Source organism: Mesoplodon bidens (assembly GCF_964165515.1).
Source record: "Mesoplodon bidens genome assembly, chromosome: 15".
In the NCBI taxonomy this organism is placed as follows: Eukaryota; Metazoa; Chordata; class Mammalia; order Artiodactyla; family Ziphiidae; genus Mesoplodon; species Mesoplodon bidens.
Genome location: NC_138171.1, coordinates 78,781,641 through 78,853,729, shown reverse-complemented (window position 1 = coordinate 78,853,729; position 72,089 = coordinate 78,781,641).

Sequence of the window (72,089 nt, the reverse complement as noted above, 5' to 3'; positions counted from 1 at the left end):
CATTTTGACTACAGTGATTTTTCTTTTTGTTGACAGTGTCTCATAGGGAAGGGAAAGGAGCTGGGACTTTGTCCTTTACTGGAAACTATTAGTCCCAAAGTCACCTCATTTCCCTGAACTGTTTCCTTTTTAGAGTCCTGAGAAAGGGAAGAGAAGGTCAGCAACCCCTTGAATGAGGTGTGAGTACAGATGGGACATCACAGTACCTTCCCTGAGTCCTGAAGGCAGAGTGCCTGTGGCAGATATTCCCTCCTCTAAGCCTCAGTTTCCTCATATGTAACATGGAGATAATAACAAAAACTATTTAACATGTGTGTGTGCTTATTAGTGTGTGATATACTGGAGATGGTTGTGTTTATGGTAGTTCTTTTCATTCATGACAGAAAATCTTTAAAGTTCTTTATTGACATCTCTAGGCAACCTAGTCTGTCACAATGCCTGGTTCATTAAAGGAGTTTGATACATTAAAAGAGCTTTTTAAAATGTATGCATGAATGAATGAATGAATGAACTAAATTGATGACATTAAGAAAATGGGGGGAAAGGAAAAAGTAAGAGGTGTTTGAAAGAATGCAGCTTATTTTTTGACCTCTTAAACACAGGAAAAATCTTTAGAGAAAGAAATTATCTCCTTCAGAAACAGAAGGACCATTTAACTAACACTATAAATGGTGTCAGCTTAGAATTTAGGTTCAGTTTAGTGATACCTATACAAATGATTATACCTCCCACTTCCTTAGGTGAGAAAAAACTTTGTCAATAATAATGATAACAACCAATATTTATTGAGAGCTTACTCCTTAATCTTAATTTAATTCTTAGAAGGTGGCAAATTAGGTGCAACTATTATCCTATAATATATTACAGATGAGAAAACTGAGAGACAAAGGTGACAGTGACAAATTGACAGTGCCAGAATTGGTAACCTCTGAAAACAAACGCAATTTTAGAATTTTACTTTGGACATTTTCAGTTTTTTTTTTTCCTTCCTTTTTATCCCCCCATATGGTGATGGAGCTTTTTTTGCCTAACTGCACACACACCCAGACACTTTTGCCACCCAGGCAATCTAAATATGTCACTGTTCATTAGTTATTTGTACCAATGATCATGCTGCATTTTTAGAATGCCATATTTGACAATGTGCTAAATAGCCTTCTGCTATGAATAGACCACTTTGTGAATCAGCTTGCAGACTGGCGGGCTTGTTCTTGTCAAATCAGTTCTCATCTAAGCTCGCCTAATCACAAACCTTCTTCTTTTTCTTCCTCTGTAACTCTCAGACACTTTGGATAGATAGTGTTTCAGCTAATGAAAGCTCCTGCCTGCAGCTGGGTATTGCTACCTCCTTTCCTGGCTTGAAGCATGGTTACTCTGCTGTTAAACAACAAACAGCAGTTTCAGCACTAGGGACAGCATATTTTAATGAAGTGGTAATGGGATGTTGAGTTGGACATGCCTTGATTAAAATGGAGCACTCTTCCTAAAGATTACAGTCCATTCCCATTTCCTCATGCAATTCTGATTTTTCTTCTGGTTACCAAGCTTCCTTCCCAGCCCTAGAAAACTGCAATGCAGTTTGTGTATGCGGTGCCTTCAAATAACTTTTAATTAGACATTTAAATTAGACTGGTGCTGGTTCACTGAATCCAGCATTTTTACATTTCTCCAATCCAATTATTAGGTGCTTTAATTTCTGAATTCAGAGCTTGCCATTTATTTTAATATTACTTACTATGACGTTAATACTATAATTCCTAGAGTTTCTCATACAGAAAATGAGATATAAATGTCCAAAATTGAGAACAACAATTCTAAGCTGTCAAATTCATAATAATAAATAAATAAATTGGCTTAAGCCATCAAAATCCATAATCAAAAACTAGCTATCTTCTAGACAGGTGTTGATGATGGAGAATGAACAAAAATGCTCCAGTGTGAGAGAGAAAAATGTACAGAGAGCCTAAGGGATTTTGTTCTTTTTGTCAAGGTGGGAGGGAGTATGGACCTTCTTGATGAGATGGTACAGACCCATCTGTACAGACCCATTCCAGTCTCCATGAACCAGAATTATGTGTCAGTCTCAGCTGTGGGAGTCAGTCCTCGATGTGGGGAGACTGGGCCATGAGGTAAGGAGCCAAGCAGATGGATGGAGGGTCAAGGGCCTTTGAAACATTTATCAAATGCGTGTAATGTTTCAGGCATTGTTCTGGGTGCTTTTGCCCACCCAATACTGACAACACTGCTTAAAGTTAAGTAATATTACAACATCCATGTAGAAAAGGAAACTGAGGCTCTCAGAAGTTAAGTATCTTGTTCAAGGTCACACAGATAGTACAGGTTGAGAGTAGGATTTGAATCCAAGCTGTCTGGTTCCTGAATTTGCACTTTCAACACTCACACTTTCATACCTCTCCAACAAAGGCAAATACTGCAGAACAAGCAAAGTCCAGGTTGCGCTGCCAAGCAAAGTGGTGACAAATGGTAATGGTTCTTGCCTAATGTAGAAGTTGTGAGGACTAAATATGGTAATTCGTGTTAAAATTAGTACCTGGCACAGAATATTATTTATGGCAAACATTAATTGAGAACATACTACGTGCCTTCAAGAAGGAAAAAGCCATATAGTGACAACAACAGTGATGTTGAGACAGAAGTACAAAGAAGACAAAACTTGAAGGAACTTCTTAAACATGGTGTAGGCATTCCCTTCATGTATGGAGTGCCTTCGACCGTGACTGGCAGTGGATGGAGTCAGGAGTTGGAGGGATAAGGGGCCAGACATGAGATTTGAGGAGGTAAATGACTTGTCTTTCCTTCATGTTGGGCTTCATGAAAACTAGGTGTTAAGTCTAAACAAACTTTGACCCAAACCACTGTTTTTGCCCTAGACCATAGATGCCCACCTTCTTCTCAGGCTGGGGAACCCTATGAGAGCAGTGACTGGCAAAAATCCCATAAGACCCACTGTTTCATTCACCAGCAATTCAAGGAAAACAACTACAAGCCAAGCATCTGCAAGAATCCTCACAAAAATACATGCTTTGCCCTAAAGGCATTCATTATCTAAAAGTGAAAATAAAGCACATTTATAATTAGCCAAGAAAGTGGGACTGAGATCTGAAGGACACATGTAGGGACAATTAGTGCCTATCCTCCAGCAACAGTGACCAAGAACTTTTTCATGAATTTTTATCTGAGGATTTGGATCAGACACAAAATGGAGGCTTTGGGGAGTTAACAGTGAGGTGACTAAGGTGTATGTGTAGAGGATGCTTGCTTAGCATCCGTGTGAGATTGCATTATTGTTATCAATATTATTCGCTTTCCTCCTGCTCTCTCTTGGGGTGGAGTAGACTTGGCTGCCCTACGGAATTTGGGTTTGAGCATGTGATGGGCTTTGACCAAAGGAATGTGAGCAGAGATGAAGCAAGCAGCAATTTACCCTCCTGTGCTGTTGTGATTTTCCTTGAGAAAATAACATGCTTGGAGTAGCCATTTGTCTAAGGAGGACATGGAAAGGTGTGGAGCAGATCTGGATATGCTCTGTGGTTTGGAGACAGCCCCAGTCAATCTGTCACCTAAAGCAAAGCCATCCTAGTCTACTTACAGACCCATGAGAAAGAAACATAAATGATGGTGGCTGTAAGCCACTGGAGTTTGGAATGCTTGTTACTTGGCATAACTGAATTTAAAAACTGACCCATACAGCATCCATTTCTTTCCCTAAGAGCCCATTTATAGTCTTGGTGGGAGAGGAAGTTCAAGTATGCAGTGTCTATTTTTTAAACTGAGTAGGGCCATATTCCATCCCTCTTGTCTCCTATGTAAGTTTATTTAGGAGAGAGGGAGATTACCTATGACTCAAACTTAAACATCCAGGTGGTCTCTTCTGGGACTAAATCTTGAAGCAGTGACCCGAGAACACAGTGATGACAGATCATACATGATAAGGTGGTATCTTGGCTACGGTTTTCCAGACAGGAAACTATTGGTGTGCCTCTTGCTTCCTGCTTCCTTTGCTGGGCTCCTACATCCTTCAAAACCCAACCACTCACTCATTCTTTGAGCCGCCAATATTTTTCATATATATTCCCCATTTCTTAAGTAAGTCAGAGTCAGTGTCTGATACCTGTAATGAATAACTCTAACTCACTAATACTTATACTGCTAATACTGCCTTAGAACATGATTTAATCATGGAAACAGTTAGATGAGGGTCCTTTTCAATGGTGTTAATATGCCATCTTGGAAACTGCATGTCTGTGTTTCTTAAAATTTCTCCTTTACCCCCCATAATTGGACAGGTATTTGTGATGAGAAACCACTCTGGCTTTTAGTTCTACTAAAGTGCATCAATAAGATTTTTGAAGCCGTAGGAATCTTTGAATTTCCTATGGTGTGAGATAAGGCTCTTTCTCATTACTCTAAGAATAGCCCAGCTCCCAGAGCCATCCAGAAACCCACAAAGGGAGATCTGGCTCGCAGGCCTTGCAATAAACTCTTATTAATGCTATCAAAAGTAATCTGCTTTGTCTTGACCTCACTTTAGATTCTCGGCAGGTATAATGGACGAATTTGTAGGGTTTCCTTTTCCACGTTAAAAGACTAGATAAATGCACCTTTTCTCTCATCAGATTATAAAGGTCCAGTGTAAATGGAAAGTTCATTGCTTTCCTTGATAACAGACGTAATCTTCCCAAATGATGCCCCTCTGTCAGCAGACAAACGAGAAAGTCCTAGAGGTTGTTTTCCATGAAAGCAGGCTGAGAATAAGCTTAATTTCCCAGACTGTGTACTTTAACCTCTCTCAGGATGATGCATGGAGAAAATGTTTTGTATCAACTTTCAGTAAAGGAAAGATGTATGCTTTCTGCTGCTTCCAGTTACATTTGGCTGGGTTGGGCATAGGCAGCTTGGTTATAATTGGCTCCAATGTGCAAGCTTTCCAATTAGATTAATCTCTCTATTATTTATTTATTTTGGTGGGTGGATGGATGGAAGCCTTGAGAGGAGGAGAGAGAGGTACTCCCATCAATGCTGATTTAGCATTGACAGTTAATTCAGCTCAGGCTCAAAGCATAGGTGAAAGTACATCAAAATAGCACCCATTACATTTGTGTAGCATTTTCACACACATTTCAAGATGAGTGCATTTCTGTCATCTGTCTTCATCCTCACGAAGTTCTTTGCAGAATAGGAAGTCTTCGGGTCCCTTTAACAGATGGGAAAACCAAGGCACACAAACATCAGGGAGTTTGACTCAGGTCACACAGTCAAGCAGTACTAGCTATGGGTGGAATTTTAGATTGTCAAGCTCTCTGCTCATTTTCCTTCCATTAACCAACATGGCAGATAGAAGTCTAGAAAACAGGGTTGGGATTTGAAACCAGAAGACCAGAGTTGTGGTTCCAGCTGTGTTCTAACCTGGTTGAGCGTGAGTGTATGTGTGTGTGGGAAGATTAAACTTTAGTTTTCTCATGTGTGAAATAGCAATAATAACAATGCCTGGGTTAAAATGAGGTGATTTTTGTGAAAAACACTTTGTAAAGTACAAAGGAGGATAAAAATAAAGTTAGCATTATCATGTGTTTATGATAATAATTGATATTTATTGAGCACTTACTAAGTGCCAAACACGACACACGTTATTTTAATTTTTATATTGTGGAATAAAATATATATAGAAAAGTCCCTAAAACACTGATACACAGCGTGAGAATTCATTGTGGAGGTTACCACCAGGTCAAGAATGAGAACATTGCCAGAAATCCAGAAACTGCATTGCATACCTCTTCCTCCCGCTAGAGGTCGCCACTGTTCTAGTGTTTAGGCTGTCACTTCTATGCTTTTCTTTACAATTTAATAATCCGTAAATAAAATAGTCCAGTTTTGCCTGTTTTTTGATTTTATGTCAGTGGAATCAAATAACATGTATTCTTTCACATTTGGTTTCTTTAGCCAGCCTCATATTTTACAGATTCATCCATCTTCTTCCATATAACTTTAGCCATTCATTTTCATTACTGTATAGTACTCTCTGTATGAATACATAATATTGAATAGTTTATCTTGTACTATCCACAGGCATTTAAGTTGTTTCTAACATTTTGTTTCAGAGAATAATGCACCTATTAACAAGTACACAGGTTTTGGTGCACATATGTATGCATTTCTGTAGGTTGTTTTTTTGAGTACAATTATTGAGTCACAGATTTTATGTATCTTTGATCTTTAACCATAGTAGATACTCCCAAGCTGTTTTGTTTGTTTGTTTGTTTGTTTGTTTTTTACTGGATGTTCTGATTTACACTTCCACTAGCTAGGTATGAGATTTTTATAGTGTTCTATACCTTCATCAACATTCAATACTGTGATATGTTTAAATACTCACTAGTCTGGTGGGAATGCCGTATCTCTTTGAAATGTTAATAAGCACTTTTCTGATTACTAATGAGGTTGTATCTGTTTATGAATTTATCCTCTTTTTGTCAGTGTTTGTTCAAAGCTATTGCCCATTTTTCATTGGGTAACTGTCAAAAGACATTGATTTATAAGTTTTCTTCTTAATATAATCTGGATACAAGAACTTCATTTGTTATACATGTATCAGATATCTTTTCCCACACTGTGCTTTGCCTTTCCATTCTCTTAATCGTGTCTTTGGATGAACCTAAATTCTTAATTTTAACGTCTAATTTATTAATAATTTCTTCTATGCTTAGGGGTTTTTGCACCTTATTGTGTGAAATCTTTCTTTTCTCTGAGGTTGTGAAAGCATTTTTTATATTAGTTTCTATATGCTGGAAGTTAGAATGAGGCCAAAACAGAGCTTATCATCTGGCAGCTGGAGCTGAGCTGTTAGTGAGAAAGGGAAGGAAGGAGACGTAGGTTTCAGGCTTGTGGTACCTGCTTTACCTTAGATGCTTATGAGGGTCTATTAATGGAAGTAAAACTGCAGAGAAAGGAGGGCAGATACAACAGCCTGGTCTTGAGAGAAGGTGTACAGTTGGGTCACAGGAGATAACAAGTGTTTTCTCTTAGCTCCATTTCACACACACACATACACACACACACACACTCAAAAAACCAAGAAATTTTGTTTTTTTGTTTTTTTGGTTTTTTTAAGTCAATTCTGATCTAGGTACTGTTTTCCATAAAAGAAAAGAGGAGAAGGAGAAAGAGAGCCTGTTGATATAAAATTTCTCTTCCTTTAACATGGAAAACTCACAATTCAGGAAAATTTAAAACATGCAAGAGCGTGGAAGAAATGATGAAATTAAGGTTAGAATGTTTGATGTCCTTTTAATTTTAAAGCAGAACTTACCAATTTTGTGGAACTCGTGTAAGTTTCAAGTCTCCCTTTTCCCTGTTCTTCACCCCTCCAAACTATAGACCTTATTGGTATTTTATAGATTCTTAGAACTGGCAGATCTCAGATCCAAATTTTTTATTTTTCAGATGAGGATACAAAGTTTGCCTATGGTCACAGAGCTGTCCAGTGAAATAACCAAACCAGGTTTCTGATTCTCCATACATTGTTTCTCAGAGTGCTATAGGGTGCCTTTTTTGAATAAAATTATATTGCTTAGAGAAATTTCTGACAATTAGAGACACCATTAGAGATGACTGGAGACATCTAGAGTTATTGTAAAGTCAAGATGAGTGCTAGAAAAGCTCATAAAACTGTGACCAACTCTCTAACTTTAGTCTCATGTAAAACCTTAAATCTTTGAATCAGTAAGAAAAAGACAGTAACAACATTTTAAAAATATATAAGAGATTTGAATAGGCATTTCACAAAAGAGAATACCCAAGTGGCCAATAAATATGTGAAAAGGTGCTCGACTTCATTTGTCATTTGGAAAAAGCAAATTAAAACCATAGTGAGGTACCACTACACATCCACCAGAATGCCAAAAAACAAGCAAAAGGAAAACAAAAAACATCACAGAAGATACCAAGTGTTAGTGAGTATGTACAGTAACTGGAACCCTTATACTGTTATGATGAGAGCATAAAATGATCCAACCACAGCACAGCACTGCTGGTAGTCTGCTGCAGTTGAATGTATGGATACCTAGGACCCAGCAATTCCACTGCTAGATGTGTACCCAAAGCAACACATATATGCACCAAAAGACATGAACCATAATCTTCATAGCATAACTTCTCATAAGAGCCTTACTTTGGAGACTTCCCCAAATGCTCATTGACAATAGAATAGATAAAGAATTGTGTCATATTTATACAATGGAACACTACCCAGCAATGAGAAAACATGAATTACTATGACATAAAGCAGATATTTAAAAATCTCATAAACAATATTTAAGGAATGAAGGCAGACAGAACAGAGTACAGCAATGTGTGGTTTCATCCATACAAAATCCAAAACCTAATTTATGCTGCTAGAAGTCAGGAGAGTGGTAACCCTTGTGAGGGTGGTGATGGGCAGGTAAGTGGAGTTCTGGCAATGTTCTCTTACTTGATCTGGGTACTGGTTACCCAGGTGTGTTCCGTTTGTGAAATTCATCCAGCCATGCAATCCTGATGCGTCCATTTTTTTTCTTTTTTCTTCTCAGGTGTTATGCTTCAGTAAGATGTTACAAAAAATCTTAACTTTCAGCCAAGTTTCAGGGCCAGAGGTCTTCAGGAAAATAACACTACCATCCCCATGACAACCTGAATACATTTTCCATTTGACACAATGCTCCTTCCACTTAGCCTGGCATCTGCTGCGCATCTGTATCCCCCGTGGCATGCAGTAAGTTAAACAACGCAGATGCTGAAGGAAAATCATAGCAGTGGGAGATTGAATGTAAGACGAATTGATTGGGGAGGAAAAGGTAAGTTTTCAATTGACATCAGGAAAGAAAAGGAGAGTCCGTAAGGGAGCAAGGAAAGAGAGAATTATCTTTTGGGGCAGGAACCAAGGCAGATTTTGCAGTGGAGTCTGGCAGATCATGAATGGGTGGATACAGCACAAAAATGAGCAATGGTTAAGACCAATGTGTGGACAAGGTGGGGAACGGGGGCGTTCTCTGTCCTTGATAAAACACATCGCTGTTACCAGCTGACTCTGCCGAGGAAGGTTTGTATGGCTGTCTCATACAATACTTTTGAAAAATAGGTAAGCCAGAAAGATAGATTGAGAGAGAGAGAGAGCCCTGATCTCAAAATAATTTTCTTCTGTACTAGAGTGAGAGTGGGGACTTGCTTTCATAGCAAGAAAAGAAAAATGACTTCGACTGATCATGCACGGTGTGCAAGAAACCTCTGCAGGTATCCTAACACTTAATCCTCATGGCAGCCTGTGAAGTGGTGAGAGTTATTCTCACGTACACATGGGGCTTGATGGTCAGAGAGTTTGACACACAAGCCCATTGTCCCATCGGTAGTTCAGGACAGAGCCTAGTTTGGAGCACACAGCAGTCTGACTCAAACTCCTTGCTCTTAACCTGAAAACATGCACCCTCTTCTGGAAATAGCTCCCATCATCCCGCTCTGCACTGCTTTCCAGGAAGGAGGGACATTCTCTAAGGAGACCACTGGCCTGTAGTGTCTGGTTAGCATGTCTGTCTGCGGAATCCACAGGCAGGGTTGTGACTGTATTGTTACTAAAAGGGGAGGGGGCACTCTGAATCCCAAACCTCGTGGCAGGGGCCTCGGATGTGTCCGCAAGCACACTGAGGGCATGCTGGTCTTCATTGTGGGCCAGCAGTCTTGGTTCCTTAGGGCAAACCATTCTCCCTGTAGGTGGGACCCGAGGCTGAGCCTAGCCATGGGCTGAGTGGGTGGACCTGTGTTTATATGATGTGATTAGGTTACACCACAAATCCCCAGAGGAACCCCAATTCTCCTATGCCTCCTCAATGACCGAAATTCCCACCCCAGCTGCCTCTCTGCAGCAAGGCCTCATCCTCTGAGGGTAAGTCCAGCCATTAATCACACAAGCCCCCTATTGTTACATTGGGAGAACCCATTGTCCCTTTGGTGGCAGGTCATAGGCTCCAGAGGCTGGGACCCCAAGGAAGGGCATTTTGATGGACGAGAAGGACAGAGTCAGGATTGCTGATCTGAGGCTGGTCCCATTGCAACAGGCAGTGGGGCCTGGGGTCAGGGATGGGTACGGGAAATGGAGAGCTGGTCCCTGGATTTGGGAGTAGGAGTGAAGGTGGGGAGGAGAACACGCATGCACACGCACACACACACACACACACTTCTTTCCTCCCATGCACTCTGTGAGTAAAGCGTTATACTGGAGTCACATATCCTGTGTTTGAACCTCACTTCTCTCACTTCTCAGTGTACGATCTAGGCCACGTTACTGAACTTCTGAGTCACATTGACCTCATCTGAAAATTGTCATGGTGAAGATCGAATGAAAGATAAATCCATCTACCACGTCCATGCTGTAAACACAGTGTCTGGTTCAAGGCCCTTGTGCATGTATCTGCAGAGGTGGGAACAGAGTCCAGGACAAGCACAGGAAGATGGGCCAGAGAGCAACAGAGAGGAACACAGAGGAAGTCATATGGATGCAGAATTCAATTATCTTAAAATTATGTGCGATAACGTTGCCAACACTCTGTGCAAGCATATTTAAAAGATTTTAATAATACATGTGCCAAGGCAGATGCATCTTCTCCTTGCATATCCTGTGACTTGCAATCAAGTAGAACAATTAGATTTCTGCCCAGTCCTCTAAACCACAGTCAGAGTTTCTTGGAGATGGGGAATCTGTGCGGAGGTGAAGTAGAAATTTTTATTTTCTTGTTACTCTTCAGTTTTCAATTTATATTCCAAGGTGATTTTAAAAATAATTCTTAGATTCTTAGAAGAGTATAGGATCTGTGTAGATAAGAAGAGACCTTCTTAGTTTTCAGATTTTGCCTTAATTACACACATACACTGCAGTGCCCCCAAAGCTTGTCAATGGTCCCTTTGACAAGGAGCCCTATGAGATTTTTGCTGAAGGAAGAAAAATCCAATTTCTCATTTAGGAAATAATGAATTCTTAGCCATCCATTGAGGCTTGAGTGTATATCCTCCAATTACGATAATTCGTAGAGGGATACAGTCAGTGCCAAACTACCTTCCATTTTTATCAAAAAGCCAACATCTAAAAACAAACCCTCCAAAACCTCAAAAAATAGCTAAAGCAATTAGAAAAAAGAATATCAGCCACAATTCCCATGTCAGCTGATGTTCAAATCTCATTTCAAAATGTTAAAGTATGGGTTTCCCTGGTGGCGCAGTAGTTGAGAGTCTGCCTGCCGATGCAGGGGACACGGGTTCGTGCCCCGGTCCGGGAAGATCCCACATGCCGCGGAGCGGCTGGGCCCGTGAGCCATGGGCACTGAGCCTGCGCGTCCGGAGACTGTGCTCCGCAATGGGAGAGGCCACAACAGTGAGAGGCCTGCATAACGCAAAAAAAAAAAAAAAAAAAAAAGTTAAAGGATTAACAGATTTAAAACTAAAACAAAACAAAACAAAACTTATAAAAATATCACATGGCTAACATGTGCAATGGAAGTATTGAATGACCTGGAAATAGTAAATTTGTGATTGGAGAAACTGGGGGAAATTAAATGGAACCTCACTTATTAGGGAATCATTTTCAGTTGCTACTAGGTATTTCCACACATACACACACAGACAAAGATTCACAGTATATTCTCATTATTTGCAGTAGTTATATTTTGTAAGGTGCCATGGACACTGAATTAGGAGATATTGAACTCTTTGCTCCTAGAGGAAAGACCGGGGGACATTCCTTCATGCCTCTGGCCACAACATTACAGTCAACCAGATGGCCATTCGTGTTATACAAGTTCGTTTGCCAGTATTCTTGTAAAACAAGCCAGTCTCATCATCATTGAAAACCTACTCTTCCACTTACCCCTTTTCCTGTATAACACCTAGCAAAAAAAAAAAAAAAAAAAAAAAATTTCTTTCACAGCCTCTGCAAATGTAACACTTTTCATGTGGCATTGCTTTTTGAAATGCACAAGCCCCCAGCACTAGCTGAGAAGGGTTTGACATTTTTCTGACCCTGGGTGACAGGACCATTAATTCCTTTGGCTCTCAGCCTCACAACAATGCTGTCCACTCCACATTTTTTATCGGTCATCAGCACATGAATCCACAAATCTATATAGTTACTTTTCCATCTTTTTCCATAGCACCATCAATGTTAGCTTTAAAACCTTCTGGGGTGGCCTCATGTACAGATTGGTGAATTTCCTCTCCTTTTTTCTGGATGGACCAGGCTGTTGATTGATTGACACTGAACTCACAGCCAACAGCACCATGATTCATACCTGAATGAAGCTTATCTAAAACGTGTATTTTCCCTGCAGGGCTCATCACAGCCATCTTGCACTTAGGAACACTTGACAGCGCTTCAGCGCTATGTTGGAGGGCATTTTAACAGCAAAATGATCAACAAAAAGCACAAAAGTGTGAAAAAAAAGACACTAAATAGACTGTAGGCAAGACACTTGTTTACAGGATGAGAACTGAGAGAAGAAAGCAGAGTTATCTTGTTCAGCCTAAGTTGGAAACGTGCACGTCAGGCAGCTTAAATTTTTCACCACTCTGTGCATGTCTGTGAATTTTCCATAAGTATTGATTTTAGAATTACAAATACATTTTAGTGAATAGGTGAATTTGCATATATGGTATTCATGAGTAATGAGGACCTGCTCTTTTTTTTTGTTGTTCTGCTGCTTGCTTTTATTTAACTCAGTGCTGTACGTTGGAAGTCTTGTGGTGTCAACTAATATAAACCCATCTTATATAAAGTGTTTCCAATAATTCAATAACCTAAGTACGCTGTCTATTACCGAGCCCTTCCACTATTGGTAAACACGAAGTTCCCTTCCAATTCTCCGTTATTACGAACAATGCTGCATTGGCCACACTAGTACCATCCTCCTGGTGTTTGTGGATGAGTGTTTCTCTAGGCAAGATATTGAGAAGTACACTTACTGGGCACAGAGTGTGTACGGTCACAATTTTAGTAGATTCCGGCAAGCTGCTCTCCAGTGTGGCTCTATCCGTTCACGTTCCCATCGGCCATGAGAGAGCTTGTTTCCCTGGCAGCAGGAATGTAGCAAGTGCTGGGGGTAGTGACAAGGGAGAGGAAAGGCCCCAAGAACCACTGGAGACTCAAGGCAAGTGTCTTCTCCTTTATAATTCCCATTGGGCCTCCTGCACGCATTTTGGTTTCCAATGCTAGGGAAAAAATAATACAACGAAATTGTATTTTTTACAAACAAACAAACAAACAAAAATGACAGAACATTATTTCCCATTTGTCTGTGATCAGGAAACTTCTAAAATCTCACTTCTTTATTAAGAAGTAGCGTGGGCAGGCTTCCCTGGTGGCACAGTGGTTGAGGGTCCGCCTGCCGATGCAGGGGACACGGGTTCGTGCCCCGGTCCGGGAGGATCCCACATGCCGCGGAGCGGCTGGGCCCATGAGCCATGGCCACTGAGCCTGCATGTCTGGAGCCTGTGCTCCGCAACGGGAGAGGCCACAACAGTGAGAGGCCCGCATACCGCAAAAAAAAAAAAAAAAAAAAAAAAAGAAGTAGCGTGGGGTCTTTTGTTTAGAGCAGGGAGAACAATATTTTTTCCCCATCACCTACCTAGCCTCCTACACCCAGCCAGCACTATTGTAAAACCCTTCTCAGGATCCACTCACCCTCCTGGTTCTCACATTACATCTCGAGGTACAACTCAATACGACAAATTTCAGTCCACTAAAGAAGTCTGGGTGACTCAAGAATTTTCAAAGCTGTAGGAAAAGTCTTTCCAAATGGTCAGAAAAGCAAACAGAATTTATCGCGAGGCATTTTCCTTAACGGCGATTAATAGCAGTCTTTGTAACTATCTACAATAGTCAGCAGACAATTAGAAAAATGCTGTTCTTTTGATAATTTAGAAAGTTCAGTCTTTGGAAATTGGACAGTAATGCTTGGTTCTAACCTGGTAACCAAAGCTATGTAATTAATTAGTTTCTATGGGTTTCAGGCAGAAAATGGCGTTGTTGTGTTACAGTAAGAATCCTGGGTGTCATCAAGTTATCAGCAAACTGCAGCTCCTCTCGTGGGGGAACAAACCCTGTAATTTAACAAATCGCTGTATTTTGGGTTCTGACACTGCACATGTTTTTCAGTTTCCATCTTTTCCTCTGGTTCATTAGTATTTTATTGTTGCTACAGTCAGAAACATTTTAATATTTTTTTCTCTCTCAAATAACATACCATCAACTATCTTCTGCCATCCCTTTGGACACCTGAAAATGGCGTGTCCATTCCAATTTTAAATTGCTTTTAGGAAGTATTATTTTGGGCATTTTCCCAAAAGTCCAAGATGGTTGCCTTTGGCTATAAACTAGAATAACTGCTTTGTGTATGAAAACAAATACTTAAAGTCTACTTCAAACACAGATTTTTATAAAGGGAATAGAGCAGTGTCCTCTTACATTCCTAAACTCTCTCTTTATTAGATCAGAAAATGGTCTAGAAATTCAGTGTGTACCCACAAGCGCATATACACACAATTTTCACATACACACCCTACACTCTCCCAAACACAACATACATAGATACACACTAACACATGCGAATTCCATGTATGCCACACCCCACACCCATTATGTATATCTATCCACACTCCATATACACACACAATCCTCTAGGTATAAGGCACACATATCCCATGCACAAATACACATACTTCAATGCACATGTGTACCACCAGACACAATCACATACACACTACATACACACACACAACCTCAAATACACACACATACACACACCGTAATCACACCCATTTTACTCTCCCCAGAACACAGCATACATCTATATTCATGAACATACACATTCACCATATGTACATGCATTTAACACACACACACACAATCCACAACTACACAAACCACACACACACATGATTAGCCTGTGGTGTGAAGATGAATGATAATAGTAACCCACCAAAAATAGTAGTGAAAAAAATTTACGAATAAACACAACTAAAGGTGTACATCAAGACATATATATTGGAACATATACCGGGAAATATTTTGGAATTTAAGATTATTGCAGAAATTTTCGTAACTTTATAGAAAGTCAGATTTCGGCGGCCAAGTGGTGGTTTTCCTTTGTTGGTCACGTGGGGCTGTGCTCACCTCAGACCCAGTCCTCTTCGAAAACAAAGGGCCAAGACCCAAAATTCAAAACTGAAGTCAAGGTATCTGACCAACACACACACACATATGCACAACAGACACACACATACGTGCACCAATATGCATGGAGTAGTGTCAGAGGGCAGTATCGATTCCAGAAGGTGCTGGGGATATATAAGCTTATGAGAAGAAAGAGATTGCTCTGAGGATGTGGTTGGCCATCGCTGGGGAGGATGTGACACTCCTGCCTGGAATGCCCTCCAGAAGAGATGACCCTGTTATTCTAGGGCTCCCCTTGGCTCTGCAGTATTTCTGGGCTGTGCAGGACCTCTAGCCTCCTGGCAACTGATTACTTGGAGATACCAGCACTGCCAGGAACGCTGCTCACTGGGAGACCAAGGGCTCTCACCCTTGGGAGTGGCCAGTGGGTCCCTGGGGAGGCCAGAGCACAGTGCCCATGAAAGCTCAAAGGAGTGTCAACACACTCTAAGGGAGACCCTCCTCAACAGAAGCCCAGGCATCCCCTCGGGAACCAGAGCACATACTCATGTTCTGTTATGAAACAGCCTTTTCCCAGCCTCACCTTCAGAAAAAGTCCTAAATTCCCTGCAGACCGCTGTCAGAACCGAGTGTGAAGGTCAAATGTAGAGAAGGCTTGAACTTAGAGTGACATCTGACTTCACAAGTTTAAGCACTGTCTGAAGTCCGCTCTGATGGGAAATCGATTCATGGAAAATACTGAGAACCCTACTAGACTAGTTAAACAATTTCCCTGCTCACCTTGGTCTCTGTAGCCCTTGGATTGTTTCTTCCATTCTTACCCACCTACTTGCTCTCCTTCCTCCCTTCCTTCTTCCTTCCTCCCTTCTTTCTTTCTTTCCTTCCTTCCTTCCTCCTTCTTTTCTTCTCTTCTATCCTACTTTCCTCCCTCCGTAGTCTTTAGTCTTTCTAAATTAAGATCAGAAAAAGCTATTGTATTATATTCCACGAGGAGTAGTATAGGGCAGCCCTCTACTAAAATATAATATAATCCAAACCAGCTGGATGTCTAGTTGTTTAGAGCAGGATTGTGTTTCAAATTTAGTACAAAATTTATTCAGCCAACTAGCAGGCATTGAGGTTTGACTTTTAACTAACTCACCCAGTTCTTCCCCAATAGAGAATTTTCTTTAACTATTAACAAGGGTATTACTGTTTGGGGCCACTGATAGCCAGTTGAAGTTAGTTTAGATGTGAGCATGTAGGGTAGGGAATCTTGATTAGGGGTCATTAAACACATTTAAATTCATCCCTCATCCACTATTTTAATCCTTTCACAGTGGTTTCCAAACTTATGTTCTTCTCAAAACACTCTCTGGGTGTCATTCTCCTCTTTAGACCTTTATCAGATTCCTCTCTAATAAATAAAGTAAACTCTTTTAGCAAGTTCTCAAAGATGCCCTTTGTTATCTGGCTCCAATTCCCCATTGATTCACTTCCTAAACTCTAAGAATTGGTCACATGTCTCCAAACCTTAGTGTTTGCTTCCCTTTGGGCTCCATGTATTGGAAGCCCAGCCATTCTTGAAGTCCACAAAGCCCTTCCATGTGTGTAATGCAGAATGAATCACTCCTTTCTCTAGAATCCATAGCACAGGGCTTGTGCTTCCACTTGGCTTTGCACAATAATTATCTGCACAATAATTAGGGGTCTCCTATCCCTCTCTTTTGAGGACTGGCACTATTCATCTTGATGTAACCCATAGTTCCTAGCAAGCTGTCTGACACAAAGTGGGACCTCAGTAAATGATGATAGAAATATTAATTTGTAAGACACCAAAGTACTGGGTATCTGCTGTTGTTGTCGGTCTAGCAACCATTCCCTCTCCTTCAAGTAAGAGAATTTAGATTTTCCTTTGGAAATCACATCTTCCTAACTCAAAGGTCACGGGAACTGACCTTACCCCACTGGCCAAGGGGCAAGAATATGACTTGACCTGGCCAATCAGATTCAGAGTGATTGCTCCAGTCATGGATCCATGGCCCAATTGGGTTTACTAAAGTGAATCTTGGATTTTGGTGTTTTTTTGTTTTTTTTGATTAAATAATTGGAAGAGAAGTTTGTTCCTTTGCTACTATAGCAAAACTGCCAGGATACAAGCCTGGACTTGATAATGGCCACATTTCCTACTAGCTCTTGAAAAAGTCTGCCTTCCTATGATATTTATGTCAGAGAAATTTCCAAGAGAGTGGAAGAGACAAATTCCCAATGACAAATTCTGATTCAGCCAGGCCTGTAGACATATGCCCATGGACATTTTATCATATGATCTAATACAGTCCTACTTTTGCTTTAACCAATTTAACTTTTCTCTTATTCGTACTTTTTTTCTTTTTCATTTATTCTTTCATTCTTTTCCTTTTTTCCTGTCCTTCGCATTCAAAAGATTCCTGAGAGATACAGCCATTTAATGGAATAATACAAATAAGCAGATTCTGTCTCCCAGGGCCAAATGATCATGTAGGAAAATTTTGTTTTCTGTAACTTCCAACATTATGATTCCAAAGACAGCTTTCTGGAGCCCAACGATCCCAGGGGACCTAAGATACCACTTCTTAGTTTTCACTATACCCATGAATTCCCTAAGGAATTCTGACTGAGCAGGTCTGGGGTGGACCTGAGGTCCTGAATTTCCAATAAGCTCCAAGGAGACTGTAATGATGCTGGCTGATGGATCACATTTTGTGTAGCAGAGACCTAGAGTAGAGGGTCTTTATTAGTGCCCAGATCCTCCCACCCAAGAGAAATGATCTTTTAGCATACCACATTTGCTTAAAGTGGTGATGGTTGAATATGCCACTCTTTTCCAGATAACATCCTCACTTTTTAAAAATTTTTTTAATAATTAAGAAACAGACTTCATCCATTTTTTATTAAAAAAATTTTTTTTTTTTAGTTTCTGCTTTATAACAAAGTGAATCAGTTATACATATACACCTGTTCCCATATCCCTTCCCTCTTGTGTCCTCACTTTTAAACTGATTTTCTGAAGAAAAAAAAGCTAAGCTAAAAGCAGGATCACTGATGGGGAGGTGAGTGAGCAGCGTGTGAAGCCAGTGCAAAGGCAGGTAAAGTAACTAGTTTCAAATGCAACAGATACACAGCGAACATCTTGAAATCCTCTCTTCCCCCGCTCTTGAGTCACACATTTGTCTTACTGGAAGCATTTAGTGCAACATAGCCCAACTCTGCTGGGACTCGGCAGAATTATGGAACATGCTCTCTTCCGAGGCCCATTCTGCTGCCCAGCAGAATGACTGCACCACCTGGGCTGTGATCTGATTTATTTCCTTCCCTCCGTGCCAGATTCCTGGGTACTGGCGTCGGAAACTGAAGCAGCACTGTTGCCCACCCAGATCGAAGTTGGCTGCTTTCTGACAGTGCCGTGGGGCTCTGGATAAACCTTCGTATGTTATCTGGCCTGATGATGCAGTAACTTGGTTTCACTGTAACTGAAACATATGCCTTGTGAGTTTGTTATGTTAGGGGATTATTAATAACCACACAGAAGTATTTAAGCAGGCATGAACAGCTCATCTCCCAGTAAACATGTTACTTTCAAATCCAGATTCTGCCTCCACATATTCATAAACTCCTCTTGTCAGAATCACTTTTTGTGTGCAGACTGGGCCTGTCTTCCATTTTCTAGCACCTCCTCTCTGAATCTCTCTGGTTTTCTTTCTCCTAATCAAGAGTTAATCAAGCAGAGGTAACATTACTTTGTCCCAAGAGCATCTCTTATCAGCAGAGGTAATTTCTTTTTTATAAATTGAAGTGTAGTTGATTTACAATGTTGTGTTAGTTAGTTTCTGGTGTACAGTAAAGTGACTCAGATACATATATATATATATATATATATCCTTTTCCATTATGGTTTATTACAGGATATTTAATATAGTTCCCTGTGCTATACAGTAGGATGTTGTTGTTTATCTATTTTCTATATATAATAGTTTGTATCTGCTAATCCCAAACTCCAATCCATCCCTCCCCCACCCACCTCCCCCTTGTCAACCACAAGTCTGTTCTCTATGTCTGTGAGTCTGTTTCATAGATAAGTTCATTTGTGCCATATTTTAGATTCCATATATAAGTGATATCATATGGTATTTGTCTTTTCTTTCTGACTTTCTTCACTTAGTATGATAATCTCTAGGTCCATCCATTTTGCTGCAAATGGCATTATTTTACTCTCTTTATGGCTGAGTAATATTCCATTGTATATACGTACCACATCTTCTTTATCCATTCATCTGTCAATGGACATTTATGTTGTTTCCATGTCTTGCCTAGGTCTTGAATGAAAGGTGGAAGATAAGGATGGGAGCTTATTATTTGTGTTTTAAGAAGCAAATGTGACTTCAGATTTCAGGCACATTGGATTCAGTGTCCCATAACTTGAGAAAGACACTGGTTACTTCTTAGCTTCTAGAAAAGAATGTGATGACAAGGGTTTCAGAGCTAAAGGAAAGAATAGGAAAGAATAGTTGGAAAAACCTGTTAGGCTCAAGTTTGTTTTTCTGTTTTCAGTGTTGGGAGAGAGAGAGAGAGAGAGTTTGAACTTAGTCTTTGGAATAAAATGTGATATTCAAAATAATACTTGGCATATATGGGGCCCATATTAAAGTCACCGTGAAAGCTGAGTGAGCAGCTTTATGGAAGGAACAAAGCTGGCTTTGTGACAAGACAGACTTCTTCCTGTCTCTCAGCAGGCTGCTGGAGGCTTCCCTGCTAGCTGATGGATATATGTTCAGAGAACACAAACATAATTCTATTACTAGATTAAGAAAAAACCAACCAGTCACCTAGATATTATGTAAAACAATTGTACACATTGCACTCTGTACACAAATATAAGATAAATTTGATTTGTTGGTGCTCCCATTAATTAAATTTGTCTAAAAAGAGGGAGGAGGGAATGCATCTCTGTGCCAGCGCATGGGGGAGAGAAAACGGCTTTTCCTCCAAATTACTCTGGTTTCATTCCAGAGCCAGTGTCCTTAATTTAGCCCCATATGAGTAGAAAATCAGTCTTTAGGTGTTTGTTCTGAGGTTTCTGTATAATACATATATAAAACAGGGGTGTTATTGGCAAAATCCTTACTGACATCAAATTGACTGTGAGAAGAGTGGGGAACCAGGGTTTTGTTTCTTCAGGGTTTTGAGATGACCCAAGGGAGCCTGGCTGCTGACAGACAAATGGCCCTGTAGATGTGATTAGAGGAGCAGGGGGTGCATTTGTGAGAAACGTCAGAGCGATAACAAAAGAGAGGGGAACGGAGCACGTTCCTCTTTGCGATGAGCAAGTTCCCGTCAGCACCTGCACTGTTAGCATCGTGAGACGACTCCGAGATTTTACCAAGAGGTTACTATTTATTAACCTAGGGATCCATGAATTAAAAGGGAAGTCTGTTGTGCAAACCGCCCATGAGAACAGGACTATTAGCTGGGACTGGTACCTCCGCCAAGAGCAGTGTCACCGTTCTTAAGGGCTAAGGGGCAGTGGTGGCAGGAGCGAGGCCTGACAGGGGTGCACACGTCTTCCACGTCACTTACCCGTGGCCTCTCCCGGGGGTACTGACTGGCCTCCATCACTGGAAGGGAAGCAGGGGACACTGAAACTAGGAGTCCTGACATCTCCTCCCAGCTCAGCTGTGTGTCTCTGGGCAGGTAACGGCTCTCTGAATTTCTGAGTTCTGATTCCCCAACTGTTACATAAGAGTCTGGGACGAGAGTCCTGGTCCCAAGGCTTTATGCTCTGTGACACTCTATGATCTTCTCATATGCCTTATGTAGACTTTCTGTAAATTCTGTCTGTAATCAAAATGTGGCCAGAGGGCTTCCCTGGTGACGCAGTGGTTGGGAGTCTGCCTGCCGATGCAGGGGATATGGGTTCGTGCCCCGGTCTGGGAAGATCCCACATGCCGTGGAGCGGCTGGGCCCATGAGCCATGGCCGCTGAGCCTGTGCGTCCGGAGCCTGTGCTCCACAGCGGGAGAGGCCACAACAGGGAGAGGCCCGCCTACCGCAAAAAAAAAAAAAAAAAAAAAAAAAAAGAAAAGAAAAAAAAAAAAAGTTGTGGCCAGATTCCGTTCACCATCCCCACTGCTACCACCTGGGCCAGCCTCCCCAGTCAGCTCACTTGGATCACTGACTTCAGCAGCTTCCAAACTAACCCATTGCTATTTCCCCCTCAGAGCTTGCTCTCAACCAAGCAGACTGCTGATCTCCTTCAAATCCCACCTACTGTTCCCTCACACTATCTCCTGTTTTCTCCCTGTCCTTATAACACCCCCAAAAGCCTGAGGACCTGACCCAGGTTTGCCTCTCTGATCCCATTGCCTACCATCTCCCACGTGATTACAGGAAGTCCCCTACCTACGAACCTTCAAGTTGAGAACTTTCAAAGATGCGAACATGCATTCCAGCAATGTTGTCCGTCATGAGTGAAGTTGCATAAAAACTTGTTTTTTATGTATTATTTGTGTGAAAAGTATTATAAACTTTTTATAGCACAGCACTCTATAGCCGATTGTGTTAGATGGGTACTAGGCTAACTTTGTAGGACTTAACGAACAAATTGGATTTATGAACGTGCTCTCGGAATGGAACTCTTTCGTATGTAGGGCACTTACTGTATCTCCATCCAGCCGCATAACCAGCCTTCTTCCTGATTGCCCCTCCACCCATCTCCATGCACCAGCCGTTCCCCTCCTGCTAGAGTGCTCTTCTTACCGCCCCCTCCACCAGCGCCACCACACCCCAGACACCTGCGGGACTCACGTTCACCTCCTTCCAATCTCTACGCAAATGTCACCTCCTCCAAGAGGCCTTCCCTGATCATCATATTTAAAATTGCATCAACCTCAGAGTGCTTTCCAATCCCCTTAGTCTGCTGTTTCCTCCCCATAGCACTGAACTTCCAGCATATAATACAATTCACTTATCATTTATATGTTTCTTGTCTCCCCCTAACAGAAGGTAAGCTCCACGTGGGCAAGAACCTTTGCTTATATACACATATTTTTACTGTTGTATCCCCAGTGCTTGGAAGAGTTCCTGGTTCAGAGAGATGCTCGATCGAAACTTGTTAAATGAATTAATGAGTCCTTGAAACTCTTATTTTGTACTTGGCATGCTCTTGGATTTGAGTGATGCTCATAACTGACAACAGGGAAAGGCCAGGAAGAGAGAATGTCTCCATACTGGAGGGCCGGCATCTTCCGTGCACACAGAACATGGCCTCACTGTTCCTAAGTAGATGAAGTGTTCATAAGTGGGTGTCCACACCTTGCACTTTGTCGTGCATGTGGTCAGTGTCCTGGTGTATGCTGGCCCTCCCGCTTCAGCACCCGTGTCTCTGCTTGAAAGCTTTCTCTGTCTATAGAAGCACGTGCAGGACCTGTGGGCAGGCGTGGGCTTAAAGCGCCAGGGAGCTTATGCCCCCAGGAGTATCCTCAAATGATGAGGAATGGAAGCTGACTAAACATCCCAGCTTCCCCACCCTTGGGTGAGACTGTTCTCAACCATGTCTACCCTTGTCCCAGAGGTCTGTGGTGGGTTCGAGCCCCCTTTGCCTGGGTAGTGATCTGCTCATAAATGTATGTTTTCCTGATTTCCATCCCTTCCCTGTGTTACTCTCCCGCTCTCTTGCTAAACCACTGCCCCTGATCACCGTGGTTTCCTGTGATCACCTTCCATACTGCATTCTTGTCTCATAGACAACTTCCAGGGGAAATCAAATGCTCATCAACCTGGAGACCCTCCTCCTCCCTCATGTGTCTTTCAGGGCCTCTGCATGTCAAGCAGATACATTCCCCATGCAATTTAAGTCTTGGCTAAGGATGTGGGTCAAGTCACCCCGAAACCCTTTGCTATTTCAGGACCCAAGATTCCAGCTTATGGAGGCTGGCTGACGTGCAATGGTTAAAACCTCAGGCTTTAGAGCCAGAGTGCTGGGGTTCAAGTTTTGACTATGACTTGCCAGTTGTATGACTTTGGGCATGTTACTAACCTTTCTCTTCCCCAGTTTCCTGGTCTGTAAAACAAGTCCGCTAGTAGTGTTGGTCCTTGAGGTTGCCCCGAGGATTAAATGAGTTCACATTTGCAAAGCACTCTGACCAGTGCCTGGCCCAAAGCAGGTGCTATAGAATGTCAAATAATTAAATTCCCATCTTGCCAACAAAAGAAACCAAAACAAAAGGAGTTTAAATTCAGTGACCAAGGTCACATAACGGAGACACTTTAGAACTGAAAACCCAAGCACAGTGTAATTTTCGTTACATTTGAATCAATTAAAAAAAAACTGAACACAAGTGCCCATGTTTTCTTGAGACATATTTTATAATGAAGATTAGAAGCTTTTTTTGTATAATTACTATGAGCTAATTAGTGGAAAGGCATGAGCAATTACATATGTGGTACAAGTTAATTTGAAACAATATTAGCTCTATGTATTTGGATTGCTTCATACACTTCATAGAAGAAAGTCTGGTAGATAAACATCTCACTTGGAAAATCAATCAATCTCTCTCTAACCCCCCCTGCCCCAGTACTATAATCCTCAAATATATGAAAAGATTTTGTGTGGAGGAAAGCAATGCACTTTGCTCATTCTCCACGGAGCCGTGTAGGAAAAGATTTAAGTTAAATGTTGCTAGAAGGAATTCCATCCAGATGTAGGGCAGAGATTTTCTGATAAATCTGGAGAGTGAGAATTAAAGTTAGCTCTATGTGAGATTTAAGTTATACTTGGAAAACCTCTTTGTCCAAGAATGTCTCCCCTACGGGCTTATATTGGTGCCTAAATTTCTACTATTAGAGATTTATTCCTTTGGTTAGTTTAATTCAAACAATACATCGAATATCATTTATGGAACAGTGCCTGGGTTATGCACAAGGTAAGTCTTGTCTGTTTCTAAAACCCCCTACAACGTGCAAATATCTCTGAGCAGGCAACACATTATGCTTTTATCAATGATTAACATTTTAGCAACTATGACAGGTGCCTGAGAATACAACCCCAAGGGAGTAGGACACAAAACTCTAGTTATGAATGGGGAGGTGGTGGTGAGAGGAGCCAGTGTACAGACCATGGCTCTAAAGGAAGGTATTTAACCTTTATTGGGCATGTGCCATGGACCAGTCACTGTGCTAGGGATGCTGATCAGCCATTGTGATGGGCCTCTGAGGCAAGCTTGAAGGTACAAAGGGCAGGGAGGGGAGAGGGGCATTGAAAAGACCCATTTTGTCTTGCTGCATCATGGTTCTAAGGCCCCGTGTTGGGCCATAATGGAGGATAATAGATACTGACCTTCCTTGGATCACTTTTGGGATAGGAGAATAACCCAGAGCATAGCAAGATGGAAAATCTTTTGTTACCACATAGAATTCTTAATCAATGTGAATGGAAATTCTTCACAGAAATGAAGTTGCAGTGAGTGTTCAGGGTTACTAAATTTCCTTCTACCATAAAATGCAAGTCCCATGACAATCGTAGGCTTATAAATATATCCCTTGGTGGAGGAGAATATTTAATGATATAAAATGATATTTACATATCATTGTGTGAAGGTTTATAACTTTTACTAAGCATAGAGTGACTAGCTCAGAAGTACAAATTGGCATTACTGCAGTTAAATACTAACAAATTGGAAGAAACAAGAATTTTTTAATCTTCTTACAACATGCACCTTGCCTCTCCTCCCTCCCCATTTCGTGGTCATTCATTCCATAGACATTTATTGAACATTTACTATATGGTACTTAGCCTCCCTGGACACATCCCTTATTCTGCCTCCTGTGCATTAAAAGGATAACACAATTTTAGCATCTGTTTAAGATGCTCTTAGATCCAGCACCTGTTTCTTCATCATTCAAAACAGTAGACAGTTTCTCTTCTGATGAAAAACTGAGATATGAGCCTTTACTAATCACCTTATAAAACTCATTCCTAATAGATACAAGAAAACGAATATCAATTCAAAAAATATTTAAGGCATTAGGGACTAAGGCCAAACCATTATCTCCAATTAAATTTTAATCTTCTAGTTTATTATACCCTTAATATTTATTACACCAGCATTATTGCTACAGAGTCTACGATTTCTGTACCATGGCATATCTTATCTCATTTGTTCAGTTGTTTACAGGCCACGTCCTGTCAAGATTCAAAACTGGAGCCTGTCACTTAACAGCAAAATGACTTCAGCCAAATTATCTCAATTTCTTCCTCTGCAAAATAAGGATGATAATATTCAATACATGCCATGCTAGGGGGCTGTGAAGAATATACTAATTAAAGAAATGATGTATAGAAGGTGCCTGGCCCAGCTCTAGATAGAGGATCCATGCTCAATCAGCACAGCTTACAATCCTGTCCCAAATTTTGGAGGTTCCTGGGAGCCCTGCATTCTTGCTTGCTCTCTCTACGAGGCAGGCGTGGGTTGAGGCTGACACCTCAGCTAACCTCTCCTCTGAGATCATTTCCTACAGCTTGACAGGAGCTCCAAGGGCTATTCTTTTACTTAAACTTCCCTCGGAGCCCCTCTCCTCAATTCCGTGTTTCTAAATCAGAAGAGAATAGCTGGAGGAACTCTCTCTCACCATTTTACCATGGCAACCAGCCGTTTCTAGAGAAGCCTTATCCCCTTTCCTCCTATCAACTGAAAATCCGCTGATCACAGCTGCTTCTCCCCACGGTCCCCACCCAGTTGGGTTAGATTTTAGCCATTTGGCTGAATCCTCTCTAGTTTTTACAAGAAATAAACAACTTTACATGGAAACCCTGTTTACATTTTAATGTATTTTTGGTCTCTGCCTCCCTGTCCATAAATGAAAAATAAGAAAAAAATAAATAAAGGCTTAGAGGCCGACCAGGCTGTTTAAAGAAGCCCTTGGTAAATCTCCTCTCACAGTGGACGGTTCTCAGCCTCTTTGATTCCGACACCGTGCAGAGCCCCAACTGGACTTGCATTCCAGGCGGGGCCAGGATGTCCCACAGGACCCCATACTCACAAGCGCCCTGAGCTTGATGTGCATCTCGGCCATCAGGCCATCACTCTCTCGAGAGTCTCCATCCGTTTCGATCGAGGGTCCCGCATTTTCATTTTGCACCGAACGCACAGATTAGGTAGCCGGTACTGCTCCAGGGCTGCTCTCCTCTGCCTTGGGCACCGCCCTGGGCCACCACCTGACTACCTGCCACCTCTGTGAACGCTTCCCAGCACCACCGTGGCCACCACGCCCGGCACTCTGCCAAAATAATGCTGGGATCAGACTCAAACACCCTTTTATTGGAAACTCCAGGTGGACAAAAAGCAGGAGGGTTTTCAATGGTTACTCGGTACCCTTCCTGTTTACACTGTTTTCATCTCTTTTAAACCTTGTAAAATGAAAATGGGAATAAGCAATAAAATACCGAAGTATGTTTGTTCACTGCAGCTTTCCAGTTGTAGTTGATTTAGCCAGACCGGGCCGCCTTTCATAGATTTCCTTATTACGGGGGTGCATGTGCGATGGGTGCTGGGGTTTAGGTAAACGAAGAGAACTCACTGCCCCTCAGAGCTGCAAGTGCCTCTTGTTTTAAGTATGACGTTTATTATAAAACAAACACGATATTTCACCTGCCAGCTGCGTAATAAAAGCACATTACTTCCATCTCACCAGTTAGCACTCCCTGATCAGAAGCTGGAGGTGGAATAATTCAGGTATTCTGAGTTGATGCCTTCTGAGATCCTTTGTCAGAAAACTCACCAATCTAAAAAAGGGGAAAAAAGAGACAACTGTCATGATTTACTGAATTGGAAATAAAGACATGTAATGTTAAGGCCCCAGGAATCAGAAACTTGCAGTGGGTAAACATCTGCTAATAAAGATCATGGTAATTTGATTCATCAACAAACACTGGTACAGAAGCATCTGTGAGAACCTGCAGAAGATCCATCTCCGCGAACGTGGAGGATCCCAGTAAGGGAGCTTTGGGGCCACCAGGAGGAGCAATCAGCCACATCCCTGCAAATGATAAAGCAAAGACTTAGTTAAAAATGAGATCCATCTTTTCCTTTAAATTATCTTTTGGTTAAAATGGGAAAATTTGGGGTGGAGTTGTGCTGTTATTGTAATAGGGGAGAAGAACTCTGACTCCATATTGGTTCTGTTTCTTTCACTTGAACCTTTGTATTCTATTGCTTGGAGTTAAGAAAGTTGCTTATAGCCTGAAATACACAGGATAGCCCATCCTCATGGTTCTGACCTTTAAAGATATAACAGTTTTCTGTTCATATAGAGATAAAAAGTTGCAGAACAGAGAATAATATTTGTCTTGTTGAAGGTTTATAGGTCCATCGTGGGAGGTTTATAGGAACATCGTGAGCTGCCTTAGGACAGCAAGAACAAGAACAAAGGATTCCAACACCAGAAACATTGCAACAACCAACCACGCCCCTCCCTCACCTTGCCTTTAAAAATGCTTTGCTGAAACCCTTCAGAGAGTTCAGGGTTTGGCGGGTGTGAGCCACCCGTTCTCCTTGCGAGGGCTTGCAGTAAACCTTCTTCAGCTCCAAACTCCATTTCAGTACTGTTTGGTCTCACTGGGCATCAGACCCACAAACTTGTGTTCGGTAACACTGTGATTCCAGGTTACACCAGTGGTGAACTGTGTTACTTGTTCCCTATGGATGCAAGTTGTTCCTTGTTCATTATTTCCTAATTATTGGGGATTAAATCATCTCAAGTTGAGCGTTGATGTTGATTGTGTTTTATTACATGTTAATCCTATGGCTGTTGGAAAACCAGGTGTGGTTGGTGTAGGTTGGTCTCTTCAAATCCACTTGCTCTGCTGGTTTTTTAAATAACACAAATCTGATCAAGTGGCTTAGCTGTTGGAAACTCATCAGTGGCTTCACATTGCTCCTGGAATTAGTCTAGAATCCTCTATCTGCCAACAATGTCCAGCAAGTTCAGGTCTGACTCCTTCCCTTAATTCTTAACGTCATTATTCCTTTTGCTTGTGAGTCCCCAGTGAAGGCATCATGTATTTTCCTTTCCACTTCTAAAATTCCTATCTCCATTCGTGGTGCTGTGAGCAGGGGCTGCATATGTTGTGTTCACTCCTTATCCACATGACCTAGCACTGTGTCTGGCAGTAGGGGGTGCTCATTAAAATAAGATTTTTAAAAGAATCAGTAACTGAGTACAACAAAGAACCTTACACACTAATACTGGGAGCTGAAGTTCAATTATTATCCAGATAATAATCTACTATTAGATTGGATTAAGGTATATTAGATTAGAGGAGGAAAATGTGGGTCCGTGGAAAGAATTTAATGTTAAAGACAGAGGATAGTCATTTTTTAAAACCTATTTTCCTCCAGCTAACTAGCTAGCTTTATAGAATTAATATTTATTGGAACTTTAACTTTATGAAATATTTTATTTATGAAATATTATTTATGAAAGTAATACATGAAAACAGTTGCTTGTGGATGTTTTTAGAGGGCTCTGACATCTTTTTTGTCTACCTCCCCCAATCGCCAGAGGTAACCACTGTTACCAAGTTTTCTGCGCATTTTTCTAGATTTTTCTGTTTGTGTGGGTTTCTTCTATGGGGAGCTACAGAAACTGCCCCCCTAGGGTAGTACCACTCCAGCCCTGCTCCTGCTACTGAGCAGCTGCAGAACAGGGGCTGAGGTGTCAATTCTTTGGGTCCAGGGCAGTGGGTAACAACATCAAGGCACACGCCCCACTGTCCTGAGGCAGGAGCAAAGCATTGGGCACCAGGGACCTAGTCACCCTTGATTGAATAAGGAAACCACTGGGAGAGCTCCATGCAGCAGTCTGTCCACTGAGAGTCAAAGAGATTTAGCTGGGGATGGCCCCTTCCTGCAAAAGATCACACGCCACTTTCTAGGATTAACGCATGATTAGGGAATTATTAGTTAATTAGTTAGTTTTAAAATTAGTTAAAATTCATCAAATTAGTTAATTTGATGAATGATTTGTGTTATAAGGTTAACATATTTCCTTTTATTCTCTAAACTAAATTATAAGTATAAAAAAATATAAATGAACGCAACATTGTTAATCAACTATACTCCATTATAAAATAACAATTAAAAAAAAGAATGATTAAAACAAACACAAATCTACCTGGGAGAATTATCCTAGTCTGGGCATCAGGCAATAAGTTATGTTTCCACCTACCCATTTGGGGGCTGGGGAGAGGGCCGAGGTTGAAATTTTAAGACTGGCCAGGAAGGTTTTTTTGAGAAGAGGTCTTTGGAGAAAAAGCCTGTAGGAAGTGAGGCAGGGGGCTTGGGGAGTTGTGGGAGGAGATGGAAGCAGAGGGAACATCGGCTGTGCAGGCTGGGCCACCTGGGAGCTCCTGGGAGCTCCTGGGAGCTCAGGTGAGCGATAGAGTGGAACAGGCAGCCCCTGTAGGGCCAGAACTCACTGCCAAGCATGGGCTTCTATCTGAGGATTTTAAACAGAGAAAGAATGCGATCTAAGGGCTCAACAGAACTCAGGATCCTCCTGTCTGTACAGAGGCAGGAGGGTGAGGTGCAGGTGGGAAAACCAGGGAGGAAGCTGTTACAAAGCAAAGATGATACCTGGGAGAGGCTGGTAAATATAAAGGAAAATTGCTTTCATTTGTTGATTTTGTATACCAATATCTCATGAGCTTTATCATTAGGAATCAACATCCAGATCATAAGCCTTTAGAAACACCCACCCGATCCTACAGCAGGTATGACTTCTAAGCTAAGTGCTCCCTTGTACAAAATATAACTTGTTCTTTTATGTAACTAACTTCAGTTTCTTCTTTTTTATTTTACCTTTTTTTTAAAAAGAGAAATTTATTTATTTATTTTTGGCTGCGTTGGGTCTTCATTGCTGCGTACAGACTTTCTCTAGTTGCGGCGAGCAGGGACTACTCTTCGTTGCAGTGAGTGGGCTTCTCATTGTGGTGGGTGGCTTCTCGTTGCGGAGCACGGGTTCTAGGCACGTGGGCTTCAGTGGTTGTGGCACTTGAGCCCAGTAGTTGTGGCTCGGAGGCTCTAGAGTGCAGGCTCGTTAGTTGTGGCACACGGGCTTAGTTGCTCTGCAGCATGTGGGATTGTCCCGGACCAGGGCTCGAACCCATGTCCCCTGCATTGGCAGGCAGATTTTTAACCTCTGCACCAGCAGGGAAGCCCACTAACTTCAATTCCATGTTAGGGAACCATTAACCCCAGTTAAGTTTAATCCCAGGGTAAATTTAAACAGGTAGCATTTTCTAAGGCAGGTCTGGACTTTCTCATTCCATTTAGGGATTTTGCCTGCTTCTTCTCATGGTGGGTATTTCCTGCTGCACTTTCCTACCCTCGCGCTTGCATTATCGTGGGTGCCCTTGTCTGAAACTGCTGTCCCACGCTAGTATCACGAAAATTCTGGCTTTCTAGTCGGACTTCGGACACTGGTCCCCTGTATTCTGGGTCCTCAAACCTATCGGAGGATCCTCCCATCAGCTCCCATCTCACTTTGCCCTTGCCCCTGGGTGGAGAGAAACCACTGGTCTAATTCTCTCAATTTTCCTAGAGAGTTTTACTCATCATTGTCTATGGAAGCTTTGCCCAGGCTGGTGAAGAAAGGAAAGGAAGCTTATACGTTTTTTTTTTTTTTAACATCTTTATTATAGTATAATTGCTTTACAATATTGTGTTAGTTTCTGCTGTATAACAAAAGGAATCAGCTATATGTATACTTATATACCCATATGCCCTCCCTCTTCCGTCTCCCTCCCACCCTCCCTATCCCACTCTTCTCTGTGGTCATAAAGCATCAAGCTGATCTCCCTGTGCTATGGAGCTGCTTCCCACTAGCCATCTATTTTACATCTGGTAGTGTATATATGTCCATGCTACTCTCTCACTTCGTCCCAGCTTACCCTTCCCCCTCCCCGTGTCCTCAAGTCCATTCTCTACGTCTGCGTCTTTATTCCTGTCCTGCCCCTAGGTTCATCAGTACCATTTTCGTTTTTTTTTTTTTAGATTCCACATATATGTGTTAGCATATGGTATTTGTTTTTCTCTTTCTGACTTACTTCACTCTGTATGAAAGACTCTAGGTCCAGCCACCTCACTACAAATAACTCAATTTCGTTTCTTTTTATGGCTGAGTAATATTCCATTGTATATATGTGCCACATCTTCTTTATCCATTCATCTGTTGATGGACACTTAGGTTGCTTCCATGTCCTGGCTATTGTAAATAGAACTGCAATGAACACTGTGGTACATGACTCTTTTTGAATTATGGTTTTCTCAGGGTATATGCCCAGTAGTAGGATTGGTGGGTCGTATGGTAGTTCTATTTTTAGTTTTTTTAAGGAACCTCCATACTGTTCTCCATAGTAGCTGTATCAATTTACATTCCCACCAACAGTGCAAGGGGGTTTCCTTTTCTCCACACCCTCTCCAGGATTTATTGTTTGTAGATTTTTTGATGATGGCCATTCTGACTGGTGTGAGGTGATACCTCATTGTAGTTTTGATTTGCATTTCTCTAATGATTAGTGATGTTCAGCATCCTTTCATGTGTTTGTTGGCAATCTGTATATGTCCTTTGGAGAAATGTATTTTTAGGTCTTCTGCCCATTTTTGGATTGGGTTTTTTTATTTTATGTCTCTGCCACTCACTTCAAAGCTCCATGTGTGTGGGTATGTGTGTATGTGTGTGTATGTGTGTGTGATACCTATAAATCGAATGGCAATGAGCAATATAAGGAATAAACTACTGATGAAAGCAACACCATGGATATATCCATCATCAGTAGGCTAACATCCTATTGGATGGCATTTATATAAAACTTTAAACAACACAAACTAATCTATAGAACAGAGAGCACAGAAAGCAGATCACTGTGCAGGGATGTGGTTAAAGGAGTGATTTTAAAAGGTCATGAGGAAATTTGGGGGGATGAAGGACAAGTTCGTTGTCACAATTGCAGTGATGGTTTCATGGATGTCTACATATGTTAACACATGCAATGGCATGATTGAAATAGGTGCAGTATAACCATGTCAATCATAACTCAATAAAGCTGTTACAAATTGATAACTTTAAAGACAGGATCTTAAGGTAGCTGTATTGTTATAAGTAGTAACACAAGACCCACTGAAGACCTGTCTCTTGATGTCTACTTCTCATTGCTCTAGTCCATCTGTAACGGACTCCATGGGGGGAAAGATCTTTTTTTTTTTCAATCCTACATGAACTTTAATGATTGTGAGATGGGGAGAGAGAGTACATTGTCTTGCGTTTGCAGATCGAGAGGTCTGGGCCATGGGGACAGGGGTGGAGAGAGCAATAGTCTGTCTGAACTTGCGGCCCCCCACCCACCTCCCCAGCATGCGTGGTCCTCATTTTTGCCAAGGCCTCCTTCAGAAGTAATGGCTTTGGTTGCCATCAAAACCCCACTCCAGGGCTTCCCTGGTGGTGCAGTGGTTGAGAGTCTGCCTGTCGATGCAGGGGACACGGGTTCGTGCCCTGGTCCGGGAGGATCCCACATGCCACGGAGCGGCTGGGCCCGTGAGCCCTGGCCACTGAGCCTGTGCGTCCGGAGCCCGTGCTCTGCAATGGGAGAGGCCACAACAGTGAGAGGCCCACGTACCGCAAAACAAAAACAAAAACAAAAGAAACCCCCACTCCACCCAAATATGATCTCCAGCTTCTCAGCTAACTGCACAGACAGCGTCCACTGGGCTGAGGCTCGCTGCCGTGAACGACACCCTCTGTGACAGCTGGTCCATGGAGGCCACAGGGTCTTTGTTCATGGTCATCTTCCTGACAGTGGGGCTGCACGGTGGGCAGGTCTATCTAGCTCTAACCTGTGCATCAGAAAGTGTCACCATGCCGAGTCATAGGCTGTGCTGTAGGTGAAGAGGTAGGTGCGCAGGGACTCATCCTGCATCTTTCTGACCAGCCTTAGGGAACAGGCTCACACTTCACTGTTCATCTTCTTTTTGTTGAAGAGACTGGTGGGTCTTCCAGTTGCCCATCTTAATTGCCTCAGAGGCCACAATCATGTATTCCCTTATGGCCGCAGGAGGCTCAGCAGAGCCTTCCACTGGGCCACCCACAGCCGGTGATGGGACTGTGTGTGACATGCGTTGGCTGCATTACTCTTGTGAGTAGCCATGCAGGGGACCCCCAGGAGATGGCACATGCCTGGTAGACATGTGCCTGCAGCTCTAGGTTGATGTGCAGGTGAAAGGCACTTCCTGGTGCCACTCCACCTTCTCCTCCAAACTCTGTTTTGACAATGAAGACTGAGCATTAACTTGTTCTATCTTTCTTTCCTCGTTTTACAGTCATAATGATGAGGGAGAAATGATTTAAGTGCTAGGGATGAGGGAAAAGATGGTGGGCAAAGGAGATGGGGGGCAGGTCAGTTTATTTTCTACAATAATATTCCACCACTGACTTTTTCTTGCAAGGTTGAGGACCAGCTGCTAAACCTTCTGTAATAAATATATCAATGCCCTGTCACTGTTGGACGCCTCCAGAACTAGACCCTTGAGGATTGCCTTAGCACCACATAACTTCTCCTGGGAGGGGAACTCTCCTAAATATTGCCAACAGGACAGTTTGCATTTGCAACATTGTGGGGATGTAGCTAAGATTATAAAACCCCGAAGCAGAAGCTGCCCTCCTTTCTAAATGCCATTTTGACATTCCTCTACATATACGATACAGAAAATTGAGTGATAAAACTAATCTTAATTGCTTTATTAGTGCAAAATATCTGGTGCAGACTTTTTCTTGAGAACACTGGGGAGAGCTCTAGACTAGAGAAGAGGAAAGAAAAAATGTTCTAAATATGAACACCACCCTGATACTATTTTCACAGAACTTTGGGGCTTGAGTCACCTCAGTCTAACTCCTGTCCTAAATGTTCACTGAAACATTTTATTAAATTGAGCTTCTAATCACCCAGAAGATATTTTCCTGAATCATGGCCATGGCTGACAGAGGTGGGTGTGAAGGGTAGGAAGTGGGGAAATGTTGAAATTCTGCAAATCTACTAGCTAAGACAAGCATCTAGTTTGGAGAGAATTCTAACAATTTCATTTTCTATTTGTAAAAGTTTCATTGAAGTATAATATACATACAGAAAAGTACACTTATCATAAGTGTAGAGCTTGATACATTTTCAGAAATAAAACACATCCATGTAACCAGCACCTGGATCAAAAACCAGCATTTTCAGTCCTCTAGGGCAACACACACACACACACACACACACACACACACACACACACACACCACTTCTGGTCACTACCTACCTGGTCCTCCCGTCTGGCTAACCACTCTCCTGACTTCTAATACTATAGATTAGTTTTGCTTGTTTTGGAACATCAAATAAATAGAATTGTACATCTGTTTATTGTTCTGGTTTCTCTTGCTCAATATTATATTTATGAGATTCATCTATGTTGCATATAACGGTAGTTCATTTATTCTCATTGCTTCCCATTTCCATTGTGTGAACACATCACAGTGATTTTCAAACCCTTCTATTTGTCGATGGGCATTTGGTATGTTTCCAGGTTTTAGCACTTATCAAAAAAGCTTCTGGGACTTCCCTGGTGGCACAGTGGTTAAGAATCCACCTGCCAATGCAGGGGACACGGGTTCTAGCCCTGGTCCGGGAAGATCCCAAATGCCGTGGAGCAACTAAGCCCATGTGCCACAACTACTGAAGCCTGCGTGCCTAGAACCCGTGCTCCACAACAAGAGAAGCCACCGCAGTGAGAAGCCCGTGCACTGCAACAGAGAAGCCCCTGCTCGCCGAAACTAGAGAAAGCCCGTGGGCAGCAACTGAGACCCAATGCAGCCAAAAATAAATAAATAAATACATTACTTTAAAAAAAAAAGCTTCTATGAAAAGTTTTATACATGAACATAGCCCACTAAATTGTTTACTGGTAATTAGTATATTCACATGCATGATGTGTGTGTTCCAGTTTTTCATCCGTTTTCCTTTTTATTGGGTGATCTGTCTTTTTATTTATTTATTTTTATTTATTATTTATTTTTTTGCGGTACGTGGGCCTCTCACTGCTGCGGCCTAACCTGTTGCGGAGTGCAGACTCCGGATGCACAGGCTCAGTGGCCATGGCTCACGGGCCCAGCCGCTCCACGGCATGTGGGATCCTCCCAGACCGGGGCACAAACCCGTGTCCCCTGCATCGGCAGGTGGACTCTCAACCACTGCACCACCAGGGAAGCCCCTGATCTGTCTTTTTAGATTGATGAATAGGAGTTGTTATAGATCCTGAACATGAGTCCTTCATTAGACATATACACTGCAAGTAACTTCTCTTATTCTATGGTTTGACAACTTTCTTTTGAAAATCAGGAGATTCCTAGTCCTCCTCTTATGGTTATAGTCTTTGTGATCTTGGGACATTCACCTATTTTCTCTATCAAAGTTTTCTCATCAGTAAAATGACACTTTGATTTCTTGATTTTTAATTTTCTCTTGAGCCTGTATTACATACATCCTTTTGCAAAAGTTGAGTAAAGTTCTAACTCAAAATTTTGAGGCTTCCCTCAGCTGGCTCAGACTGCAAAGGAGCCACAGGCGGCAGCATCGCAGAACATGCCAGCCTGTGCTCTCTCCTCCTCTAAATTTCTAGCCATTTAGGAAGTAACTTTGAGAGTTCTATACTAGAGAAGGAATTTCTGTTAGAGAAAATTGACTTCGTTTCCAAGTTCTGCTCCACTGGAGTCTTGCTTCTTAAACATTTTACCGCGTGGCTTCAGCTATTTCCTGCTTGACTAGAAGAAGCAGATTGCTGCCATCTTGTCGCCCAAATAAGCATCTACAACAGTATTGACACCTGCTTAATAGATTATTTTAAAAAGGGCAAAGAAGATCCTGAGCAAAAAGTGAAATTTGAGTGGTGATTGTGGTAGAATATTTGTGTGGAATTGTGCTTCCTTAATTTCGCTGGTCTCATGTTGACCTTCTGAGAGTATTATTCATGTTTCTTCATGAAGATGCCCAAGGAATCAGTATAGGTTGACAAAAATCATATAGAGGCTGGAGTGAGACAGGACTGACTTTAAATACTAATTCCTGATCAAGTTATATGACTTCTCTGGGCCATACTTTTCCTTTCTGTCAAATAGAGATACCTTCAATCTTTTGGGTGGTTTTGAAGATTATGGACCCGTACTGATCAACAGAACAGCCAGTAGCACCCATGGCTCATCCACACTGAGATGTGCTGTAAGCTGAACTGATGTATTGGATTATAAAGACTTGGTACAATTGATTTCATGGGGATTTCATGTGGAGAAGATACTATTTTGTATATCTTGGGTTAAATAAAATACACTACTAAATTTCATCTCACCTGTTTCTTTTTACTTTTTATAATATGGCTATTAGAAATGCTGGAGAGGGTGTGGAGAAAAGGGAAACCTCTTGCACTGTTGGTGGGAATGTAAATTGATACAGCCACTGTGGAGAACAGTATGGAGGTTCCTTAAAAAACTAAAAATAGAACTACCATATGACCCAGCAATCCCACTACTGGGTATATACACTGAGAAAACCATAATTCAAAGAGTCATGTACCACAATGTTTATTGCAACTCTATTTACAATAGCCAGGACATGGAAGCAGCCTAAGTGACCATCGACAGATGAATGGATAAAGAAGATGTGGAACATATATACAATGGAATATTACTCAGTGTAAAAAGAAATGAAACTGAGTTATTTGTAGTAAGGTGGCTGGACCTAGAGTCTGTCATACAGAGTGAAGTAAGTCAGAAAGAGAAAAACAAATACCGTATGCTAACACATACATATGGAGTCTAAAAAATAAAATGGTTCTGAAGAACCTAGGGGCAGGACAGGAATAAAGATGCAGATGTAGAGAATGGACTTGAGGACTCGGGTAGGGGGAAGGGTAAGCTGGGACGAAGTGAGACATATATACACTACCAAATGTAAAATAGATAGCTAGTGGGAAGAAGCTGCATAGCACAGGGAGATCAGCTCGGTGCTTTGTGACCACCTAGAGGGGTGGGATAGGGAGGGTGGGAGGGAGGGAGACGCAAGAGGGAAGAGATATGGGAACATACGTATATGTATAACTGATTCACTTTGTTGTAAAGCAGAAACTAACACACCATTGTAAAGCAATTATACTCCAGTAAAGATGTTGAAAAATATGGCTATTAGGAAAAATTTAAATTATTTATGTGGCTCATAATATATTCTATTGGACAGCATTCTTGTAGGTTATGGCTTATAATAACCATATCCATGGCTGTGAGTTCACCACTCTCCCACTTCGAGTGGCAGGTTCTGTTTGTTCTATTTTGCTAGGGAACCAGAGGAAACAGAGGAAAGGGAGGCAGGCTTCATGCCCTCATCTCCCTTGAAAAGATTCCAAGTCACCCACCCTCTCTTCAGGGACACTTAAGGGAATCAAGGGAAGACCATCCTTCTACTCCTATAGCTGGAAGTGCCCTAGAAAATCCCAAACAGACAGCTTTTAAATCTCTACTTGTTGGGTTACTCTTATATTTGGATTCAAAATAGAATCCATTTTCTCTCCATAACTGAGATGATTTGGAAAACAGATATTCTCCTCCAGACAGACCCAGATATTTTTTATAACATGGCATAAACATAAAGCTCTGATATTTGTTGGAAATATGCCCCAAAAGCTTCCAAAGGGGGGAAAAGTGTGTGGAAATGGCATGAATTAGAACAGGCTCTAATCCTCTGAATGTACAGTCTGTCCTCAGCCTGGCTGTTTTGCAAAAAGCATCTAAAATTTATGCTCTTACATTTGTCAGTTTAAAACTGTGAGCTGTGTGTTAGGCCAGCACAGTAAAATACTGTAGACATCACTGTGGATGGGAGAGTGGGAGTGGGGCTGTAATACATCAAGATCAAGGCAGACGTTATAAATTCTGCAGAGATTTTTATCCGGTCTCATTTTTGAATTTCAAGAAGCTTTGCATATCTTACTTTTTCCCCTTAGATATTTACTAAGCATAACAAATTATATTGTTTTTCTGTCACTTTGGGAGACAGGCTGTCGATGACCAAGCTGTAAATAATGTAATATCCTTAATAAATAAGTGTGGACAAATCACTTTGCAAAACGAGGTTAGAAAAAGAGGTGATAGGTGGTCAATGTCTCATGACAAACCGATAAGGAGGCTTGGGGACTGAAGCCTCTGTGTTCTTCCAGAGCAGTATTATCACAACTGTCTTTATTCTGAAGCGCTGTGCATTTAACAATTTCGGCATCACAACCTGCAATTAATTTTAAAGGCAAAACACAGCATTACGTATTGGAAAGGAAATACTTCTGAGCCTCTTTTAAACAAGTACTGACATCATTCACTTGCAGAACATCTCAACAGAATGTTTAAACAGGAACCCAAATTAAGGCACATTTTAATTTTATTTTTTCAAGAGATGACATGCCAAGCAGCCTTTGCTTTTTGCTTTTCTTTTCCGCTAGCCAAAAATTGAGATGTCTTTAGAATCTGCCTGGGAAGCATGGCCAGTCCTTGTATCCCTTAGCAATAAACTTGAAATGAACTTGATTAAATCACAATGATGATGTTATCACTTTTAAATATGTCAAAGGACCCTTGTGATTTGGTTTACGATCATTTTGGAGTATGAGTAAGTTGGTTCTATTGAAGAGTGGGGAGAAGCTACTTGGGGGAAAATGCTTTGCTTCAAAGACTTATATAAGCCTGTCTAATTGGCATATATGAAACTCAAACAGGCTTGCCTGACATGATATTATTTTAAGATGGAGCTTTTATAATAGATGTAATGCTTGTTGCATTGTGCTTCTATTTCAAAACCTATACATGGAGATAAACCCTGTGTTCCTCTTAGAACCAAGGGCTGAATGCCAGCTAACATGTTGGATGAGAGAAGATCTTTTGAGGAACTCATCAATTGGATTTCTGTTTAGCTATCAGTTATCTGAACCATCTTATGCTTTTCCCTGCTCCTTGGCATTAATTACATCTATGACTAAAGATCTGAAGCATATCTAAGGAGCCTCTGTCAGGCACTCTGCTATATGCCAGGAATGTCACGGGGGCTCTGCCCTCAGAGGACTGACATCTAGCGAGGGAACAAGCATCTTACTCAAGCGGTTATGTTATAAACCTCATTCTCAGCTGTGAAGGGCAAGACCTCAATGCGATTAATTCTTCCTGAGTTCCTACTGTGTGAAAGGCACTATGAAAACGTATGAATTCCAAATACATTGTTATAAAACTCCAGGGCTACAACGCCAGCATTCACAGTCTGTTCCTTTCTCAGTGGAACATCAGCCTCTTACTTAATAACTGACTGTGTTCTTATCTCAGCTGACATGGGCTGCCAGCAACCAGAAGTTGCTGATGATGGCAGTAAACATCGTTTTGAGCCAGAAGTCTGTTGGTTCACAGCCTGCTAAGGGAGAAGGAGTCCATGCTGGAGCATAGGTTGCCCCTGGCCCCAGGTGAGAGAGGTTGAGTTGAAGCATCTGTATGAAAATAGACAGAATGAAGAGAAAAACCTCACAGTTGTGGGAAATATCACATACGCTTTTGACTCTGTCTTCTCCGCCTGTTTACTTTTTTATCTTTCCATCTTCTAGAAATGAGCTTTCTTCCTCTTAACAGAATACATGGGAGAGATGACAGAGGAAGAGCCTGTCTTTACAAGTCACACCAAAGAACAGTGATTCCTTTTAAAACCCAGTCCATCTGGGAAAACATGCACTGTTATGAAACTCTGTGACCTTTTTCCACCAAAGTTTACCAAGATGTGGGTGGGGCTAGGGAGCTAAGGGGCTTACTGTGAAAAGTCCTCAGATCACTATGTGCACAGGCATCCTTTTAACCACTTGACACCAAGGACACTACTTCTCTGCTCTATAATGTGGGTGGATCTGATAAATATTTTGGCATACTGCTGGTGAAGGCAAAACCGTGCAATTCATTTGGAAAGCTTTTTAGCAGTATCTCTACCAAAGACAGGACAAATATATATACCCTTTTACCCAGCAACTCTCCTTCTGGGTATATAGCCAACACTAATGAATGCATACCTTTACCAAAAGATGTGTGCATGAATGTTCAGAGCAGCACACCCAGTGGCCATCAAGAGTAAATGGATCATGGGCTTCCCTGGTGACGCAGTGGTTGAAAGTCCGCCTGCCATTGCAGGGGACGCGGGTTCGTGCCCCGGTCCGGGAAGATCCCACATGCCGCGGAGTGGCTGGGCCCGTGAGCCATGGCTGCTGAGCCTGCGTGTGTGGAGCCTGTGCTCCGCAACGGGAGAGGCCACAACAGTGAGAGGCCCGCGTACTGCAAAAAAAAAAAAAAAAGAGTAAATGGATCATAAGTTTGTTTTCTACATCTATGACTCTATTTCTTTTTGGTAAATAGGTTCATTTGTATCATTTTTTTAAAGAAACTAACACAACATTGTAAATCAACTATACTCCAATAAAAATTAGTTTAAAAAAAGAGTAAATGGATCACTTTGTTGTATACTTGACACTACCACAACATTGCAAGTCAACTATACTTCAATTAAAACAAAAGAGTAAATGGATAGATTGTAGTTTTACAATGGAATGTTCTGTGCTAATGAGAATGAAAGAACTTCAGCTCCATGCAACGACATGGATGAATCTCAAAATCAAAATGTTAAGTAAAGGAAGCCAGGCACATATGAGGACAGACTGTATATGAACTTCAAAAAACCAACAAAGACCTGTTGTTAGATATCAAAGTAATGGTTATCTTTGGAGTGGTATTAGCTGGAAGGGGACTCAAGGAGCTCTGGAGGACTGCAATGTTCTTGAAATGAGGCCTGGTTACCTGAGTATGTTCACTTTGTGAAAATTCATCAAGTTTTTTTTTTCATCAAATTTTACACTTATGATTAATGTTCTTTTCTGTATGTATGCTACAACTTCAACAAATTATTAAAAATGCTAATTAGCTCGTAGGGCACATGAGATGCCCTATAATCAAGAGCAGTCAGTTTAAGTAACTTTATTATCTTTTGTTATCAATCAACACTTTATTGACCATCAACATTTTCTGGCACTGTTAAGCTTTAGAAGGACATTTTTTTTTTAAAAAAAGCACAACACATGGGCTCCAACTGACTGTAAAATCTAATTGGGGAGACAAACCACATGAACCTATTAGAAAATTCCATAGGTTAATATAAAGTTGAAGCACCAAAATGTATGCTTAGAAAAAAAATTCAGTCACAATTCAGATAGACAAAAATAGGTCCTGGCTCTTTCTTTTCTTTGTCTGTCTTTATTTTTAATTTTAATTTTTTTTAAAGTATATTGATTTACAATGCTTCAGGTATACAGCAAAGTGATATACATATATATGTATATATATACATATATTATTTTTCAGAATCTTTTCCATTATAGGTTATTACAAGATATTGAGTATAGTTTATAAAACAGAAATAGATTCGCAGACCATAGAAAACAAACTTAAGTCCCTGGCACATGGTTAACCCCTGCTGCCACTTCCATACCGGTTTCAATGGCACTTTTTGGGACGCCTTCTCTGTCTTGTCTCTGTCCTATATTCCCATAATGTCCCAAAAGGATGCTGGGTAGCTCACATCATCACAAATTAAATTAACTATGTATTCTATTGCTTATTTTACACTTCTCCATGTAGCAGGGACAGTTCGGTTAACACCGATGTCCCTGGGCCTACCTCAGACTCAGAAAATTTGCTTGAATAAGAGGGGAAAAAAAAAGATTTTAACATGAACTGCCCTTGTGAATAAAGAATTTACCAAGGGGCCTCATCTAAGCTAGATTTTGAATGATGTATAGGAATTAAATTAATATGCAGAGTAGGGAAAATGGATATTAACCGAGCAACAGAGAATGTCTCAAACTTTTTCCATGTGCGTCTCATTTAATTATCACAAAAACCCTTGACACTAGTCATCTGATCCTTGGTTATTTATCTCTGTCAAGTATTTAAGAAATGTTAAGTAGCTTGCTCCACTTGGTGAAATTTTTTTTGTTTTGTTTTGTTGTTTTGTTTTGTTTTTTGTTGTTTTTTTGCGGTACGCAGTCCTCTCACTGTTGTGGCCTCTCTCGTTGCGGAGCACAGGCTCCGGACGCGCAGGCTCAGCGGCCATGGCTCACGGACCCAGCCACTCTGCGGCATGTGGGATCCTCCCAGACCGGGGCACGAACCCGCGTCCCCTGAATCGGCAGGCAGACCCCCAACCACTGCGCAACCAGGGAAGCCCCAACTTAGTGAAATTTGAAACTTTAAATGGTTCAGTGTCTAACTGGCTCATTGTAGGAAAAAAAGAAAGCAGGTTTAGCACATATAGATGAGTTCAGCTGGGTCAATAGAACCCCCCATACTATTGTATGCATTATTTAGGGCCTGAGAGATCTTTTGGGCAGAGACTATTTTGTTCCATTAAACAAACAGTAGGATTTTTTTGGTTTTGTTTTTAAAGAAGGACAAATGATTTCTCTACAGGCTTAATCCATTTGACCATATAAATCCCAGCCAATTGTTAAGGTGTAAAATAGTCTTGTCCATTTCTGTAAAAGAGAGATTTGGGTATAAAATCAATATAAGCAATCAAAATGCATTTCTCAAATAAAGTCTAGGAGGACCTGCAGTGAGGAGAGGGTTGGAGGATGAGGCCAGAATAAAAACAGACCCTGATCTGGAAGGTAACCGTTTTCTCTGTATCCAGCCCTCTTAGTAGAGCAATCTCTGCTTTACTCCCCCTTCCCCACCTATGTGCTGCATGTACGTTTCCAAGTGCCTGCGTGTTTATGTGAACATATGATGCAGCTAATGCCCACCAGCTCTCTAGCGTCTAGGAGATCAATAGATCTACAGTGAAGTCTCTCATTTCAGCTAAAAACCATAGAATGATGAAGGTAGGGGGAAAGTACACAAAATTATAAAAGCCCTAGAATTTATTTCATTTAGTTCCCTTATCTACAGATGACAAGTTTGAGGCTTAAAAATGTTGTTTCAGTTAGCTTTTGCTGTGTAACAAACTATTAAAAAACTGAGTAGATTTAAATAGGAAGTGTTTTTTTTTTTTTTTTTATCCTCCTGAGTCTACAAGTCAAGCTGGGAGATTTCCCTACTCTCAGTCAGACTGGGTCTAGATTCATTCACGCCTGTGAGTTAACAGGGATTAACTGCCCTAGGATGGCCTTATTCACAAGACTGGCTGTGAGCTGGGGTGATCCTCCAGCAGGCTAGACTGGGCTGGATCACATACAAGTGATAGGGGGCCAGGAGAATGAGTGGAAGTGTGTGAGGCCCCTTGAGGCTATAGCTTCTATTGCATTCTGTTGGCCAGAGCAAGCCACAAGGCCAGATCAGGTTCCTGATGGAAAGAGCAGAAAGGCTCAGGATGTGAATACAGGGAGAAGTGGTAATTTAGGGACAATTTTTCAATCCATCTATCAGAGCAGTGAAATGGAGGGACTGGTCAAACATCATGTGGGCTGTTAGAGGCAAAGGCAAGACCAGCTAAGTGTCCTGAGCTGCAGCCATGCTTCTTCCACATACTGAGTGTTTTGTGACCTGCAGGTCGCCTCTTTTCTAGCTCCTGTTTCCTTCCTGGTTCAGACTCCCATTACTCACCAATAACTCTCCCTGCCCCTATTCCTCTTCCACCACTCAAGTCCCTTCCTAAGTGTAAATTCTGATACCCCAATCCTCTTGCTCAGAAGACCTCAACAGTGGTTGTTCACTGTATCCAGAGATTCAAGATTTCCCAGATTAGCATGAAGTCCTCCATGGTGTGACCTCAGCTATACTCCTTCCCACCCTCACTCTCTCCCTGTAATGTTCTACCACGTGGGCATGCGTGTGTTCCCTGACCGTGACTCTCACTTTCTTAGCCTCAGCTATTGTTATTCGAGTGGTGAATGCTCTTTATTGATGTTTCTACCATTCAAAATCCTTCTTGTGTTCTTCAGGAAACATTTAACCATTTTTCCTGATATAGGAAGCTGTTTTTTGCCCCATCAACACTTATTATTAAAACTTTCTAACATATAGAAAAGTTGAAAGAATTGTATAGTGAATCCTCTTATATCACACCTAGTGTCTACCATTAAAGCTTTACTGTATTTGATTTACCATATATCTAGCATCCATCCATCCATCCTCTCTCCATCCATCAATGCATCTTATTTTTTAAGCATTTTAAAGAGAATTGCAGACATTAGCACCTTTCTCCTTCAATACTGCAGAGGCATGTCATTAACCAGAGTTCCATATTTATTCATAGTTTTTTTAGGTAAAATTTTCATACAATGGAATGCACACATATATAGTATACCTTGTGATGAGTTTAACAAATGCATATACCTGTGTAACCCAAACCCCTTCCAAGATAGAAAACAGAAAGTGCCTTCGTGCCTTTAAACAGTCACTTCTGCACCACAGAGGACACCACTGCTCTCATTTTTTTTCACTATAGATTAGTTTTGCCTGTTCCAGAACATCGTATTAATGGAATTATATAATAGAAAACACTTTTAAGTCAGTCTTCTTTTGCTCAGAAAAATGTTTTGTCTAATGACCTTGAATAGGAGTAACATGAGTTCTTGTCTTGTTCCTCCTACTGAATGGCTGACTCTCTAAGGCTGAGGCTGTGCCATGCACATCTCTGAATGCACTGCAGCATGGAGCACCCTGTCTTACTCATAATAGGGATCCAATTTGCATTTGATGAAGTGGAAGACAGAGTTCCTAAGAGAATCTGAAATATTAGAAGAAAACATACTTTATGTGTTGTGCTATGTTGGGCTGAAATTAAAGGCAGAGTAAACATTTCTAAATTTCTACATTTGGTGAGAGGTATGTAACAAGTACCTGCTTTTCACAGTTGCCTTTTCTTTTTTTGCAGAGCAGGGAGCTGGGTAAGCTCCTACACACATCCTCAGAGTGGCTACACTTTTGTGGCAAAGAACAGCCAACTCCTAACATCCTTCAGAATCCCCAATAACAAGGTGAGTAAAGAACGTTCACGGTCAGGCTCAGGATCTTAAATAGAAATCTTGAATGAAAAATTTGAGTGTGGGAGTTCAGGATTGACATGTCCACACTGCTATATTTAAGATAGATAACCAACAAGGACCTACTGTATAGCACAGAGAATACTGCTCAGTATTCTATAATAACCTAAATGGGTAAAGAATTTGAAAGAGAATAGATACATGTATATGCATAACTGAATCCCTTTGCTGTACACTTGAAACTAACACACTATTGTCAATCAACTGTACTCCAATATAAAATAAAAATAAAAGAAAAAGACTGTGAGTACAGGTGGAAAAAAAAGAGGACTTAATAAATGCTCAACCACTAAAAATCTGATCTATGTTTCTTACAATTCCTGTGGAAATATCATGATAACAGTAATTCTGTTAGACTTATTTGGGAGGATTAACTTTGTTCATTGCAATGCGCTGGGAGGTTTGAAGGATATAAAAACATGGTAGATGGTTCTCACCTTCATCTCCCAGAAGCTTAGGGTCTTGTGGGGTGTAAAGGTCATCAGGGAATGCACAACCCCACTGTGGGCTCAGCCTGGTGACCTACAAGAACTGATCTACCTTCCAAAAGGTGTCAATTCAAGTATGTTAGTTCTTTCTCGTGTAACGGATGATTATTTGACATTATTAAGGAAAAAGTTAACTATTATTTTTTCCAAAAAGAGTCATATATTTTTTGACCATAAAATTACTACTGCAGCAGCTGCCTCTATTTCCCTTGTAGAATTCAGGGGCTAGAATTAAACATTAGCCTCATAATTTGATAATCACAAAGCACATTGGGAGTCAGCAAACCAAGCGCGATCAACTTTCATCTTTGGTACTTAAAAGAGCTCTGTATTTCTGTTTGAATAGTTAAACTGACTAATTTTTTTCCCCAAAAGAATCGACCTTTCTCACCTTTTCACTTTGCTTCAGGCCTTCTTCTAAGTTATTATTTATCAACAGTGTGGTTTTCTTTTTGTAGCTGTTTGCACTTACACGGTGAGCGACTTTCCCAAAGAAAGCCCACACTGTAGCTACTGTTAGTATACATTCTGGAGGTTGGCCTGTATATTATGTTCTTTGGAAGTACGGAAAATCATCCACTGTGTTCCAAGAAAATCATTCACAAGGGCCTCCACAGAGCAATCTCACAGGGAAACATGCTTTTTCTCTCTGGGCTCTAATGTTGTTTTATGAATTCTTCATGTTTGGGCATTCATATTCATTAGGAGCTACAGTGATGTGCCACCCTGGTTAATTTCTCCATGCAGAAAGCAACAGAGATTTCTATGACATTGCTTGTGGTGGGCAGTGAGAAATCCCTAGCTCAACTCGGTACTTTTCCCCACTGGGTAAACGATTCCTCAGAATAGTTAATAGGGCATTGAAATTCTGCACAGACAGAAATGTTAATGTCTCTGCCAAATACCTACGATTATCAGCTCATTCTTTAGCAGGTGGAATCTGACATAAATCCTCCGAATGTATTAAAGTCAGCTGTGGTAGCTGGCAGAGAGACTTGTTATGCTGACCTTGGGCAAACCCTTACCTGACAGCAATTCAATAGACAGATGGGTGCCAAGGCACTCTATTTGTATAAAGAAGAGAAGAAAGAGGCTGTTTAAGTTAAGCGTCTGCCGTCATACACTGTAAAAGCGAGATTCGGGCTCCTGTGTATTAGCCATATTCCAATGAGACCCGGAGAGAGTGGGACCCCAACGAGAGGGACATTAAGCCAAGATCAGAGACTGAGGGACATCTAACTTCTCATTATCACCTGCTTCGCTGTGGGGACTAAAATTGCCTAATGACTTTGTGTTCCCCCCAACAGAGTTTTATTGCTGCAAACTGCAATACTTTGGTACTATGTGGACAGAAGATCTTGCCTCTGAAGTTTTTCACAGAATCTGGATGTAGGAATACATTGAAAAAAATCAATAGAGGTTTTCCAATGAGGATTAACTGGTAGAATTGAAATCCCCTGTATAAACTTGAAATTCCCTGCATGAAGGGAAAAGGGTATCATTTATAAAGTAGCTAAAGACCTATTTCTCTTTCAAAAACCAGTTAAAATTTGTCAAAGCCCAACTTCGTAATAATGTTGAAATAAAAATGTTTTGGAAATATTGGGTTGAATATAATTAAAATTAATTTTACCTGTTTCTCTTTGCTTTTTTAACGTGATTACTAGGAAAGTTACAATTACACATGTGGCCCACATTGGACATCCTTCCAATGGCTTCTTAGCCTATTCAGATTGAAAGGGCACTCCCTCCCCATGGCTTACAAGGCTCTATGTGACCGGCACCTTGACTGTCTCTTCAACCACCTCTCCTAGCATCCTTCACATGTGCACTCCTCTCTAGCCACACTAGCTTTGCTATTTCTGAATACTCAAAGCTTACCTCTCCCTCAGGGCCTTTGCACATGCTGTTCTCTCCACCTGGAATGCACTTCTCTGGATTTTCTCATTTGTTACTCCCTTCCTCATTTAAGTGAATGATTGCCACTCTTCTGAGAAGACTTTCTTGTTCACTCTACCTAAAATAAACTCTCATCTTCCTGATGCTCAATATCTCCTTATCCTGATTATTTTTCTTCATAATATCTATTACCAGCAAATATATATTTTAGTAAGAATCATGTATTTATTAATTATTCTTTAACTGAAATATAATTGACATATAACATTATATTAGTTTCATGTGTAACAACAGGTCTTTTAATACATATTTATTTTATATTATTTGTTGTTTTAATTATTTAATATTTTGTTTATCTGTTTATTTAAAATATCTTCTTCTAGAAGGTACATACCATTAGAGAAGAGACACTGGTATGCTGTATCCAGCTTGTACTTGGTCATCAGAGCCAACTGTTAAATTTTCAGAAATTTTCAGAGCTGGTTTTGAAACACAGCCATTATTAAAATTAAAGTATATGAACTAATAATTAAATGAATTACATTGAAAACAAAGGTAACAAATGCTTAGTCCTTATCATTTTCTATTTACTATTTTACATTTTATTCTTATCCATGCTCTAGGTGTTATTTATATTTATTTTATCTTTAGGGTGAAAATACTACTACCCATCTTTTTTTTTTTTTTTTTTTTTTTTTTTTTTTTTTTTTTTCTTTTTGCGGTATGCGGGCCTCTCACTGTTGTGGCCTCTCCCGTTGCGGAGCACAGGCTCCGGACGCGCAGGCCCAGCGGCCATGGCTCACGGGCCCAGCCGCCCCGCGGCATATGGGATCCTCCCAGACCGGGGCACGAACCCGTATCCCCTGCATCGGCAGGCGGACTCTCAACCACTGCGCCACCAGGGAGGCCCTTACTACCCATCTTTTGCCAACTTATGTTGGTAGTTTGAAATTGGCCATAGTCTACGTCTTTACACCATGAAAACTGACAAATGTTGCAAATCAGGGCTTTCTTTTGCAGGGGTTGGAGGAAGTCCTTAAACACCACCAGAACTCTATTGGGAAGAACTTTGTATTTTTGCTGCTATTCTCCCAGTGTCTGCAGAAGCAGGATCTAACACATATGTATTTCTGAAGAAATATTAATTTAATGGATGGGACATCATGAAAAGGGCAGAATGCTGTAGGCTGAAGTTATTTAAGAAGATTTGAAGAAGGCGAAATATTTCTTAAAAGATTTGGAAGATTTAGAAATCAGAGAGGAGTGGGATGTGTGTGTGTGTGTGTGCACATTTTTGGTCAAAACAACCACATGAATAAAGGAATGAAAAATGAGACATTTAAAATGAATTCGGGGGCTTCCCTGGTGGCTCAGAGGTTTAGAATCCACCTGCCAATGTAGGGGACACGGGTTTGAGCCCTGGTCCAGGAAGATTCCACCTGCCGCAGAGCAACTAAGCCCATGAGCCACAACTACTGAGCCTGCGCTCTAGAGCTTGTGAGCCTCAACTACTGAGCCCGCATGACACAACTACTTAAGCCTGCATGCCAAAACTACTGAACCCCACGTACCTAGAGCCCGTGTGCCACAAGATAAGCCACCACAATAAGAAGCCCACACACCGCAACAAAGAGTAGCCACTGCTCACTGCAACTACAGAAAGCCCGCATGCATCAATGAAGACCCAACACAGCCAAAACTAACTAAATAAAATAAATAAATAAAATGAATTCGGCCCTGCAAATGGAACCATTTGTAGTTCAGAAAGGTAGAGAGGGATGAGATTGATTTCTGCAGGCTGATGTTGGGATTTCAGCACAGCTCTGGGTTTCTGAACAGATTAATGCATAAGGACCCACATATGTCTTACTCGCACCATGATCCTTGAATTGACCAGAGGCGGCTTAGCAGCCTTTTCTCCTCCCCATCCTCTGAGACCATCTGAGTATCTACATGCCTTCTGCAGGTCATTACAGCCCACAATTATGCCCCCCTAGGTGAGCACTCAGGCCCAGGGCTTTGCCATTCCTTGTAGGTTACTTCTTTTTAACTCATCAGTATGTACTCCACCCACCTGCCGATTTGTGCAGAAATTTTAGATGCTGTGAAATATTATTCTTCCAGACTTGGAGGAATGGAAGCCCAGGCAACTCTGTGTTGTACTCAAAAGCCCACATCCCTCCCACACCATCTTTCAGGCACTGTAGTTCGACACAGTGTGGAAGGACAACCCCAGCCTTTCTTTTCTAGGCTTTGGTCCACTGAGTCACACAGAGCACAGAGCCCATCCAGAATTAGTCAAAGCCCCACCACAGAGAAAAAAACAGCTGCTAAGACTCAGGGTGAAATTTCCAGAAAACCAAAATCAAGCTAACTTAAGAGAAAGAGAATGTCATAGAAAAGAGCTAGCTTTAGGCACAGCTTGATCTGTGCCTTAAATGATACCAGCAGGACCAGTTTTCACTCTCTTCATGCCTCTTAACTTCTCTTAAATAACAAAGCTCCATGTTGGCTTTATTTGCAGCCAATTGCTTCCCTAAGTTGACTATGGCACTTCCAGACCTTACATTTTCTGGGCTTCAAATTCCATGGAAAAGGAGGAGAATTTCTTTCCTAAAAGTCTCAGGGAGGGAAAAATGATAATAATAAACAATACTTGAATGGGTTTTTAATTTACTACTTAACATGTTAGCACTTTACATATGGTAACTCCTTTCATCTTTACATCTTCAGTGTGAGACGTGTATTTAGATTATTCCTATTTTGGAAATAAAGAAGCTGAGGTCAAGACCTGTTAAATAATGCATCAAGGCCAAAGAGTAATTAACTGGTTGGGTATTTGAACCCCGGTAACTACTCCCCGAGCTGTCTGTCTTGAGTGTGTATGTGGGTGGAGGGGGCTGGACTTACTATACCACGTGACCTCCCAGAGGCCCTTTACATGGATCTCACTGGCTCTGACTGAGCCACGTGCACCAATCCCTGAGCCAATCCCTATGGCTATTGGTTGCTCAGTCCCCAGTCGTGTGTGGTATCCTGAAGTTGCAGGGTGGTGCCCTGTCCACCTGACACGGACTAAAAATCGGGGATAAGTGTGCCTCTGCAGGGCTATGACTTGAGTACGGTGAAAGCTGCAGTGTTGACTACAGAGGAATCTCAAGCCACACAGGGCTCTAGTCTCCCTTGGTGGTTTTCACTGGGGCAGAATACCTCTCACCCACATACACAGCACACAGCGGGGTTTCCTGAAGCTCCGGGTGGTGGTGATGGACCAGTCTGTCATAGAAGAGGTTGAATCCTCCGTGACCCTGGGGTGGGGGGCACTCCCTGCCCCACAGTGAATGGAACCTTGATATCAGTGTAGGTCATGATTGGGTCTGCCTGCCAGGCTTCCCTACAGGGCTTTCTTGTTCCAAGCCATGGTTCAGGCATTCGAGAACTCCTTGAACATAGCCACTTGTGCTGGGCTTTTGAGGGATGCATAGCAATAAACTAGAAGTGGAAATTGCCACATTGAGAAATGAGGGTGTCACGTTTTCATCAAATATGGCTCCCGTGGTGAGGGTGGAAGACAGACACGGCCTCTCTGGCTGTCCAGACCTTTCCACCTTGTCAGCTTAATGAATTTGAGCGCCAAAGCCTGCTGACAACTGTCCGTGCTTGGAGTGAGACAGTGATGTAATCCTGATTAAAATAGTTAATAAGGAATTAATGAGAGGTTATCTCCTTGTCTTCAATCATTTCCTAGTGAGAAGAAGATTCTCGAGCAGAACTCATTAGGGCTGTTCCTTTGCAGCTACTGAAATTACCCTGTTTTGAAATTACTCAGGGTTTTCAAGAAGCAAACTCATTTCAAGTCATTGTTTCCAAATGTTATAAGATCATAGTGTGAAAAAATTGTTTTATTCTTTTTTATAAGCCAAAGATCTAGTCCAATCAGGAGGGTTTGAACACTTATTCTGTTGTCTAAATTCCACTCACACTTTATTTTAGTTTATTTTCTGATGGAATTTTTTGCAGCCACATGAAGGAGGGCAGAGGCTATTTGGGTCTCCATCAAAGATAGTAGATGAAGACAAATTTATTCTAATGGGGTATGGGAGAAGAATTCAGTTCAATCCAGTTAAACAAATATTCACTGTGTACCTTCTGTATTGTGATAAGTGGAGTGTTTAAGACACAACAACAAAAGAGCACTGTTGGTAGAGTCTAGCTGTTACGAGCACAGACTCTGGGATCCCACTGGAAGCTTCAAATCTCAGCCCCAATATTTGCCATCTTTGTAACCCTGGGAAACTAAAGTCTCCAGTTTTCACCTTTTTAATATGCAAAATGGTCATAAATGTAATACTTTCCTTACAGGGTTAATATAAGGAGTAAAAGAAAAAATCTATAAAAGATATTTAGAAGTGTGTTTGGTGCATATAAGCGTCCAATGGGCATCTCATCAAGGAGTTCAAATTAGTGCAAAACTTCAAGTAAGAGAACTTTCTGCTTGGAAGTTTGACAAAGTACATGGACCACTATCTGGTCAGGTTCTGTCAGCAAAACACATTTTATTTCAAGTGATCTTAATGGCTTTCAGGGAAGCTGTTTTCATCAGAGCACCTGGGAAAAAAACAGAAATTGCATCCAGGAAATTTGGGAATCACGTGACCATGGTTGCATTTTAATTCAAGATAGTTTATTGACTATATCTTACTGTAGTAATTGCTACATATATGGAAGAACATGTGACATCCCTTTCTGACTCCACACACAGATGTAAATTCCAGATTCATTAAAGACATAAATAAAAACATGATTATCTTGGAACAAATTATAGAAGAATATTTTCATAACTTTGGGACGATGGAGCATTCTTAAACAAGGCAGGAATCTCAGAAACCATCATAAAATAGAGATATTTGATTATATAAATATTTTAAAAAGTGTATGGTAAATATAACACTAATAAAATGAAAATCGAACTATATAGATTGTTAACATAATTACAACAGAAATTCCAAGAAAAGAGTATGGTCTCTACTGTTCAAAAAACTCTTTCAGTTGATAAAATTAAAACCAAAGACAAATCATTCCAATAAATAGGAATAGACAATTCAGAGAAGATCTGGAAAAAGTCAGCAAACTTAGAAAAAGATACTCAAAACACATGCAGGAAAAGTGCAATTAAAAACTGAAGTACCATTTTTTCAGTCATCACATTATCAACCTAATGTGGTGAAATATTTTTGTGGGGAGGTGGGAGGCAAGAGAGGAGACACATACATCTCTGGTGGGAGAGTAAATTGCTACCACATTTAGGGAAATCATCTAGAAACACTGCTGAAAAAAAATATTGACACCTTTGCCCAAGAAATCCCACTTCAGGGACTCTTGCCTACAGAAATAAAAGCACAGGAAGATAATGATATTATGTAGCAAAGTGTTTACTGCAGCTTTGCAGAGGAAGAAAATGGAAAGTAAGCTGAAACAATGCATCAACAATGTAAATATTGTATATACATTCTGTTGCACATTATTCAACTTTTTAAAGAAAATGAGTTAGGGATGTTTATTTTCCCATCTCCCAAATAAGTTTTTCCAACTCTCTCTTGCTTTTATTGCTGGCAGTTCTCAGCCTCAAAAGGAAGGCTTTACTGTAGCATTGTTTACATTTTCTTCCACATCAGTAATAAGAGAACTGTAGCCTGGATGGAAATTCACCTGTTAGATTCATATTCTGTGTGGCATGAAATTGCTACCTGGGACATTGTTGAGGAAGCAAGAGGGGTGGAATCTCAGGGAAAGCATATCAGCACTATCACAGAGAAGAACACAGGTAGCATATAAATAATTCATTTAGCCTGGTTGCTTCATAATGATTTTTAAGGCGTGGCTCTTTCTACTGCTCAAGGGGTTGGCTCTTTACAAGACAATGGAAGATTTAGCCACGCAACCTGTTATTCTCTGTTCATGACATCAAGGTTAATCTCTGTCCCCTGGGACCTGCCAACTGAGGTCATGACTACCTTCTGCATCATTAAAGTCAATTAGTCACTTTTCTAACAGCTATATCCAGGTGCCCTTTGATGACTTCTAATATCTGAAATAATTCCTTCATGCTGTCATTTCTACAACAGGTATTTATTAAACACCTGATATGTATCATGCACTATTCTGGACATTGGGGATAGAGTAATGAATCAAGTAGACCAAGTCTATGCTTTTACGAAGTTTGTATTCTAACTGGGGGAGGAGTTGGGGAACAGACAATAGAAAAATAAATGAATGATATATAGAAGGTGATAATAAGTATACGAAGAAAAATAAAACAGGTAAGGAGATGGAGAGTAAATACACATCGTGTGCATGTATGTAGGCAGGCATAAGTGTGCATGCATGTACCCACACTATTTTATTTTATTTTATTTTATTTTTTTAATTTTTTTTTTTTTTGCTGTATGCGGGCCTCTCACTGCTGTGGCCTCTCCCGTTGCGGAGCACAGGCTCCGGACGCGCAGGCCCAATGGCCATGGCTCACGGGCCCAACCGCTCCGCGGCATGTGGGATCTTCCCAGACCGGGGCACGAACCCGTGTCCCCTGCATCGGCAGGCGGACTCTCAACCACTGCGCCACCAGGGAAGCCCCCCACACTATTTTAATTAGAGTTGCACCTCTCTGTGAAATTTCAGCAAACTCCAGCTAAAGGAAGACATGGACTCTTGAGGCTTCCCAGGAAAGAGCGTTTCTGGCAGAGGAAACAGTGAGAAAATCTGTTCCAAGCTGTTAACGAGTCCAAGTTCATACTGCTTGCCACACTACAGGCCAATAAATCAAGAGATGAATTGTTGGAGCAAGGAATAGTTACTTTATTTGGTAAGCCAGCAGACCAAGGAAATGGTGGACTAGTGTCCCAAAGAACCATCTTGGGCTTCCCTGGTGGTGCAGTGGTTGAGAGTCCACCTGCCGATGCAGGGGATGAGGGTTTGTGCCCTGGTCTGGGAAGATCCCACATGCCGCGGAGTGGCTGGGCCCATGAGCCATGGCCACTGAGCCTGCGCGTCCGGAGCCTGTGCTCCGCAATGGGAGAGGCCACAACAGTGAGAGACCCGCATACCGCAAAAAATAAATAAATAAATAAATAAAAGAACCATCTTGCCAGCATTAGAATTCAGCCTTCTTTTATACTAAAAGGGGAGGGGGTGTTGTTGGTTGGTGCAAATTTCCTGGTGTCAGATTCCTTTGTCCTTGCAGCTGTCCGCATAGGTCAGTTCACAATGTTTCTGTAAACCTCCAACAAGAGAAATGTTATTCTCTGTTCTGCAACTTTTTTATCTCTATATGAATGGAAAACTGCTATACCTTTAAAGGTCAGAGCCTTGAGAATGGACTACCTTGTGTATTTCAGGCTATAGGCAACATTCTTGTAGCAAAAGCAATAGAATACAAAGGTGAAAGCAAAAGAAACAGATCAAATATGGAGTCAGATTTGTTCTTCCCTATTACAAAGGCAGGAGCATATGTGTGTATGTGTTCCCAGGAAGAGCGAGTCAGCCAGTGCCCCTGGAACAGAGGGAGTGGGGGTGGTAGAGAGTGAAGAAGATGCACTCACTGGGGCAATGTGGGACCAGGTCACCAAGGTCCCTCTGGCTGTGATGAGGATTTCGGATTCACTCTGCCTGAAGCCACTGGGGTTTTTGAGCAGGAAGCTGATGAGGTCCCTCTTAACCTTTTAACAATGATGACTCTGGCTGCTGTGAAGAGGACAGACAGGAAGAAGCCACAGTATAAGCAGGAAGCTTATTCAAAGGCTCTTCAGAGGTGCAGGGGAAGATTATGGTACCTTACACTGGGATGGAAGCTGTGGAGGCAGCGAACAGTGATCTAATTTGGGACCTTCTGAAGATGGAGCTGACCACATTTACAGATAGCCCAGATGTGAGGCAAGAGAGAGGAGTCCAAGGTAACTCCCCTGGTTTGGGATGGGCCCCTGAAAGAGCTCCTTTCACAGTTATTTCTAACCTCCTGATCTACATCCTGAGGTCTCATTAATGAGAAGGAGGTAGAAAGTTTGCACTCTAGACTCCTGGGTGAGCTCTGAAGAAGGCTGGCCTCCTGGTGTCTGCACTTGGCACCAGACCTCTCTCTTCCAGCTTTGCTCTAAGGTAATCACCAAACACATTTGTATTTCACTTTAGAATTGAACAAGAGTGGAGCACATTCAAATAATTCATTTACTATTCAGAAGGACCCCCATGTGGACTTCTTTTTATCCTGAAACTTCTTGTTATCCTGCTTCTGTAGATGAAACATCTCCAGGTCAAGGGCTAACACGGTTTCTCCAGTGTAACAGGGGTCTGATTTGAACCCCTCTGATTTCTGTCCCTCACCATGCAGTGCCTTATGAGAACTTGGCAAATCATTCCCTGTGTCGTGCCTCGTCCATGCTTCCCAATGATCTTGACGGTATGTGGGGCAAATGTAAACAGCTCTATAGTGTGAACAGGAAACTGAAGCTCAGAAGTATCTCCTGAGATGCCCAGAGACCACACTCCTCTTGTCATGGTGAGATTCTGGTCTTCTGACACTCAGTACAGTGCTTCATGCCCTCGTCTAAGGACCTGGGGGACTGCTAACAACCACAAAAATGAACAGACAATGCTTCATTTTCTGTTATTTTCAATCTAGCTTGTTCAACCACTAAGTTCCTTTAAACAAGACTTTCTGAGAAACAAAATTCAATGAGGCTCTGTTTGTTCTTGTGGAATCGGTTGGCTGACACCTCTCAGAGTAGATTTTGGAGGAATCCAACTCAGAGCTGAAAACTTCCCACTGTCAGGCAGGGTCAGCCCAGGAAGCAGAATCACAGTCTAAAGAAAGGAACGTTCCCAAGTCTTCTCTGCACTAAAACTCTGAAGCTGTTGCTGTGACCCATCTGAGGCAGGCTGATCAGAGGAGGCACATCATCCAGACAGCAAAATCCTATCCCTTTCAAGGCATCACTACTCCGTGTCAGCCGGAAACTCAGAAGGCACATAGGCCCGGGGAAGGCGCTGATGCCTTTCATTGCTGCTGTCTCCTTGTACTGCCTCTAGCCTACTGTGGGAGATGAAGCTGGCTGGCGCTGCTCTGAGATGCTCGGCAGCCCCGTCTGCTTAATTTCCGGTGGACCTTCAGTGCCCACGGAGAACGCGGGGTTTGCTTGTGATGTTGATAATGAACAGCCGCTGGGAACAAATTAATGAGTGTGTCAGAAACTGCAGTGAAACTATATTATGATTCATAAACACGATGATGAAAATGCCAGTTAAGCTCTGGTATAAATACACACAGACTCTGAAGAAGCAAACTCCTTTTTTTTCTAATGAGAGAAAAATTTTAAATAACATCATTCTGCCTTGAGCAGCGTTGCCAGGGCAGAATTCCTTAGTGGATAGAGAGTTTTTCTAATTTCATATTTAACACATAGAGAAACATAGGGGAGTTTAATTTTACTTTTTATATTTGAGTGCACATGTACAATACTTTGAAATACATATAGTATACATACCACGTATGGATGTAAAATATACAAAAATGTAAATAGTGTCATCTTTCTAGGTGCTGTATCATGTTTGTTAAATGAGATCTTTCTTTTTTCTTTTCATAAAATTTTTATTTTATATTGGCATATAGTTGATAACGATGTGTTAGTCTCAGATGTACAGCAAAATATGATTCAATTATATATATATATATACCTATTCTTTTTCAGATTCTTTTCCCATTTAGATTATTATAGAATGTTGAGTAGAGTTCCCTGTGCTATACATTAGGTCCTTGTTGATTATCTATTTTATATATAGTAGCGTGTATATGTTAATCCCAACCTCCTAATTTAACCCTCCCCCCATCTTTCCCTTTGGTAACCATAAGTTTGTTTTCTAAGTTTGTGAGTCTGTTCCCCTTTTGTAAATAAGTTCATTTGTATCATTTTTTTAGATTCCACATGTAAGTGATATCATATGATATTTGCCTTTCCCTGTCTGGTTTACTTCACTTAGTATGATAATCTCTAGGTCCATCCATGTTGCTGCAAATGGCATTATTTCATTCTTTTTTTATGGCTGAGTAATATTCCATTGTATATATGTACCACATCTTCTTCACCCATTCATGGACATTAAGGTTGCTTCCATGTCCTGGCTATTGTAAATAGTGCTGCAATGAACATTGTGATGCAAGTATATTTTTGAATTATGGTTTTCTCTGGGTATATGCCCAGGAGTGGGATTGCAGGATCATATGGCAACTATTTTTAGTTTTTTAAGGAACCTCATACTGTTCTCCATAGTGGCTGCACCAATTTACACTCCCACCAACAGTGAAGGAGGGACTATTGTGTTTACATGGCCTTTAATTAATATTCTTCTTTACCATTCTGAGTTTGGGATTTGGAATCAAAAATTAAAACTCAAAAAGCATAAAAAAAAACAAAAAAACAACACATTGGTCCACAGAGACTTATGACTTTAAAACTCATGGCAGGAGGAGAAAAAGAAACTTCCATTTACTTTAAAGTTGTAGAGGGATTGTGTTGGGAGCACCTGTAGGCATCTGAGTTTTTGATCTGATCCCTGATATTCATAAGGAAGCTCACATTTATGGTGGGGATGTTGCTGATAGGAGACCTAACATAGTGCTTCCACAGAGCCCTGACTTCCCATGAAAGCACTGGGAGCTTCTGCAGAGAGGGTGGGAAATGGGGAAGGGATCTCATTAGTAAGGTTCCAGGCTTTCTCTTCCCAATTCAACTGGAACAACCCCATTTTTTTATCTGCTTTGTATATTGGGGCTCCAGATAAATTTCATTTCATTGAAGTGTTCTATAAATTAAAGCTAGAACACTAAAAGTTAATAGTAGATTGAGTATGGGCTTGAGAACCAATAAGACTTGACTTCATATATTGACGCCAATATTTATTAGCTAATAGATGTGGACCACAGGTAATCTCTTGGAGCTCTGATTTCTATCTAAGAGAGTGATAATAATACCTACTTGATCGTTGCCATGAGGATTAGAGGTAGTGAATTAGAATGTCTTGCATTTAATTGATTTTTACAAAAGATTATGATTATTATAACAGATTCTAGCTGGTAACTAAGTGGTTTCTTTTCCTCCTCTGACAACTGCAGAACATGAAGCCGCCTTCCTCCAGCTGCTCTAATGTCAAGGCTAACAGAAGGTAATTTCGCCTTGAGTCAGAGACTATTTAGCTACTCACAATCTAAAATGTTAGACAGATTTTTTAAAAAGAGAACAAAACTGGTTCAGAAGTATTGCTTGTTTGTCATAAGTGATCAGTTTGAAGTTAGAACAATTGTGGGAAATGATTTACTAAGACTTGAAGCAATAATGTTTCAGTTTTTTTGGCCACCTCATTTTCAGTTATATATTCTTAGATGTTTCTTTAGTAGCTTAACATCATAACCTGTGACTTCCCATCTAAAACAGTATGCAAAAGAGAAAGCACAATGACTAAATCAGGATTAAGTGTCAAACCAAATTTTCAGAAGTAAAAAAAAAAAGAAGCACATCTGGTTAGACTCCAGTTTAGTCCCTTTGTGTCTAACTTTAGAGGCTGGGTTTTTAGTAGGGGCCATGTTAGGGCCCTATTCCTTTGTCTGCATCCCTCTGGTCTTATTACAAGTTTGGCATATCATATCACTTGTTTTACTCTATTTACTCATTCAACAAAGTGACTCCTTATTGATACAGAAATCTTTCATTCGAATGGAGATTCAGGTCAGTAGTTAATGATTTGATCAGTGATCAATAAAGTGGAAAAAGTGACAAGACATGCATTTGTTTTGACTGGAGTGTTAGTCTTTACAGCTAGAAGAAAAAGGTTATATATTGGAAATTATAGGAGAAAATCCAAACTGAATGATGCTGCCAAGATAAAAGGGAAGATTTGCTCTTTTTCCCCCTCTCTTTTGGGAATTCCGTTACTCTAGTTGAACTCTCACATTTATTTTATGTAGTTCAAAACCAAAGAAGATGAGGTATTACATGATCTTTTCAAACTTACCAACCCAAGGTGAAATTTTGATGAATGGATCCAGTTTCACGTAGACAAAAGATCTTAAATGTGTCATTCACAAAACAACAGTGAATGTTAACAGGGGCATCACAATTTATGTTCTTACATAACCGAGTATTTCCAGAGATGAGATACCCATTGAGCTTGTTTAGAGCAGAAAAATGGATGTTTTAGATCAAAATTGTTTCTATCTATCATGAAAATTCATCCTTGAAGTAGTGAATCAAGGCTTAGGTAAGGGCTTTTATGAAGCACTCCACAAAGAACTACTAGAAAAATTTTAAGGACTCATTCATATTCACAGTTTCTGAGGTGCTTATGACTATATGGGACCATCTTAGCAGAGCTGCGGTGTTTCATATCAGCCAACATATTATCTTAACTCAATATTCTCAAACTGCTTCTTTCTGTAATGCCTGAAATGAAACAACAATGAGGGGCAATGGTAAGTTACTTAGCAAAGAGCAGTGATTTGTAGGTAGCTGCCCGAAGCCCAAGGTGAGTGACAGCCTGTTTTGTAGACTCCTGTTCAGTTCCCCGGGAAGGTAGTTTCTTTTTTTTTACAAAGTTGTTTTTCTATGGCGTTCATTTTCTCCAGATGTTATTTTAGCAATGACTAAAATCACTATGAAATAAATGAAGATAGTATTTAGTATCTTAGTTTGGCTTCCTCCAGGAGCACATTCTGAGAAAAGGATTCAAGAACAAGAGGTTTATTGGGAAGGTAGTCCAGGAAAAACTGAGGCATGGGGAGAAGGAAACTGATCAAACATGGATTATAAAATAAGTTACCTCTGGAGGCAACTGGAACTCACAGTCACTGGGAAGTTTGGGGAAATGGTGTGGAATATACCTCAGCATTACCCAACATGAGGGACAAGGAGGGTCAGAGAAGAGGCCAATAGGAGGCAGGGACAAGGTTAGGTACAGATGGTGACATTGTGATGAAGGTACAGTGAGTCCTCTACATATGAACGAGTTCCGTTCCGAGGGTGCATCTGTAAGTTCAATTGTTCGTAAGTCCAACAAAGTTAGCCTAGGTACCCAGCTAACACAATTGGCTATGTAGCACTATACTGTAATAGCTTTATAATACTTTTCATACAAATAATCATAAAAAACAAACAAAAAATAAAGAAAACATTTCCATCTTACAGTACAGTACCTTGAAAAGTACAGTAGTAGAATACAACAGCTGGCATACAGGGGCACATTTGCACCTTTGAAAGTTCGCAACTTGAAGGTTCGTATGTAGGGCACTTACTGTACTGATTTCAGGAAAGTTATTCGGAAATTGGGATGAGTTCGAGAAGGGTGGGAGGAAATCCTGCACATAGGAAGAGAAAGCGGAGTGAGCCAAAAAGATATCACAGGGAAAACATTGGATACATTAATTCTCTAGTGAGGAAGGGTACTTTTGTTAATACTGACTTTCCACCTTGATTAATTTTTACATATCCACAGAATGATTACTCGGCATGTAGATTTTCTGGGCACTGATCCTTTGTTTCTTCCTGTTGGCCTTTATTTGACCATATCCTTAATGACCATCACAGGTGGACAGGCAAAGAAGTAGGAGGAGGAGGAGACATGGAGGAGACAGAAGAGGAAGCCTGTTAGGAAGGCGGAGGAGAACAAAAGGCAATGTAGATTATATAACTTAGATCAGAAATTTTGGAAAATGGATGTATGGATCAATGCTAAGCTGTGATAACTTTTTTTTCTAGTCCACAAAGGAAAGAGAAATAAAAGGACAGTGAAGTCAAGTGTTGATAAAGTTTAATCTACTCTGAGATTATATCTTTCCAAAATTTTGTTATTAAAATTTTCTCTTTTATGCAACAATAGTGATAATAGATGAGTATTTTAAAAAATACTCTCTCAAAGCAAGATCATCAGAAACCTCATGCTCTCAGTTTTAAAAAGGTGCATATATTTTGCTGGCATGAGAAACCCAGAGTCCTGGAACCATTAGCCTCATCCACTGAGGTATTCCTTACATCATTCAATGTACAGGCAACCAGTAATAATGACTATAGGTCACTGCTTAGCAAGGCTGCATTTGAAAGAGTATATTCAAGTGGATCAGAGCACAGGCTGGGGCTAGAGACTGGGTCTATCAGCATGGTCACTTACTCTCCATGAGAACTTTTATGGGTTGTTCAAACCTTTGTGCCTCAGTATAGTCATCTGTAGAATGGGCAAAGTAGTACTAGCACCTACCTCAACAGGTTGATGCAAAATTAACAAAATGATAAATGTACAATTCATAGGATACTAAGCAAACAGTAAATGCTACCAGTTACAGTGAACTATAGGTCCTATTGTGAGTTAAATGAAACACACTAATACAGCTGGAAAGTTCCAAATCGAATTTCTTTCTGAAGCAATGCTTTCAAATTAAATTATTTGCTCTATATGCATTACAGGTGGAAAAGCATTTTCTAAATAAAGCAGTCAAAGAGCTAAACATAATTTTAGACATCAAGGACAGATACATTACTCACTGTAGATAATAACTTTTTCCATTTTCACCTTATTTTAATGAATATTCAGATGGACTCTACTACAAAGAATTTACATTTGTATGAAAGCATTTGTAAAGCTTTTAAGCTTTAGCATTAGTAGTTCTTGACCACTTGTTTTACTCACATTCTTTGCAAGTGTTTCTTATAATTTGTGTGGAAAACAATGGCATTTTCTCCCTAAGTAAGACACCTTTTGGAAATGCGTAATTGGCTATAGTAACTATATAATAAATACTGTAATATATCATAGCAACTGCATTATAAAATAATAAAGTGAAAGTGGTCATTTTGTTTTTAGGTTTTTTCCTAAAGTTTTAATAGCATTTTACCAGACAAGGTAGTACACGAGAAAGGATTTAGGAGATGGCACTGGTTCTATTATACCACGAGTATAAATTTTGGGTGACATTCTATGAGAAACACAGAATAAGAAGATAACTCTGCCTTTTTTAGGCAGAGTTCTTTCCCAATATGAAAGCAGCCTGGTGGACAAAAGAAGAGACATTTTGTCTGAACTCAGCACCTGAAGCAATAAATGCTGACTCTTTTCCCGTTACCATAAGGGAATCTTGGCCAGGACAGCAGGGAGAGTGATGGGAAGAGGAAGACAAATGTGTTTAAGATACATTATTAGGTTCTTATCTCCTAATGGACGGACTAAAATTTGATTTTATTTCCAAGCAAAATCGTATTAGCTGAGCTCAGCAGAACTACTGAGAGACAGTTACTGGCCATTCCTTCAATGCTTCTCAAGTGGCCACTTGGCTGGTCTTTTAGCAGTCAGCTGGTTTCCAGACTCACCAGAGGTGATGGTTACAGCACCTGGAGACAACTACACCATGGTTAGCTTCTCTTTCTTCTGTGATGTCCTTACGTTTAGTGAAGCCACATGCAGCTGCTTGTGGATGTCTACTGTAATTTGTTGGGAAAAATGCAACTCACAGTTATGCTTTGCAAAGTGTCATTCTCCAGTCTGACAAAATACACTTCTGTCTTTATGTAACCGAAATGGTCACCCAGACCCATGCTGGAGTCCTAAACCTGGCCGAGATGCCCTCTCTCTGCCAAGGAGATTCTTTTTCTGATCAGATTTGCAAAGCCAGTAATGAAATCTATACTAAGACTAGAACAACACAAGCTTTGTTGCATGGCCAAAGAATGGGGAAGCAGGATCCTAGTTTGTAAATCAACTTCTCAACCCAATTTGTGTAGAGACTCCAAATATATAGAGGGTCGAGATAAAAGGGAGGGAATTGGAAAGAGTGGGAGGAATATTCACGACTTATCTGACAATAGGCCTGTGATTTGAACCTGGAACTGGTGCAACTCTCCTTGTCAGTCCTTGTAGGGGCTTTTCTGGTTGTTGTCATGGCAGTCGTCAACTGCCATGGCATTGATGGGTGTGTCATTTAGCATGCTAATGTATTACAATGAGCATATAGTGAGGCTCAAGGTCTACTGGAAGTCAGCTTTTCCACCATCTTGGGCCTAGTTGGTTTTAACCCATTCTTATTTTTTTCTCTTTGCAGTTTCTTCCTGAAACTTAGATAAGAGGCAGGAGCAGGGGTATGACTCCGGGGCAACAGCTTTGGCAACATTTATTCCTGCTTAGGAATTTGGAAACTGACTTGGCTAGTCCCTGAGTAGCCCTCTCCTCATTACAGATAATTGATAGCATTGAAGTATCTACCCTGGATGGCTAATTCTGGATCCACATTGTTTTATGTATTTAACTCAATATGACTACAGTATCTAATTTTACTGGGAACACAATGTGCTTCATTTTTTAAACTATTAAATTCCTACTATGTGCAAAAGATCCCTTTTATGGGGGCTGAGAAGAATGCCAATGAAGTACAGGGCACAATTCACACACACAGACGAAAACATGCTCACATAGCAGGGATATTTGATTAAGTAAATCCTCCCTGAAGAGTGGATTTACAAATTTTGAAAAAAGGTGATTAAAATCGGGACCTGCAAAAATGGCTGAACTTAATTTTGGGTAGATCCTAAGATGACAGTGCTGAATGCACATTTTAAAAAGATGATCTGCAAAAACATAATTTGTAGAACTCAGCAGTTTCAACCAAAAAGTGAATATTATGATGTAGACTGAAAGACAGAAAATTAGAGGTAAATAAAATTTCCTCTTGTAGGGTTTTCAAGTTCCCAGGTTGGTTTTGCTGTGGTGACTAAAAAATGGTCATATAATCTCTCTCTTCTATGTCATGCTGATACTAGTTCCAGAATTTAAAGCTGATGTAACTTTAAGCTGGAGGGGTATGCACATGTCAGATAGTTTCAGAAAGGCAGTGACCCCTGAGCACAGGCTAATTTGGGGAATAGTGAACCCCTGCCATTTTTCTCACTGCCTTGTAGTAGGACAGGAAGAAAAGCAGACCCCACAATCTCCCTTAACTTCTGTTATAGGTGGTGCAGACCTGACCAGAGATTCCCATCTGGTCCCGCCTCCTCTCTGACCTCACTTCCTCCTACTTCTGTATAAGCTCCCTGTGCCTCTGCCCAACTGAAAAATCAAAGAGTTCTCTCTGTAGTTGTTTAGCTGTGGCCCAAGATGCTTCTCTATATCATACATCTACTCTTCTAAGTCCAACTTATCTATTTTAACTTCTGGGAAGATTCTCCTCACCACTCCCAGGCAGCAGACTCCAATACACTCCCCTTTGTGCCATCAGCATGCCCAGGTAGACCATAGTAGGCACAATTCCACGTGGTGGATGCTCAACAGATGTTTATTGGGCTTCCCTGGTGGTGCAGTGGTTGAGAGTCCGCCTTCCGATGCAGGGGACACGGGTTCGTGCCCCGGTCCGGGAAGATCCCACATGCCGCAGAGCGGTTGGGCCCGTGAGCCATGGCCACTGAGCCTGCGTGTCCGGAGCCTGTGCTCCGCAACGGGAGAGGCCACAACAGTGAGAGGCCTGCGTACCACAAAAAAAAAAAAAAAAAGATGCTTATTATTGGAGGAAGTAGGATAAAGGAAGACAGTTATTTGAAACACTGGCACCAAGGATCTTGAAGTAAGTCCAAGATTTATCAGCTCCACTGGTGTTTTGTCTTCTTGTTTGTCCATTTGGTGGAGAGTATAGCCACTTCTGACATGCTTCCCATCTACAATGAATATGTTATGAACACTGGAACTAATAGCAGCATAGAATGGAAAGGAGAAGAGACACCACCTCATCTGCCCATTTTCTCAGTCCTCACCTGCAATACCAAACCTGAGGCCATTAGCATTTGATGAAGAATCAGAAGAGCTGTATTTACAAACCCCATTTTGCTCTCAGCTTCCTTGTGTGACTCCGGAATTCAAGCCAGTGGGAGGATTATGTGGTAGCAATTGGAAAACCTTTAAACTCAGGGTGAATTTTTTCCCCTCTAATTTTCTGATTGGCAATCTACATCACAATACTCACTCTTTGGTTGAAACTGTTGAGTTCTACAAATTTTCAAATTGACTTAAGAAGTCTGCTTGGAGTGTTTTCCCAGAACATAACAATCCATAAAATGCTGTTTGTCTTGTATATATATATAAAGTAAATGTATAATTATTTGCTGAGGAAATTAGCCAAATACTAAGGAAGTATAGAGTCAGGGAACTGAAAGTTAATGGCTATATTGGATATCTCATTGGACCATGGATTTTCTTCCAAAATGTGGGCATTATGAAGGCAACTTACTAATTTCACCACGAGGTATTCAAGGAAGACCCAGTAGTAAATGAACTGACAATAAAAAGAGTAAAGTTTCTAAAGTAATAGTGGTAAAGCTGGGGATTGCATTTCCCATCAAAGGCTCAGCATTAACTCTAAAACCCATCAAAATTGGTGTTAATAGCAAATATGTAACAACCACAAGCCATGGAAATAATTTATAATAGTAAAATTATACTGTAGGCTCAGTAGCCATAAATGTAGGGTAACTAATTATCTAAAAGTGACTCCATGGGGCTATAAACAGCTGGGACAGTGTTTCAATGGGTCTTCAACACTTGGTCGATGCAGAAGCCATTTTTATTGAAATCTTCCACTCAGAACACCAATAGGTAAACCTGAAGAAAACACCCTTGTTAAAGTGCAAACAAGAATGAATTTCACAGACCATCACACCCTTCCTCTTCTCTGTCTTGCATGGTGGGTACCATTTAAGGACTTCCCTAGATCATAATTGTGACCAAAAATTAGGTTAAGCAAAGTTAAACATTTGACTTTTGCTCATTTTGTTTTTGTTAAAATTATTTTTACTTATTTTTGATAATTGATAAGATGTATATGGTTAAAGGTTCAAAAGGCACAAAAGGGAATAGACATTTCTGGTTTGAAGATGATAGCATAAAGCTGCCATTTACCCTCCCTCTTTTCATAAATCACCCCCAAACAACAATGAAAAACAAGAGGGAAAAACAGAAAAGCAAAGTCCATATTAGACACACTTAGGGGTAATTGAAATGGCAAATAGAAGTGGGTGGAAAGGGCTTCAAAGGCAGTGGAGAGGATCTGGTATAAGTCACCTTCCTTCTTTGTTCTGAAGCTGCAGCTTGCCCTCCTGGGGGGCAATAACAAATACCAGTCAATTGTGTATCCTTTTGGAGATTATCCCTATTATTTTTCTGTAATCATACAAATAGTACATATTTAACATGCAGTTCTGCACTTTGATATTTTTAAAGATATCTTTCCATATCACTTCAAATAGATCTATTTTTAATGACTTACACGTATTTTATTTTAATAAATTGCTCATAATTTGTTTAATTGGTCTTTGTTAATAGACATGTAGGTTGTTTATAATATTTTGCAGCTACTAGCAATGCTCTAAGGAATGAAGCTGCATCTCCATCATTTGACACATGCTTATCTATAGAATAAATTCCTAGAAGGTGAATTGTTATTTCAAAGGGCATATGCATTCTTAATTTTGATACATCTTTTTAAGTAGTTCTGCATAGAGCTTGTTCCAATTTATACCTTTACCGGAAATGAAAGATATTTACTTTCTTCACAATGATACCAATAAAGTGTGTTTTCAAACCTTAGGATCTCTCCTAATCTGTTAATGTTAATATCAAAGTTTAATATGCACCTATTCTATTGTAAGTGAAGTTAACATTTTTACTATTTTTGAAACTTTTTAATGAACTCTGTCACATGCTTTGCACTTTTTCTATTGGGGTTTTCAAAAATTGATTTGTAGAAACTTTTTGTTTGATAAGGGAATTAATTTTCTGTGATATGAGTCAAAAATATTTTTTACAAATTTATTGTTTGACTTTGTATATAGTACTTTGGGGCACAATTAAAGGAAAAATATTAATTTTGTTTAATTTACCAACCTTTCTTTATATGCCCTCTACCTATTTTATCACACCAAAGAGTCTTGTCTGCTCAAAATTTTTTCATGTTTTTTTTTTTTATTAGTCTCTGCTTTACAACAAAGTGAATCAGTCATACATATACGTGAACAAGACAAGGCTGCCCACTCTCACCACTCTTATTCAACTTAGTTTTGGAAGTTTTAGCCACAGCAATCAGAGAAGAAAAGGAAATAAAAGGAATCCAAATTGGAAAAGAAGAAGTAAAGCTGTCACTGTTTGCAGATGACATGATACTATACATGTGTTTTTTGGGGACATTTTCTCTTTTATTTGCCATAAAATTTTTTTAAATCAATCTGAAATGCATTTTACACATTAAATTTTACAGTTAAATTTTACAGTTAAATTACAGAGTTTAGGGTATATATACATTTTTTTCCCAGAAGACTATTAAGCTGTTCCAATATACTTGTTGAATAAGTCTTCTTCTCTCCACTCCCAAAATTGAAATGTTATCTTCATGACATATTTAATTGCCATGTGTATATAGATATTTCTGGACTTCTACTATTCATCTCTTATTCATGTATAAGCTCCACACTAAATTTCTGTGGCCTTATAACATGCTTCAGTGTTTATAGTTCTAGTCCTCTCCCATTATTTCTCCCCCTGAATATCCAAGTTTATTTTTGCTTGCTTATTTTTCCATATGAAATTTAGAGTGAGTTTGTCTAGTTCCAAATAAAATACTATTCACTTTTTTTTGGATCACGGCCTTCAATTTAAAACCAACAAAAGAGTGCTTAATAGTATAAAAATACTAAGAACACAGGATTTTTCCCCATTTTTTTCTCCTTTTTTACATCTTACTAGTGTTGCAAAATTTTTTTTTTACAGATTGTGCATATTTTTGTTAAATTCATGTATCATTTTTTTGTTGCTACTCTAAATGGTGTCTCTTATTCCATTATATCTTCTGACTATTTGAATGTATGCAAGCTACTGATTTCTGTGCATTCGTTTTGTGCCCAGATATTTTTTGAATTCTAGGATTGTCTGTGGTAGCTTTTAATTAGATTCTTTCTAATTTTCCATATTTACATATGCACATGATCATTTCATTTCTTGGTTCCTCACTAAAATCTTTTTTCTTTATTTTGTTTAATTATACTGGTTGGTATTTCTAGAGCAACATTAAATGATAATGGTGATAGTAGCACCCTTATTTTATTTCTAACACTAATGAAAATGCTTTTTAGTGCTTCCCTAATAAATGTAGTGCTGACTTTGGATTGTGATCATTTATATTTCAGAACATTATATTATTCCTACTTTATGGGTTTTATATTTTGAAATCAAGAGTAGATTTTGATTGTTATTAAAGACCTTTAATAGCAAATATGATGATGAATGTCCAATTCTGGTCTGTTTATATGGTGAATCATATTAATAAATTTGATACCTACCTACCTAATATTGATACCTTCCTTCATTTTTGTATTAAATCCCACCTGGTTATTCTGTCTTTTTTTTTTTTTTTAACGTATTGCTCCATTTTCCCTTATACTATTTTGTTGGGCTTTTTGTATCACTTTTTGTATCACTTTTCATTATGGGATTAACCTGGAAGTTTTGTATGTTTTTTTGTTTTTTTTAACTGTACTAATTTTATCGGGTTTTGGTAGCAATGTTGTAGTATTTCCAAAGAAAAATGTAGTTTGAAGTTTATCTTTTTTTTTTCTTTCTGTGCTTCAGACAAATTTAAAACAATGAATATTAGAATGATCTGTTCTTTAAAGGTTTAGTTGAAATCCCCTGGGAAACCATCTGTGCTTGATGCTTTTGGGGGAAGATAGTTCTTTGAAGTATTTTTTTTCCCCCATAGCAGTTGGATTGCTTAGATTCTCTATCTCTCCTAGAATTCGTTCTGGTCAAGTTTTGCTCAGCAATGGCTACTGAGAATCAGTTAACTATAGAAAAAATCATATTTCTGGAAGCATGTTGAGAGCTATTTGGGCACTATCCATTTCTTTGGTGAGATTTTATAGCATTAGAGATATAAACATTTAAGTTCAAAATAAATTGCTAAAATAAGCAGAGCATTTGACTATATATGTTCTGCAGCCTTCCAATCATGGAAACTGGCAGGAATATCTGAGTGACAAGAAAAGGCAGGGAGGGTTTTCAGATTGTAGAAATCCTTTAAGATGACTCATAGCTCCCCCAAATAGTGTCATCTGTGAGAATGTTGCTTGGTAGAAACCAATCTCCCCACAATCTACTGCTTTACAACTCATCCTTGAGGATCACTAATTTCTGATCTCCTTCACAAAGCTTTGGTACATCCTTGTCAATGTAGAAAACTGACCCTCTATAGCCACAGCTGCCTCTGCTTATCACCTCAGATATACCCATGTGTCATTTGTGTGTGTGTGTGTGTGTTATTTAAAGCATGTTGCGTTGCACAGGCCTTGAACTGAGAGTTAATTAGGCAACAGGAAAGGAAAGGAAGAAAGCAAAACAAAAAAATCAATTTTAATCCCCTGCTATGTATATGACCTGATAACAACTCTACATATGCTGTGTTATTTAATTTTTAAGTGTCACTTTATTTTTTTTTCAGTTTCACCAAAGAGCTAAGTGAGGTCCAGGAAAGTTGAATGACTTTCCTAAAGTCACATAATTAATGCATAACCGAGTTGCAACATGAACCGATGTTCTTTCCTCTACACTATCCTGAAACTCCAATGATAAAATGAAGAGCTGCAAAGAAATAAAAGTGCAGTTGGTAGAGTATAATATTAGTGACCCCAAGGTTAGGGGTTAAGAAATCCCATAAGCAACAAAAACATAGGTCACCAAAACTTCACGTCTTAGCTAATCATTTTAATTACTCTTTTATCAAGCCTTTTATCACACCAGGGGGGAAATAACATTCTTAGTAGTTTCTATTTTGAAGTTGTCAGAAACATTAAAAAAAAAAGGAAGGAAGGAAAATTATGACTTTGTTCTTAGCAACTTCCTGTCAGAGAAGTAATTTTCTAAGTAGGCAGTAAGTTCCTGAGTGCAGATGCTGCTATTTTGGTCTGACCTAAATTTCCACCCACCATCCATAAGAAATTGGCAGACACCTCTCAGAAGGCGTTCCTGTGAAAAGGTAGGTTTTACAGCAATGTCAATGTCAGGCACTTAGTCCAGGATTGTTTCAAGAACTAAACTTCAACATGGAAACAATTCCCACTTGTACCACACTAATCAGATCCCACTGCTGCCTGGACTAAAAGAAGGTTGAAGTTTCAGCCTTCTCATTAGTCCGTGTATACCCCTGTACTTTTCTTAGAGCTCAGCTTTTATTCCATAAGCTAAATGTGTGTTTCCAAGAGAGTTTTATGGAAAACACTGTAAACACTATTCCCTTAAGATAAACTTGCAAATGTTATTTCTAAAGTTAAGAATGTGTTTAGGAAATGTAGGACACTGCATCCATCTCTTGGTGATTTGCAATACACATTCACATAGTAAAGGATCTGAGAAGTTCTGCAACAAGAAACTTGCTTAACTTTGCTTAATCCAGCATTTTCAAAATAATATTTGACCGACACTATATTTTTTAATTCATGTCACATTCCTGTGTATAAACTTTTTTCTAAATCAGTGGTTGGCAAATTATGGCACATAAACCAAGTACAGTAAATCCCCTACATACAAACGAGTTCCATTCCAAGCTGTTCCAAGAGCGTGTTCGTAAGTCCCATTTGTTCGTTAAGTCCAACAAAGTTAGCCTAGGTACCCCACTAACACAATCGGCTATGCAGTACTGTACTGTAATAGGTTTATAATACTTTTCACACAAATAATACATAAAAAACAAACACAAAAAATAAAGAAAACATTTTAAATCTTACAATACAGTACCTTGAAAAGTACAGTAGTACTGTACAACAGCTGGCATACAGGGGCTGGCATCGAGTGAACAGGCAAGAAGAGTTACTGACTGGAGGAGGGAGAGGAGGTGGGAGATGGTAGAGCTGGAAGATCGTCAGCAATAGGAGACGGCAAGGTGCAATTTCACTCATGCTTGACGTTGATGGAAAGCACGTTCACATCTTTGAAAATTCTCAACTTGAAGGTTAGTAAGTAAGGGACTTACTGTACCTCCACAAGTTTCCTTTTGTACACCCTAGAGCTAAGTATGTTTAAACAAAACAAACAAACAAAAAAAGGTTGTATAATAAGGGTCTTACATGACCCTCAAACCCTAAAAATATTTATTCTCTGGTGCTTTCCAGAAAAGTTTTGCTACCCATGTCATTCTAAACCAAAAATATTAACACATTTTAAGTAAATAAAGATACACCACTTATTAAAA